This window comes from Anastrepha ludens, chromosome 6 (assembly GCF_028408465.1).
Source record: "Anastrepha ludens isolate Willacy chromosome 6, idAnaLude1.1, whole genome shotgun sequence".
NCBI lineage: Eukaryota > Metazoa > Arthropoda > Insecta > Diptera > Tephritidae > Anastrepha > Anastrepha ludens.
In genome coordinates, this window is record NC_071502.1 from 15,124,030 (window position 1) to 15,196,118 (window position 72,089).

The following is a 72,089-nucleotide window of genomic DNA, read 5'->3' on the forward strand; positions in this document are numbered from 1 at the left end:
TGCCCGCATCATTAGATACTGAGATTGCTACTGCATACGTAGACTTGCCTTACGGTACGAATATCATATTTTAATTTTTTTATTTGCTTGTTATTTATATTTGTTGTTACGCTTGATTGAGTTTATTAAGCGTGAGTGAAGCTAAAAGCTGAACTTCATTCTCGTTTGCTATTTTCATTCATGCCACATAGGCACTGCTACTAGCAGCTGTAGAAACAATTACTTGTGTTTTATTAAATTCAATCAAACCGCGTAGTTTTAGGATGGATCAAATAGTTGATAATTTCATGTATGTCCATATGTATGTGTATAATTGGCTGGGCTCCTTGCTAGGTGTATGGCGAACTTCTGAAATGCCTTTTCATGTCGTCTCAAGAGATGAATATCATTTTTGTATTTTTATAAATATTATTTTCTTGATCAAAACGCTAAAATCTGTCAAGGAGTATGCAAATACAGTGCGCAATAAGTGATAGACCATCAACATTTCCTTCATATAACAATTTAACGACCTGTGACATGGCATCACAATTCTGCGGGCTTTAGAAAATCCTGAAAATCACGAAGATTTTTTATATTGTAATTTTTTTCCCTCGAAAGTGTTGCACATTTTGTCCTTTATTCTGCTACAATATCTTTACGTGTTGCCCTGCCGTCGTGTTCGGGCATAGTCTTGTAAAGCGTTTTTCAGTAAGAGCGCTTACACTTTTTTTTTGAATAAAACACAAACGGTTTGACTTTTTTAATTAATTTTTTTTTTTTATCGAGTTTGAACATATACATTTAAGTATGAAATTCGATTTCTTTTGCATGACCACCGCGTGCACGTTTTACGAAGTCCAATCGTGGAACGCAATTTTCGACCACTCTTTTGCATAAATCGGCCGGAATTCCAGCAATTTCGCGTTCAATATTGGCTCTTAGCTCACAAATCGTCGCCGGCTTGTTACTGTAGACCAATGACTTCACATAACCCCAAGGAAAATAGTCTAGAGGCGTAAAATCGCACGAGCGCGGCGGCCATTCGACCGGTCCATTTCTGGAAATAATGCGCTCATCGAACTTACTCTTCAACAGATCAATTGTAGCGTGTGCTGTGTGGCTTGTGGCCCCTCCTGTTGAAACCACATTTCGTCTAAGCCCATACCATTGAATTGCGGCCAAAAATAATCGTTTATCATGTCGCGGTATCGATTTCTATTCACAGTAACGTGGCGATCGTTATCGTCAACGAAAAAATATGGGCCAATTACGCCGCCGGCATGTAAACCGCACCAAACAGTGATTTTTTCGGGATGCAACGGTGCCTCATGAAACACGTGTGGATTGCTTTCTGCCCAGTAAAGCATATTTTGCTTGTTGACAAAGCCATTGAGCCAAAAGTGAGCTTTATCACTGAATATGATTTTTTGGAAAATTTATAAATTTTCATAAAAAATTTGCACGATTTGCAATCGTTGCTCAAGTGTGTAGCGTTCCATGATGAAATGTATACTAATGAAGTTTAAAAATGACAAGCGAAAAATAAAAAATATTGCGTCGTTCGCCCTCCCTATCGGAAAAAAGTTGAAGCGCACCTATTGAAAAACGCTATATGTGAACTATATGAAGTGTTACCAACTTCACACTGCTTGTATCTGTAAAACAGCTCATGACATCAACGTCAAAATTGTTCTAATGACAGATCAATATATTGTTCATAAGCCATCAAAAGCATTTGCGTCTCAGTTTTGTTGAATTTTTTTGTTCTGTGATGGAATTCAAACGTAATAGTGTGATTGCGTTATATTTGGCTGGAAAATCACAACCAGCCATTGTTCTTGAGCTCAGTCACCTCAAAGTGAATAAAATGTTTGGGTATCGCACTATAAAACGATAAAATGATACTTGTAGCATTGCAAAACGCTATGGAGGTGGACCAAAAAAACCGCAACAACGCCCGAAATGGTTCGGAAAGTGAAGGCTCGACTTGAACGAAATCCACGTCGAAGTGGAAGAAAAATGGCCAACGAACTGAAAATACCACAAGACAGCATTCGACGCTTATTGAAAAATGAGCTCAAGGTCAAGGCTTGCAAGTTCCAAAAAGCTCCCGAACTTTTACCCCAGCAAAAACAAAAAAAGTTCGGTGCGAAAGAGCAAAGGAGTTGTTGCGCTTGCACGAACGTGACGAATTTCCTAACATTGTGTTTTCTGATGAAAAAACAGTTGATAAATACTCAAAACGATCGTGTTTACTTGACCGAACGCTCATACGAGAATTCGAGCCTACGTATGGCCACTCGAAGCAATTTCCCATCGCAAGTAATGGTTTGGGCCGCAGTGACCGCTGATGGACGCTCTCCAATCGTTTTTATCGAGCCTGGAGTCAAAGTGAATGCGACTTATTATCGGGAAAATGTTTTAGAAGCTGCTTTAGAGCCGTGGACATGCAAACATTTCGGTCGTAGACCATGGACGTTCCAACAGGACTCGGCAACGTCTCACAAAGCTCGTGTGAACCAGGAATGGTTAAAGAATCATGTTCCACACTTTATTTCGTCCTCACAATGGCTTTCGAATTCACCAGACGCAAATCCGATGGACTATTCCATCTGGTCCATTTTGGAGAGCAAGGTGAGGACTTAAAAATATGCCAGTATGGATGCGCTGTAAAAAGCGATTATACGAGAATGGGCCAAAATACCTCAAGATCACATTCGTGCAGCACGCAACTCATTTTTTGACCGTTTGAAGGCTATAGTCAAGGCAAAAGATGGGCATATCGAGCTAAAGTGAATTGATGTTAAAATTGTAATCATTTTTAAACAATTTTGTCTATGAAATCAATAAAAACTCATTTCACACAAAAAAGTTATGGTGTTTTGAATAGGTAACACTTCATATCGTTCGCCCTGTAATCTGTGAATTTCTTTTGACAAAATGTGTACCGAGTTAGTTTTGTAATGACGAAGGAAGTGCCATCAGAAATTGTGCGAGATCCGCAGATGGTCCGCAAAGCGCTTAGACGGTAGTCTAAATTAGTTTCCATGCGCAGCTATTTATGCTCAATGCATTGGCTCAGATCGGTGCGGCATATAAAAGGGCCGACCTATATAGATTGCAGGGTGCACCAGTTATATAAAGAGTGGTGGAAGAAATCGGGAAATTTGACGTTTCCGTAATGCCCATTTTCATTTTACAATCGAGACTCCCACTCTGGGCACTTCCTTCTTCCAGCCGACTCATGTATCCAAAATAAAACACCTCCAAACTTGTTTACCAAATGCTCTTCTTAGACATCAAGAACTATTAGGATGCCAAAGGCTAGAATTTTATTTGCACTGACGGCTCTAAAGAAAAAAATTCAATTAAATTTGCTGCAGTATCTGATAAGGGAAACATTCTTGGGACTGGTCTTTTATACCCCCACAACTCGATTTTTATTATTGAGACGATTACCAACTCGTCCTTTACTAAGCGAAAATTTATAATCTGCATGGGCAGTAAATCCGCCATCGCAGCTTTGTCGAGCGCAAACTGCATCTTTCTGAACTGAACTGAACCTTTCAATAATAACATTCGAAATAAATTGTCCCCGCGGAAGGCAAAAATAAAAGTTATGTGTATCCCAGGATACCGCGGAATTCTTGGCAACGAAAACGCCAATAAAGGAACAAAAATGCCTACAATATGCCCACATTCTAATTCAAATCTTTCTCAGGATAGTTGATAGTATCAATTACTTAAAAATAAGGGAGAGACGGATTACATACCAATACAGCTACAAATCCAGAAGGAGTAAACGAAATTATTCCAACAGGAACAAAACGGCAGCAGACAAAAGTCTTCACCCGACTGCGACTAGGACCCACAAATATCACTCATCAACATCTTTTGAAAGGAATGGCTGTCCCAATTTGCTCAGCGTGTAACTCAATTATTTACATAATTGATTACTGCACCAAGCACAACAACCGAAAAAGCAACATCTTTAAAGACACGACACCTTGAGATTTTTTCAAAGAGATTTCCCGAGAAAATATGTCAAATATTTATGATTTTATGTAACAATATTGAACCAGTTTATCTTATATAATTTTGTTTATTGATTTCCTACACAGTTTAATTTTATTCTAATAATTTTCCATAATTAAGTAAGAAATCTATTAGTATTTTAGACCGATAATCTAAGCCGCTAGTGCCTTTCGTGGTATAAAATAATTATTCATAATTATATTTCTAATAAATAAAGAAATGGGTTTTGGATTGTTAGTTATAGTCCAAACATTTACATTCATAAATTCGACTGCCTTCCTGCTGCTTATTGGGACTACATCGATTTTACGCTCTCCGTAGAAAATTCTATATCCCATTATAACAGCTGTCTGGAAACAAGAATCTTTACCGCGAGAATGGACAGAGGGAATTATAGTAAAGCTAGCAAAGAAAGGCGACCTTAAAACCTGCAACAATTGGAGGAGCATTTGCGTGCTACCCGGAATAGCTAAACTTATTGCGCGTATAAGTCTCAACCGGCTAGAACAACACCTGGAAGCAACTATTAGCTTTTCGGTTTTCGCAGTGGCTCTTCCTGTGCCGACGATATAAATACCCTCAGAATTGTCTTCGAGCAATGTGGTGACTTTAAGTCTAACCAGCATCTACTCTTTATCTTTTCAACTTTGAAAAAGCCTTTGACAGTGCCAAGCGGGAGACCATCTGAGCTGCGCCGAGGAGTAGAGGTATCCCTGAAAAACTTGTTGCACTTACATATAAGGAAGAGCTACAGTGACGCAAGTAGCTACGTCCTTCATAAAGACAAACTGTCGGATCCTTTTCGTGTGCTTAGTGGTGTACGACAAGGCTGCATCCTGTCACTAATTATCTTTTTTCTTGTCATTGGCGGCGTCTTGAGCGCTGCCTTTAGCAACGAAACCCAGCTCAGGGGCATTCAATGGCAGTTTAGTACAATAACTTATTCCTCAGATACCTGGCATAAGCTGATGACATCTGTTGCCTCGCATACAAGCTGTGTGACCTCAAATTGCTGACACAAGCCATGCAGGAGAAGATGAAACCAACCGGCCTCAAAGTCAATGACGGAAAAACGAGAGCATTGTATCTCAATGACAACACATCGGAACCTCTGACAGTGGGTGCCCAACTGTTCGAAACCATTGACAAATTCTGCAGCCTTGGCTGCATGGTCACCGCGCATGGCGGTTCTGAGGTGGATGTTGAATATAGAAATAGCAAAGCTAAATAATCTTTCGGCATCCTCGCTCCATTGTGGCAAAACAACCGTATCAGCCTTCAGAACAAGCTGCGCATCTTCAACTCAAACATCAAATCCGTTCTATTACATAGTTGCACCACCTGGAAAGTAACGAACGAACGTGCGAAGATCACGAAGGGCCTGCAAAACGTTCACAAATCGCTGCTTTCGTCGGAGTTTGCGAATTTTCTGGCCCCGCACAATAACCAACGGCGAGTTGTTGGCGCAAGCTAACCAGGTTGACGTTACATGAGATATAAAAAAAAGGAAATGGCAATGGATTGGTCACACGCTAAGGAAAGATGAAGACAATGACGCTAAGCAAGCGCTGCGCTGGAATCCATTTCAACGAACTGGTAGAGGAATTGGCAGACCACGTACCACCTGGCCCCGCTCAACTGGTGCCAGAATGAAGTCTCTTCTATCATCGTGGAACGAACTAGGATCCCTAGCACAAAACCAAGAGGTTTGGTGGCTCCTAAAACACTCAGGCTAAAAAGTCCATTGTATTTAGAGCTCTGGAAAGAGGGTAGATAGTCAAGGAGGAAAGGAGAAAAGTGATAGAAGAGAAAGAGATAGGAAATAATAGAGACAGAGGTAGTTAGTCCTGTGAGAATTTTCCAGATTCTTTGGTAAATTACTTATTCTCACGACATCGGATCCCAAAACTCGTAGCCTTGCTTTAGTAAAGGCAGGACACTCACAGAGAAAGTGCTCAGTGCTATCCGCCTCCTCCAAGCACGACAGGCACATCCGGTCCTCAGTGATTCCAATGGTGGTCATATGTTGACCCCATGGGTTGTGTTCTGTAATAGTACCAACCATCAACCGAACGTCTTTCCTTCCAAGGTTTAGTAGAAAGTTTGACAGTTTTCTGTTCGGACTTGTCAGCAAACACTTTGCAGTTCTGCATCGTTCCAGTCTGGACCATCGTTCTTTATGCAGATTGCCTACATAATCGGCGATCCAATTCATGATTCCTGCGGAACTGATTCCGATTATTATCTCGGGCCCTTGTGGGGGAACCGCTGATCCACTGTTGGCCAATTCATCGGCAATTTCGTTTCCTTGAACACCGGAGTATTCTGGAACCCATATAAGTACAAGCCTGTTTTGTCTTGCGACAAAGTTAAGCTTCTTCTTACATTCTTAAACAATCTTTGAGGTTTGCTTCGCGTTCTCCAGGGCGCCTTCAGTGCAATCTGACTGTCACTGAAAACTCCAATCTGTTTCCCGCTCCATCTCCTCTCGATTAGCTATTCGGCTACTTTCAGGATGGCAAAAACTTTTGTTTGGAATACAGTTGCCATTTCCCCCATAGCATAGTGATACTTATTACTATCGTTTAAGCACCATCCGGCTCCAAACCCAATTTCATTCTTGGACCCAACGGTAAAGGAAATATCCGTCAAACCTTCCTGAATGTATTCTGGATTGCTTCATTGCTCACGCAATTGAAATCTGACATCAAATTTCCTTCCAAATAAAACTATGGGTATCAGGTCGTCTTTAGGTGCCAAAAACAGTGGATACTGCACAACTTTTTTTTTTTTTTTTTTGGCGGTGAGGTTGGGTTAAAAGTGCCTTCGCACCATATAGTAATCGTCGCGTTGGATTTTTCCCTCCACCCCGGGACTGCTTCCGCATTGCTTCGAGGTAGAGGTCCAAGACGGCGTCCTAAGAAGGACACTTACTTACTCACCCTGCGTCCAGGGTCGCCTGTTTTGAGAAACCTATGCTCAATGCTCTTCAGCATAGCTTTCCATTTCGCGCTTCTTTTTTCGGATAATATCCTCCACAAAATTTCCGACGGCATTCCATTTTTCTTCGTCTATCATCATTTCTCGATAATTTCTTCAGGTGTAAATACACCAATAGCTCGCTGCAAACCTGTTCTCTCTTCGTTCCACCTTTCGCATTTAAAGAAGGTGTGTTCCGCATCATCATACTCAGTATCTTCATATATGCAGTTTGGTTGGCTCATTTTTTCCATTCGCCACAAATACTTGCGGAAGGACCCATGTCCGGACAAAAACTGTGTGAGGTAATAGTTAACCTCGTCGTGCTTTCTTTCTACCCACTTTTTTAGATCGGGTATGAGTCTCGCTGTTCATCTACCATACCGTTCAGAGTTCCAACTTAGAGATTTCTCTGTGTCCCGAAGTTCCGTCTTTGTGCCAGAAACCAAATTTATGGAGTCTACACATTGCTTTTATTACTTCCTGTTGTACCTTAAGATCCAGGGGGAGCAAATCAAGCATAGCATTTAGAGCATCGCTGGAGGTTGTCCTAACGGCACCCGTAATGCAAAAATATACACTTCTTTGCAGCCTGTATAGTTCCCGGAGTGTGGACTTAACCATGATTCGTCGGAACCTGACCACAGAGACGTAAGTGATGATTGGTTTGACAAGTGTTGTGTATATCCATAGTACCACATCAGGTTTCAGACCCCAAGTTTTGCCAAATGCTCTGCGGTATTGCTGAAAAATCCTCAATGCGTGATTCGCCTTCAGTGAAACCGGTCTCTGCGAAGTCAGCTTCTTATCCAAGACTACTCCTAGATTGTTAACTTTATCGGAACGTGATCTTGCTCACTGATTCGATGGCGATCCACTTAATTATATATATATAATTGGCGCGTACACCCGTTTTCGGGTGTTTGACCGAGCTTCTCCTCGTATTTGTGGTGTGCGTCTTGATGTTGTTCCACAAATGGAGGGACCTACTGTTTCAAGCCGACTCCGAACGGCAGATATTTTTATGAGGAGCTTTTTCATGGCAGGAATACACTCGGAGGTTTGCCATTGCATTCCGAGGGGCGACCGCTATTAGAAAAATATTTTTCTTAATTTTGGTGTTTCACCGAGATTCGAACCTACGTTCTCTCTGTGAATTCCGAATGGTAGTCACACACCAACCTATTCGGCTACGCGGCCGCCAAGATTACTACTAGATATTTAACTTCATCGGACTTTATTTTGCTTACTGATACGATGGCAATCCACTTAATTGCTTGGATGAATATCACCCGTGAATCCACTGACTTTGTCTCTGGGAGGCATACTCAGTCTTAGAACGCCGTCGTCTCTTGGGTTCCATAGTAGTTGGCCTAAAACTCATACTTGACTAGACCTACAGTTTACTGTATGTCTCGAAGAAAATGCATTTTTATTTATTGCTCACTTCATATGCGGCTTTCTAAATAATGGAAAATCTACAAAATATATTTTTCGCTAGCAAGATTTTTATTTGTTGGCATGATTACGATAAATCTTCGTAAATTGCCCTAATTATTTATATTGAACATCCCACAATCTGCGACGCATATAAATGTACAAGTAATCCCTCACCAATCAAAATGAAAAGGCTACAGATTCAATGACATTTCATGCAGTGCTGCTATACTGAAGCCCAAAGAAGGCAACTCACATGCGGCTGTGATGCGGATGCGAGTAGAGCAAAATCAACATTTCGTTCGAAGCAAAAGTAATCATAATGGCAAGGCGGGCATATGTGTATGACAATAAAAATCAAGAGCATAATTTTATGATCTGCTTTCGAATGTTTTTTTTCTTTTATTTTGACTAACCAAATTGGTCGCGACGGGGGGAATGAAGAAGAAAAGCAAATGCAAACAAATAAATGTGTATCTGAATTTAAGTACATAATTCTAAAAACCAATTGTGCAAGTATTTTGAATAGCTCATTGAATTTAAATGCCACACATGATACACCTTTTATGCCCACGCGCTACACCCGTCCACATAAGCTCGCACACGCAGTGGCTAACGCGAAGGCAAGCATACAAATAGGCGGACAAGCAGGCAAGGCAAACAACTTCATTTGGTGACAACAAACGCCTTCGGAATACGAGTACTTACTACATACACATGCACACATACACACAAACACCCTTAGAAAGTGCGCGCGAAGCAAAGCATGCTTAAAGGCGCGTAAGTGATTTCTGTGTGTGAATTGCATGTGGGCGCTTGTGTACTGGCGCGCTAAAAAGTGGTGAGTGCGCCCAGTTGCTTACAAAACGTGAATTGGGCGCTGCGCGTTAAAAATAGCGAAGGCATCTTACCGCAAGCGCTGTGGTTGTGCAGCAGAGGGTGGGCGATAAAGAAGAAAACAAAGTAAGGCGATTCATAGTTACGAGGGGAGACCAACAAATTCGCGTGGCGGAGAGGTTGAACAGGTTAGAGTTATTATGTTCTGTAACTTAACGCTACTTGGTGACCCAACACTACTAAAACAACTATAGATACTAAATTTCTCTGTAATCGCTGCATTAACCTTTCATAAAGAGTGATCAATTAAGAGGTATCGGGTTTTAAATTGCAATAAAACAATGAAAGGTCAAATTGATTAGGCAGTTTTGATGCTAAGTTCCTCCCAAATCGCTCTATTAAGCTTTAATAAAGGGTGATCCAGAGGTTGTGGGTTCGAATCCCATGTAAAGCAGTTCTCGCACTTTCCCAAATTTACCTACTTTCCCTGTCCGTTAGCGAAAGCTTAAACCATCTGTGCGATCCTTCCGGCAGAAAAAAGTGAAACACAGATGGCGCTCCAAGCAGCTAGAAGGCGTAGCTCCTAAGCAACGACAGGTGGGACTAGTAGCGGCGGACTAATAACCTACCCTATCAGAAATCAAAATAGATTAACGAAACCAACGAAAGACTGAGTCTTGTCGAGGCCCTATGCTCCAGAGAGGAGTGAACAAGGAAAAAAAGGGTGATCAATTAAGAGGTAACGGATTTACAATTGCAATAAAATAATGCAAATTCAAATTGATTAGGCAATCTTTATTATTTTCATGACACTTATTTTTTAAGGATAATCCCTTTCAAATGTTGGCCGCAACTGCACCATGATTTCACCATCCGTAAACACAAACTTTGAATGACTGGCTGGAGGACTGCGATCGGTCGATCAGTATCTCGTGAATAGGTTAGGTTATGGTTATAGTGGGTGTGCACGACCAACTCACTTAGACCTTACAGTTACATTGTGATACCACTGTGCTACACGGGAGCCCCATTTACCTTCCTTTGCTGAACTATTTTGTGGCTCTTATGAAACGTAGAATTGATCCCAACCCCACGCCAGACAGATAATAAAAAGTATTTACTTAGACAACCTGCTCTGATTGTAGGGCTGGGCTGGACAATTGCAAAGGAAGTGCTCAACTGTTTCTTGATTTCTAGAACTTCTGCAATATTCTTGGGAGAAAACTCCTAGTCTCGAGGAATACCTGCCAAATAGTCAGTGACCGGTTAAAGAACCCACGACCTTCGAGTTATTATCTTTTGAGAGACTAAGCAATTCCTTTGTCCTTTTCTTGTGTATTTGTGGCCATAGTAGCCTAGCTGTTAGACACGTATCTTCATTTCTCCATGACCTATTGACCTCTTGGATAATGTTGTTTTTATTATTAGTTTACTCGTGGCCAAAGGTATTCCAGTGGTACTTTTATCACTCAGTAGTTGAAGAGCAGTTCCTTTTCTGGCTAGCTCATCAGCTTTACAGTTTCCCTCAATATCTCCGTGCCGCGGAACCCAATTGAGGCTGACCTTGAATACGACATTAATATCGTTTAGGGCTGGCCGGCATTCCTGTGCAATCTTCGATCTTAGTATAGCCGCATTCATTGATTTGATGGCCGCCTGGCTATCCGATAATATATTTATAGTCGTTTTTGTTACGGCGTGCATATTTAGGTATGTAGCCACTTCTTTTATGGCTAGAACCTCTGCCTGATAGACGCTGCAGTAGTCTGGTAGTCAAACGGATAGTTCCAGTCCTAATTCCTTCGAGAAAACTTTATAGCCAACCTTATCGTCTAGCTTGGAACCATCTGTATAAAAGTTTAATTCCCCCTTCTCCATGGCCTTGGTGTCTGCCACTCCCTTCTTGACGGTATACTCGTCTTGAAGAGTCTTTCAAAGGTGAGTCTAGGGATAGAGTGGTATATTTCTTGTTTGTCCAAAACGATTACCGTGAGACCCATGAGGGATGGCGTTTTGCGACGATTGACGAGATAAAAACCGAATTGCTGAGAGAGCTCAAGGACATATGAAAAAGCACATATCAGAACTGCTTCGAGGATTGGAAAAAACACTGTTACAAGTGTATTATATCAGAGGGGGACTACTTTGAAGGAGATATAATAGAAACTGATGAATAAATAAATACTTTCTGAGAAAAATGAAAATTCATCTTATTTTTTGTTGCCAACAACGCAATAGCAATTGAGCGTTGAGTGTTCACGAAAGTTCGTCAATCTGCGTAGGGAGAACAGGAATGAATCTATGAACTGAATTGGTAGTTGAGAAAAATCTTGTGGTGAGCATTTTAAATTTGAGATGAAACAAAAATCTACGCAACATCACAAAAAGGTGCAAAACCACCCAAGAAATTCACGACGTCTCAGTCGATCGGACAGATGAAGAATACATGCCTGTACTTCGCAAATAGGCTGCCTTTCGCTGCCGCCTGCACATCCTCTTCATAGCGAAACGTGTTTGCTTCCCAAGCTCAGTAAGCGGTTTCCGCTGGAATGCCGGGTCTCAGCAACCTCTGGCTGAAAGCGAAACCATCTCCAAGGTACGCCAAAAGAGATCTCTGCCAAAATACTCACGAGCTTCAGGTTTTTGTTTAAAAACAACCACTGAACGCCAATGCAGAGAGGTCTAAGTGACATTCATTTAGAGTCTATTATCACCTCTTGCAGCCTGAATGCTGTTATCGATGTCCAACCAGCTTTTATTGCCAAACGGCAGATTAATGTTGCCTCGTCAGACGCGTGTTACTCTGGCACAATTTAGACGGCGATTTTGTAGGAGGCTCTTTGTGTGTGTAATACTTCACCAGCACTTCATAAAACTAAACCAGCCTCTTTGCCACGTCTTCGAAACAGCTCGTTTGCTGAGCCTACCGCTAGATAAAATATTGATGACGATCACTGAGGGTTTCCCCCAATTAGGAAACGTTTTTTAAGCTGCTTCAACAACAACAACGTGAAGTGTAATATTTTATGAGATTATGTGAAGAAAAAATTTTTAGAGAGAAATTATTAGATACTATTAGAGAGTACTAAGCTATACATTTAGAAAAGCTGAAAGGTGTCATTAAGAAAAAATAAGAAAAGTCCTTTTTGTCACTTTTCGATGGCTGCTCTACTAAAGTCCGCCCTTGAAATGGTTAAACGGCTTCTCTATAGCCTAGAGCTCCGAGGAAAAAAAATGATATTAATGCAGACATTCAGCCGTTTCTGCCAAATTCCAAGATCTTGATGAAGCACAAATATACTTATGAAAGGACTGAAGACTACTTAGAGAGCTTCTTCTTCTTCTTGATTGGCGCATTAACCACTTAAGCCACTTTAAAGTTAGAGGTGTTAGGTGTTTGGCCGAGCTCCTCCAATTTATGGTGTGCGTCTTGATGTTTTTCTACAAATAGAGGGACCTACAGTTTGAAGCCGAATCCGAACGGCAAATGGGTTTTTATGAGAATCATTTTCATAGCAGAAATACACTCGGAGGCTCGACCGCCAAAAAAAGTCTCTTCATTTTGGTGTTTCATACATAGAGACTCGAACCTACGCAATCCCGAATGGTAGTACATGTTTAGGTTGGTAGGTAGGAAAGATGGCCAGAGTACCCCAGGTACACTTCAAGTAGCACTTACATGCCGTTTTGATACCATAAAGTAAATCACTACCTGTGAAAAGATTTAGGGAAGAGAAAAATTGTCTACAGCCATCCAGTGCTGTTGATGTAGTGGAGGAGAGAAAAGTGATCTAGCCTGGAGAATTTCTTTAAGTCATCCCCAAAGGGCACCCTAAAGGATCTCAAGCGCCTAGCCGCCAAAGCCGGACATCTGCAGAGAAAGTGTTCCACAGTCTCTTTCTCTGCAGGATCCCCACAGCTTCTGCAATAGGGGTTGTACGGAATTCCAAGATTCTCCGCATGAGTGCCGATCACCCAGTGACCAGTGAACACCGCAATGAGTTTGGAAATTGAATGGCGGGGGATTCCCATCACCTTAAGCGTTCTGTTTCTATCGTATTGAGGTCATAGTGTTTTCGAAATAGCACACAATGAGACAGACCTCCATCTGTCATGCGCTTCTTTTAGAAAGAAATTGTGTAATTTCCCTTTAACGATGTTTGAGAAAGGGACAGCTGGAACCGGTTCTGCCGACCCTTTCTGTGCCCAGGAGTTCAGATAAGGGAAATGTTTCCTGCACGTTCGAGAAGTTTGAGTTCTCCCTTACAGGAGTTCACCAGAAGAGAGCTGCCATACGTCGACGACAGGGTCTTGATCGCAGCTTGACTATCGGAAAAAATATTAATGTCTCCCTCCCAGCATCGATCCCGAAGCATTTTGCATGCTTGCAGAATCTCGAAGATCTCTGCTTGAAAAACGCTGCTTGTTTCCGGCAGTTTAAAGGAGACCGAAATGCTGACTGATTTAGAGAAAACTCCCGCTCCCACTCCAGATTAAATCTTGGATCCCTCAGTGAAGACGGAGGTATCTCTTTCCAATCTTGCCTGCTCGGAAAGATAGCCCTAGCACAACCCTCAAAACCCAGTTTGCGGATGGAGAGATCAGTGCGACGACAAGAGAAGGAAGGGAAGATCTGCTTCAAGATGCTACTATGTCCTACAGGAAATTGTCTCCAGAGGCCAAGCTCCTTCAACCTAATAGCGCTCTGCGCAGCAATGGATCTAACCTGCAGATCTGCAGGAAGTAAGTGCAGAATAACGTTGAGCGCAGCAGTGGGGCATGTTCTATAAGCAGCAGTGATGCCCACACATGCAGTTCTCTGCACTCTCTCTAGTTTAGTGGTCTTGTAGCCCTTCTAAAGAGCTTCCCACCAAACTTGGCAACCGTATGTCAAAATTGGCAGAACCACTAAGTTGTACATCCAAAGTACGACACGTAGCTTGCGACCCCATTTTTGCCGAACATAGATTTACAGGCATAGAAGGCTAGACTGGCCTTCTTAACTCGATTTTCTATGTGCAGCTTCCAGTGGAGCTTCGGGTCAAGTATTACATCGAGATATTTGACTTCCAATGAGAGAGTAAGACACTGGTTGTTTAGTCTTGGAAGCTTAAAAGGTGGAGCCTTGTATTTTCTGGTGAATAGCATCAACTCCATTTTGTCAGAGTTGACTCTGAGACCCCAACTGGCAGCCCAACTACTGAGCGTAGCCAGTGCACCTTCCAAAATTTCAGTCATTACTGATGGGAAGGGTTCTGAGACCATTAGGACCAAGACCTTTACCCCACCCCTGTTTAAGCGAGTCAAAGCTTCATCCATAGTTACTAGCCAAAGGAGAGACGAGAGGGCGCCGCCCTGCGGTGTACTCCTATGTACGATCCTAGTGATTCTAGCCCCTCCTGCCACAGCATTTATTGCTCTACCACCAAGCAGGGACGAGATCCAGAGGTAGATAGGCCTTTCCTCCTAGCTTATTTAGAGCAGTGACAATTGACTCCGCCGTTATATAATATTATTAAATCCACCCTCTATGTCTATAAAGGCCGCCAAAGTGAATTGAGGGCTGTCTCGGTAGATTTACCTTTCAGGTTAGCGTGTTGGGCTGGAGAAAGTCTGGTTTCAAAGTGCTCTCGAATGTGATAGTCGATCACTCTTTCGAACACTTTGAGAATACATAAAGGAGGTAAGACTTGTGGGTCTGAAGTCCTTGGCCAAGACGTGGCTCCTCCTTCCTGCCTTAGGAATGAAGACCACCTTGGTTTTCTTCGAGCTTGCAGAAACGTGGTTTAGCGAGATACACGCCAAAAAGATCTTTTAAAGAACGGGAACCACCAAGGTTTTGGTCTTCTAAAGCATTACTGGCATGATACCATCGATACATGGAGATTTGAAAGGGGGAAAAGCTTTCGATTACCCAGTTTATTCTCTTTTCTATTGCTCCAGTCTTTAACGAAGGCGCGAATCGGCAGGTTACCTGCGTTGTCCCTGACACCTGTCCTGGCCGTCTTTTCCGGGAAATGTGCATCAATAAGGATTTTTAAAGATTCGCCTGCATATTCAGCCCTCTCCCCATTCTCTCTTTTGACAAGAGTGGTCCTTGGAGAGGACCCTTCTGAGTCTGTCCGAGTCTTTTACGGATTCAATGGATTCGCAGCACTCTTTCCAAGAGTTGCGCCTCGCATCGCTAATGGCTCTTTCAAAATTCCAAATGTAAATGTTTACTCGCTATAAAATTAATCCTCCAATTTTGTTTTCAAAGAACTTTTTCACTAAGTAAAAACAAAAAAAAAGATTTTGTGTAATGGAAATTTTTACTTTGACCTAAAATAAATTGAAAAGAGAAAAATATTCCATACCGAATTTCACAACCCTTCCGCTTCATTCTGCGAGCTTTTTGGCACGGCCTCGTGCGTGTACTACTATACATATGTAAATGTATGTATGTATGTATGTATATGCAATTCAAGTGTGCCTGTGTATGTGTTTGTATGCGCGTGTGAGGCCAGCGCGTGCATACGCTCTGAAATTATGCTAGACCACATTTGTTTGCGAAAATTTGATTTTCATTTCGGCTTTAGCGCATTCGCGCGCACACCCCTGCAGATGGAATTTACCCAGAAGCGCGAAAACAGGAAATTGATAGCCATTGCGTATGCAAATTCAGCACGCGGTTGAAATTTTCGCAAAGATTTTTATTCAAATTTCTTTTTCTGCCTGATTGGCTTACAAATTGTTTTTGTTTTTTATCATTCAACTCAGCTCTCTGCGTTTATCTATGCGTACTCTGTGGCCTATTTACATGCAGTGATTTCTTGTCTTCAAGTCGTCGACGCCCTTTGCGCATTTTCGTAGTCTGCTTTTGTGTGGCAATATTTGTTTGTATGTATCACTGTATATCTGTAACTGATACATAAACGCACTTAAATACTCAATTGAATAAATGTCGATTTGCATTGTTTGCATGTATTTTGTGGCTGGTCCTTATTTGATTGCTGGAGGTTGCACTACAAATTGATGTTCCTCCCCCTTTCGCCCTTGTTTCATAAATTCTCCTGTGACTTACGCTCTTCATAGGCTGCAGCAACTTAAAGCCAATGTTTGGTTGTGTATTACGCGGCATTGATATGCCTAAAAGTAGGCAATGCGTTGACAATAAATAATATTCGCAAATCGCATGCAATAAAAATGGCAATGAATAATAAAATTGTGGCAAGCGCACCAGTGCCTTGCGATATTAGGCAAACGAAAAAAATTTAATTTATTTGTAAAGAACAGCAGTCAAATGTAAAGAACGTAAAATATGTGTGTATAGGTGTATGTGTGTGTGTGTGTGTGTGTGTAATAATGACAGGAATTGCTGACTGATACGCTTATCAGCGTGAATTGTTTGGCTTTCATAAGCATTTCATTAGCATTGTGCGGCTGGAGTGAAGGAGTGTAAAATGCGAAATTCTGGATTTGGGCCTGGGTGTGTTGGGATACAAAGGAAATTAGTTTGGTTCTTCACAAAAATAAGAAGATAACATTTTTATAAATGGATATGTAAATCTGTGTCATTCAAATGTATTGTTAAATGTAAAGAAGCTTTAAGAAATACCATAAAGCAGTACATTTTGTTTTGTATATGATAAAATGTTTTTAAAGGCACTAAAGTATGCCAGCTGCTGATTTAGCTATTAAGTCACAAATAAAAATATAAAAAATATTTTTCAAAAAATATGAGCAAAAGCTAAAGGGTGGTTAAGTTTTAAGGGCTGGTGTTGATTTTGAATAAAATACAATTTTTTTAAGATATTTTTGTCATTTCTCCTCATTATGATAATATTGATATGGCTCAATTACGTATAGAACAAAATATCAGCCAAATGGCCGCCGCGACCTCGGCGGCACACCTCCATCCGATGGTCCAAATTTTCGATGACGCTGAGGCATAATTGAGGTTCTATGCCGTTAATGTGCCGAATTATCTCATCCTTTAGCTCTTGAATTGTTGCTGGCTTATCGACGTACACCTTTTATTTTAAATAACCCCAAAGAAAGAAGTCCAACGGTGTCGTTGACGTTTAGGTGTGGTTCACATTCAACATCGGCCCTTGAAATTTAATAATTTAATAATTTTCACAAGGTAGTCTAGGACGGTAAGGATGGTTAGCCAAACTGATTGACTCCGACGTCTCTTGTCAACAATTATTGACCACCCACATTTAAAGTGTTCCACCGCCCCATTCTTTTCAAACAAGGAGGTGTTCAAAGGAAGCCTCCGTAGAGTACTGAAAGTTTAAAAAATTAAAATTAAATAATTAGCGCGTACACTTTCCTTCGATGACTCAAATTATTGTATGAACGGTCGGTCAAAAAACCTAATGTGTTTGGAGTTTATGAATCGCGCAATTTGAACACTTTTCTCGTCAAAAAACACAATGTTCGGAAATTGACCGCTTTCGGCCAAGCGAAGCTACTCCTCCGCTCTCTCAAGTCTGCCATGTTGCTGCTTTGGTGTGAGATCATACGTCTTTTGTATTTTGGATCTTGTAAGGCTTGACTTTGACGTTCACTCTCGCCAAAATGCTTCCGCGCCCTTGCCAACTATACTCTGGACTGTCATTTAACCAACTAACAGACAGCTGATGCCGGGACATCAGCAGCGCGAGCGGTCTGAAGTTGGTTACACTTCGAGTGCCGGACCTTGTAATATAACTCGTTATGCTTTCGAGATCAAATCAAGAAACCACGTTTCTCATCTTGCTGATACTATGTACTCCATGTCCCTGGATAAGATTCTTTAATTCAGATCTCTCTTACTTTCGCACAAAATCTACTGCTCGAAATTAGCTGGGTAGCTCGCTCTCTACCACGAAGTCTATGAGAAACTCTAAACTTCTCAAAATACTAACGTCGGAAAGACAATTCTTGCTGCATGTGGCTCAACTTTGGTCTTATCTTCCCACAATTTTGTATCTATAAGTAGCATGAGCACATTTCGACGCGAACTTCAGCGATATACCATATTAACACTAGGGCAGATAATATTAATTCGTAAGTAATTTTCCCGTTGCGCTCAATCAGTAAAAATGCGACGAAAACGATGGTCATTGCGATTCGATTCTTGTAGTAGTTGTATTTTATAGGCACGTAAGCTAAGATTCTTACGTAAAATTTTCTTTGTAATGGAAGCATAAATGCCAACAAGTTGAGTACGACAACGAATCGACATTTCGGTGTCTTCTTTAAAAGTTCGTTTCATGAACTTAGCCAAGAGATTTATTTATTTTTTAAGTAAATTTCCACAATTTGCAAATTTTGTTCATAATGACTTGCCAAACCTTCCTAAACATAGCTTAATAGTTATTGTATTATGCAGCTGAAAAAAACAAAACACCCGATCTAAAGTCACTTTTGTCGAGGTATAGAAGGGATTCTGAAGGTGCAAATCCAGGTAAGAAATAATCGTCGCTTTTGCAGTAAAGGGCTCTAATTAAAAGGTTTTGATATTGTATAGGCAACGCCAGATTTGTTTTCCTATTAAATCTTGAACACTTTTGTCGCAAAGCTTTGAATTCGAGATTTATTTGGTATAATTATTCTTATGTGTACTGTTACAAGGAAGTTATGATCGCAATATTCCTCACTGAAAAATTTTATTTTTTCAGGATATTTTTTTTTCTCTATGCATACATTCCGGAGCACATTTCATACCAAAAAAAGGACTAAAAACTAATTAGACATAAATTTATCCAAGATTAAGCACCTGTACACGCACTTTTTATTGCGAAAATACGAGTACATGAATTTTTTTGTAGCCCAGAACTCACCACGTCAAGGTTGCTGCACTTTGGGTTCCTATTTTTGTTTTTTTCTTTTGTTTTTTTTTTTTAATTTTTATTTATTTTTTAATTTTTATTATTTTTTATTCTATTTATTTTTTTTAACTGGTTTTGTTCTTGTTTTCATGTTTTGTAATATTGTAAAAAAATAATAAAATAAAAGGTATTTCAAGAAAACACTGCGGTATTTAAACTTAAAGCAATAGTTCATTTCATATTTATCAAATCAGAGGGAGTATTGCGCTTTGTTGTCAAACTGAGGCATAGTTTAACGGGATGCTAAAGTACACCGAATGAATCCATCCCGAGCGTCACTTCCGCATACTTGAACCATCATTCACTTCCGATATATTGCAGCCGAACCTAGAGCAAGAGGGATAGATTTCTGGACTACAAAATTTTTGACGTGATAACGTCTTATAATTCGATTTAACAGGCTGCACGCACGAAAAAATGTGTCGTTACCTTGCTCATTAGTGTTACCTTGCTCATTTGTCGTTACCTTGCTCATTGCCGTTACCTTGAATGAACTGCAAGCCAAAGCGCGGAGCGAACGACAAAGCAAACAAAGCAAACGAACGGCAACGTTCGACATCTTGCTCTCTCCTACTTAAGTGAGCGTATATATGTATGTATATGCGCATATGTACATATATAAATTCACGTATTTGTTTTTGCATATGCCTTCTTATTGATTATTATTAATTTGATTTACTTGAAGAATTTAAAATAAAACCAAGTTTGTTAATAATACCTGTTGTTTTAATGTTATTATTATTTTTTGGCGTGATAACGTCTTATAATTCTATGTAGCCGGCTGCACGCACCAAAAAATGCGTCGTTATCTTGCTCATGCGTCGTTACCTTGCTTGAACAGCATGTTATGTTATGTTATGTTATGTTAAAGTATATTATGTTATGTTAATGTTAACTCATTCTCTAAATCCATACAAAATATCTATCAAACAAATAAAATTAAAATTTTCTTTTGAAAAATGCAACCATTCAATCAGTATTTTCTTATGACGTTATCACGTTAAACTATCGTCAGTAAACCGACTTTATAGACAACCTCGTTTTTTTATTAGTAATTTGCTTGGGCATCTCATCGCGGTGTCGTTGTCTTTCTATAAATTTCTATGTTTCAGGTATGTCCACTATTCCGATACAGCGTATACGAGCACCTCTTTGGTCTGACAGAAAAGCGTGCTCTTTTTGAGGAACTTTTTTTTCTCTTGGACATGAGCAAGTTTTAAAATCTTGACACTCACAAGCTGAAATATCAAAAAGTCGGGAAGTATTTGCCTTAAAGTCATCAGCACGTTTTTTCAAAGCAGTACTTCTATGTGCAGAATACAAACCCTTTTTAATTTCTCTGTACTCTTTATGATACTCATTTATCATGTATATTACGCGTGAATGTGAAACTGTGGGAATAGAAGCCTTGTTATAAATACAAATGATTTTCTTGGCAACTTGTCCGGCGAAGTACTCCATTGGGAACATTGAAACTTGTTTTACCGAGTAGATCTGAACAGTCAGTGGTACCAGATATTATATCGTATAAAGACATTAAGCTCTAAACAAGTCGACGGATATCAAGTGATAAAACATTGATAAGCGTGCACCCAGCACTGTAGGATAGCAAGGGACTATCAAAGTGTAAAGGTTGAAGAGCAAAACGTACAAACTTGCGTTCAACTCTTTCAATTCTAAGGGAATTCGAAGAATACGTCGGATACATCAGATTCCAGATTACATAAAGATTATTTCAGTTTATTTTTGCTTCGGCAGAAAATTGGAACAAAAGTGGACATAGGTACAGCAAAAAAAAAATTAATAATTTTAATTTAATAATAAAATTTGATTTGAACGTATTATTTAATTCCGAAACGAGCTTAGTTATAATCTCCTTAAATATCGACTTTCTCGGTTACTCTGTATATTTACGAAATGTGTGCCATTAGGTCGACATGCGCTAATTGATTGTACCCACTTCTATTAAAGTTTTAAACCCGACAATCTGACTATTCTTTTAAAGAACAGCTTATGAGCGTAGACAAATTTCGAAATTGAATTCTAATTCACTAACCTAATTCGCAATCTTAATAACCTTCACATACTTGGTCCTCATCAAAAAGGACGCCACTACCTTCAAGCGTGATGGATTTTTAAAATGTACTTAAAGCTACGGCGAAAGGAGATAAATGTCGACATGAAGATGTCAGAAAATCAGGCGAAGTGTAAATAAATAAGCAGCAAATAGGCTTAGGCGTAAAGCGTAAAGCATAAAACAAAAGCAAAGTAATACAAAGCTTCGCGCCAAACCGAGGAGAGCGTGAAAGCGACTTAAGTATGCACGCAGCTAAGGTACACGCACGCATACACACACGCGTGCCAGCAAAAGTTTACTAATAAAAATAAGCGCTTCAAAAATGAATAAGGAAAAATAAAATACATCACACGACGTTTGCGGTTATTTAAAAATTATTACTTCCTTTGAAGAACGAAAAAAAAAGAAAATATCGCATCAGGACTAACCAAGGAAAGAAAGGGTGCCCACAAACGTCAAGAAGCAATGAAAAGAAAATTAACCCCAATTTCCACGAACAAGCATGCATATGTGTGTCACACACACTCCCACACGTACGTACACACTTACAAATATTATATATCGCATGTTTTGAATAAATGCTATTGTGCAAGGGTTAAAATGCGCCTTGTGGAAAAAATCAGCGCAGAAATTTTCGAAAATGGGGTAAATCAGTTACGGCTTTCCACATATGTCAACTCCCATTGAGTGAAGCAGACATCAATACCTCAAACATACTCACACATGCACATACATATGCACATGCTGAGAAATGTCTTCATATAGCCAACCCCACCATTAAAATGCAATTATCCTCATATCCAGCGAAAATCCCCCAATTCCGTGCACATCTTGACACATTGGCGTGCGAAAAGGACTGCCAGGCGCGAGACCGGTCGTGTCGGCATTTGCCTAACACACGCAAATGTAAACACGCACACGCATCACATCACCGGAAACGGAAATCACTACAAAGTGACGACATGACGCATGCGAGAGTGTGAGGAAGTTTTGAATGAGTGAATGAGTATTTATTAAGTGTTGACTGACGTTGGTGAGATGGCGATAAACTTACGCGATCGTGCAGACACACACACACACACGCACTTTGCTCAGTCATGTATTCTGGTTCCCTGCAGTGAAAGCCAAACTGCTCAGCAAATATTCCAGTATACGAACTCGTATGCGGTGGAAGATGTCGCACTAGTGCGAAAGTGACTATATTTGGACCAGTTGAAAAATTACTACTTAGAGGTGTTTGCAAAAAAAAAAAAATTTATTAAATAATGGAATAAAGGGGTTTCCAATAAGAGGTGTTATTTTGATATTCAAAGAAAAAAAAACAAATTTTTAATATGAGTGTTTGGATGTTTATTTCATTATAAAGAGGAAGGTATGCCGTTCATAGTGGTAAATAACATCAGGCAAATGACCAGCGGCCAGCAGTAGCCGAATGGGTAGGTGCGCACAGAGAAAACGTCGGTTCGTATATCGGTGAAAACACCAAAATTAAGAAAAACATTTTTCTAATAGCGGTCGCCCCTCGGCAGGCAATGGCAAAGCTCCGAGTGTACTTCTGCCATGAATTTCTGTAGTGTATTTCTGCTCCTCATAAAAATATCTGCCGTTCGGAGTCGGCTTGAAACTGTAGGCCCCTTCATTTGTGGAACAACATCAAGGCGCACACCACAAATACGACGAGGAGCTCGGCCAAACACCCAAAAAGGGTGCACGCGCCAATTATATATATATATATACTGTGTTTTTTTATAAAAATTCTCGCTCATGTATATACTCACGCAAATTTACCGTTATACTGTTTTTTCTCGGAACGCATTACTATGAAGGGCATGTGATAAATACAATTTGTCCGTTTTACAGTTAGTAGTCGACGCGATGACGCTCAAAAAATCACTTTAATTTTCTTCTTTTGTAACCACAATATGACGTCACTATTGAATACATGTTGATCAACATTGATTTTATTTCTTTGTTTGAAATAATTTTCATATTTCGTTATCTTTTTGGCAATTAAGAAAAAACTTGTGTATATACTCACGTAAATTTACCACTGTTCACTTTGCACTAACAAAATAAAATATCTTTCTTTTCCGGCTTTATCGTGGCAAATAATATTTTGAAACAATTTTGCGTGAAAAATTTTAAATATTTCAGTAAATCTTCGTTTCCTATAAAATAGATAGAGAAAAAATACTCACTTGTTGTTTGCTTGAAAATCAGATCAGAAAGAAAGTCTAAGCGCGTCGTTGTTCCGTTCTGCATTTGCATAGATGCGCTCCCCTTTACACATAAACAACAACATCAATCGTATGATACATACACTTCGTCGTGTACGAAAAAGCGGAGAAGGAGAAGAGAACTGTTCTATTCCTCTCCGCTTTAACCCAGCGATGTGTTCAGGTACAAATGACTTTTTTGCGTGAAGTCTGATATAAAATAAGTTCTATTTACTCTTCTTAAATTTATATAAACTTTTCCAGGCGAAGTAAAAAAACTTACATATATTTGCTTCAATCGTATATTTGTGAGTACACAGGTAATACGTAAATATATGAATGATATAGGTAATATCTCATATTAGCATAACCTTTCTGCAAAAAATTAAGGAAACGATCACCAATCACGCCGGCAATGATACAATGAATTTTTCACTATAACTGACTTCAGATGAATGTTTATATAATAAGCGTATATGTAACATTTTAAAATTTGTTTAGAATTTTTTTTTTAATTTTTAATAATAAGTGGTCTTCCTCTTCCTCTTTCTCTTCTTCTTCCTGTAGCTATTCCTTTTCCTCTTCCATCTCCAGCTCCACCTCCTTTCTTTATCCCGGAAACGGGCAGTAAAAATTACTTCACTTAAAAGCTTTCATCAACAGCTTCCATCTGATACCCATATTGTACAAACACACCCAAGGGTACCTTGGTCTACCTTTTCGGCTATATCTCGAGACCCTAGTCACTCAAAGATCTAAAAAATACTCTGTATTAAAGCACTCATCAGTAGCTTTGATTTGATACCCACAATGCAAAAACACATCCTAGGGTTACCCGGGTCCTCGTTTTGGCCTTCGGCAGCGCGACCTGGTGGCGAGTGGAATCAATAAGAATTGAATACATTTTGGGTCGTGTGTGTCTGGGCCGGTTTATTATACTAACCTTCACCGTGGAAAAAAAAATATATATATACCAAATTTCATAATAATCGACCCAGACACACACGACCAAAATGTATTCAATTCTAATGAATGCTATGTGCGGTACAAAAAATACGTGCGGCAAATAGCAAAAACACACTCACTTAACCGACGCACCGCACACACACGCGTTATCGGATTTCAACCAAACTTCACAGAAACCTTTGCCAAAGCAACACCAACAATGTGTGATGCTTTCATTGTTTTCCTTACACGCGTTGCTGAGATTACCTCGGACAACTGCACACTTTTTTCGGCTTAATTTTTATATATTATATTATATATAGATAAATGACCACCACGATCACGGTTAGAGGACAATATACTTTTCATGAAATTTTCCATAACCGCATTACAAAGTAGCTGCCCTATGTCGTCGATAGCCTCACGAATTCCATCTTTGAGGTCTTGAATCGACCCTGGGCTGTTGGCGTAGACCTTCTCTTTCACGTGGTCCCAAAGAAAAAAGTTACAAGGTGTTAAATCACAAGATCTCGGTGGCTAATTGTGATTACCTCTTCGAGAGATACCACGGTCCGGAAAGTTTTCTCGTAAAAGATCAAAGGTTTCGTTGCTTGTGTGGCACGTAGCGCCGCCTTGTTGAAAATAAGCGTTGCCCATAAAAAATCGTTATTCATCTCTCGATAGCGCAATCCATTCACCAATAGCACCTGTTATTGAAAACCCCTTTATTACACAAATAAACCAACTAGCAGCGAAATAAATAAAAAATACGTGTATTATAGTGGAAAGTTCGTACTTTCTGACACTGGTCTAATTGTACGTGTACATAGGTAAATTTTATGAATAGCCTGACAATTGACATTTCGTAGCATTTCACTACGTTAAAAGTGCACGCGTATAGCTGGCAATTAAAAAAGACAGAAGACGAACTAATTCGCCTACAAAAGTAAACTGGTAAGGTAGTACAGAACTGGTTGGTTTGACTGCCGGGTTATCAGCCTAAGTACGTGGTTGGATTCGCGCTTTAAATGCCATATCGCCTACAATTTGAAAGCTTTGGCGGTTTTCTTGCTAAGTATTTTCAGCTCTAATGCGGTTTCGTGAACTTGCGAGCGCTTAGCACAAATGTAGATATGTGGATAATGCAAACATACGTCACACACCTACGATTGCGTTTATATGCTTTATATCCTTGTATGGCTATGTGCAACAAAACGAAAATTGGTCTTATGTTTTGAGATGCAGCAAACCTTACGCAAATCTCTTGCATATGTGTGTGTGTGTGTGCGGGGCACTTAAGTAAGTGTACGCGCAACAGTACTTACACATATAAGCACTCGTAAAGATATAATTTAGCGCCTCGTAAGAATATTTATTTGCCAATTGATGGTGTCAATAAGCTGTTTGTAGTATTAGGCGTGAAATTTACTTAAGCCCTGCTATTCCTGATTTACTTTTGCGTGCGAGTTTATGTGCACTTCAGCTGCTAAAACGTACTTAGGCGCATATTCTATGCATATTTGCAATGCCTTACAAATGGAGAGTTTGAGCTTCAAATCGCACTGCAAAGTTGATGAGAAGACCGGTTGCAAGTAACGGGTGATTTTTCAGCTATTATCTTTTTAAACAGTTGGTTTAAACAGCTGACGCACGTTTCGAGTTTTGTTTCACTGTCAAACATCTTCAGTTTGGTCTATAATTTAAACATGAATCGTCTTACAAACGAACAACGCTTGCAAATCATTGAGTTTTATTATAAAAATGCGTGTTCTTTTATCGAAAAATTGTGTTCAGCGACGAGTTCATTTTTGGATCAATGGGTACGTAAATAAGCAGGATTGTCGATTTTGGAGTCAAGATCAGCCAGAAGAATTGCAATAGCTACCAATGTATCCCGAAAAGCTCACAGTTTGGTGCGGTGTACGGACTGGAGGTATTATTGGACCGTACTTCTTCAAAGATGCTGCGAATCGTAACGTAACTGTGAATGGTGAGCACTACCGTGAAATGATATCCAACTTTTTTTTTTGCCCAAAATGCAAGAGCTTGACTTACATGACATGTGGTTTCAGCAAGACGGTGCCACATGCCACACAGCACGCGTAACAATGGACTTGTTGAGAGGCAAGTTCGGTGAAAATTTTATTTCACGTTCGGGACCTGTCAATTGGCCACCCAGATCGTGCGATATAACGCTTTTAGACTATTTTTTTGTGAAGATATGTTAAAGCTCATGTCTATTCAGACAAGCCTGCTGCAATTAACGCATTGGAAGACAACATTAAGGCATTTATATGGGAGATACCGGCCGAAACATTGAAAAGAGTATGCCAAAATTAGGCTAAGCGGATGGACCATTTGAAGCGCAGTCGCGGTCAACATTTGCATGAAATAATCTTCAAATATTTAATTATATGGACTGTACTATCGAGAGTTCTACGTGCGGTTTTTCGAAAAACTTTCCTATATCTCTTAAAAAATTACCCTTTACATTTCTTTTGAAAATTATACTCTTTATAAAACCAAAAACTAAAAGAAGACATTGGAATGGTTTGACAAGGGTCAAGCCGCTGTTCTCGACTTATGGCAAGACCGAGGGAGAGCTGCCGCATAACACAGTTACAACTGACAAAAAAGATTGCCAATTGCAAAACAAAAAAGATTACCAATTTTATAATAATCACGGATAATCACGGGAGCTCCATGGTATATAAAGAACGCTAACATTCACAGAGATATTTGCATACCTCGTGTAGCCGATGAAATAGTACGGTTGAGCAAAAAATACCTACAAAAGCTAGAAGACCATCCCAATAAACTAGCGCGAAATCTACTTTTAGATGAAGGTCACACACGATTGAAAAAAAGAGACATCTTCAAGTCTGCACTATCTTAATTATCTCATCTCACAAGAGAGTCCGTCCACAACTTTGTGGTTGGAGACATCTATCACATTCGAAAAAAAAAAAAAAAAAAAAAACAACATTTTCACAATCGACATGAGGGACAACGGAAGCTTTAAGGGAGACTGGAAACTAGGCCTTTCCGGCTCCCAGCTACGAAGAATCGGAGACTGGAAACCCGTCCTTTCCAGCTCCCAACTATGAAGAATTGGAGATTCACAACCGATTTAATCATATACGTAAATATATGTTCATTTGAGCAAATAATTCGTTTCTTAGCACTGGCAAGGAAACATATTACTCTAGTATATAAGATTTGTAAACTTATTGTTAGCTTCTTATACAAGAAAGATTCAATAAATAAGGAAAAATGGAAAACAAAAATTTATAATGAAGGAAACTGTATTGATTTTAATTCCATTTTTCAGCCCCGTCAAAGACCTTTGAGTTGCATTTTATTCTAATGCTCCAAGGAACAATAAGTGCTGTCTCCTTAAATTTTGAAGTATTAATAAGTTATTCTGCTTTTTTTTTCTGGGAAAGTTTAATAAATATATCCATATAAACTAATCAGTTCTAAAGTTGAGTTGCTCTGCATTTTGCTTGCAGCAATTTTTTCCCAAGCAAAATGAATACGCTTTCAGCTGCTAATTAGCAATACATACACAGACATTCACATACATTATATATACATATATATATTAGGGCGGGTCGATTTAAAAATCGCTCATTGCTTTGTGAAAATCGCATTCTAGGGATCAAAATAAGAAACTTTGCCAAAGGAACCATATCTCTAAAGCGAATTCTGATGTGCCCCAATTTGGGTCGAACGAAAAATCCCACTTTGACCCATTTAGAGTGCTCCAATCGAGTCCAAATGTATGACCGACCCCCACTTACCTTGGACGGCCGATTCACCCATGCCAGTGGCACACCCCCTGGAACCCCCCTGGGGGGTTCCCCATACAATCATTTCAAAATATCACCATTTTTGGCTTTTACATGAGAAAAGAAACTAAAAAGTTCGACTCAAATTGGCGGACATCAGAATTCGTTTTAGAGGTATGGTTCCTTCGGCAAAGTTTCCTATTTTGATCCCTAGAATATGATTTTCACAGAGCAATGGGCGATTTTTTTGCCTCCCCACAAATCGACCCGGCCTAATATATATATAATTGGCGCGTACACCCTTTTTGGTGTTTGCCGAGCTCCTCCTCCTATTTGTGGTGAGCGCCTTGATGTTGTTCCGCAAATGGAGGGACCTACTGTTTCAAGCTGACTCCGAACGGCAGATATTTTTTATGAGGAGCTTTTTCATGGCAGAAATACACTCGGAGGTTTGCCATTGCCTGCCGAGGGGCGACCACTATTAGAGACAACTTTTCCTTTCATTTGGTTTGTCATGCACATATTTTCGAACACATCCGAAACCAACACATCGGGCTGTGCGAGCTAAATTTTATTTATATGAACACTAAACCCATTGAAGAAATTTAAGGCACCACTTTGGTCTAGAATTTCGAAAAACTAGATTTGTTTTGATTTCATGTTATGATAGTTTCAAAAATAACTTTCAAAAATATGCTTGCAAATTTTTGCAGTATTGAAATTCGTTGCAAATTAGACGTTACAGTCCTTTAAAACGAGACCGGTTTGGAGTACGACGCCCAGGTATGAAATTTTAACCGTGTTTTTCTCGAACTTTTTTTTCCGAGTTGGCGTTGGTAATTTCTCAAAAAGTACTGAACCGATTGATTTGAATTTTTAATGAGTTATTGAGTGGACTTGTGGCTCTCGCGGGTAGCAGAATTATAGTTTTCTAATCAATTTTTCTATTTTTTTTAAATGCGAGAACGTGAAAAAAATCTTTTTTTAATTTTTCCAATAAACAGATAAAATATCTAGAAATTTTTTTTTGTTTGTTTGTAAATCTGCTACCCAACATAGCGACATATCTCCTGATGAATAATCGACCGAAGTTGTTTTTCAGACGTACCTGAGCAGCCCAATCAGTTACGCAAATGGCATGTGTTAGGTCAGGGGAAGCAATTTTTTTATTATTGCCATTAAAAATTTTTTTTTTTTTGTAACTAAAAAATTGATCTAATGAATAAATACGATTTTCAATTTATACCGACTATTTTTCTTCAATTTTCAACGCCTTGAATTTTCACGTCTCTAGACCAAAAAGGTGCCTTAGGGATTAAGAGGTTTCAGTGAAAAAAAACACTATTTTTGGAAATTTTTTTCTTAAATATGGATTGAGGAAATTTATTAAAACCTTTTGTACATTATTAAGCATACTTTGAACTATATTCTGTAATTAATTCGGAAATACTTAAAAATAAACCGGTGACAGACCGAGTCCGGGAACGTCTTGAAAAAAAAAAAACATTTTGCAGTGATCTGCATCTCGTTCGGAAATTATCTGAAACCAAAACCAATTCAAATTTAGTCAAAGTATCATTAAATCTTCCCCCCAACGTTGTCCGCTAATTTTTTTTTTTTCGTTTAAAATTTTTGGCGGCGGTCTAAAGTGAAAACTTTTATTGTGAACGAATATTTCCGCCATTTTGTGGACGGGAAACCCCCTTCATATAAAAAAAAAAAAAAAAAAAAATAAACTAAACGTTGGGGGGAGGCATTTTATATGAAGAAAATGTGTGCCAAGTTTGGAATGAATCGGTCAAGAAGTTTTTAAATGGCAGTGATCACCGACTTTCAAAAAGTAATTTTGAGAAAAACGCGTTTAAAAGTTTGAAAGCCCGAACGCTCGCACCTGTCAGAGCTAAGACGCGAGACTAATTGGACAGTAACTCCAAAAGTTTTACTAAGATCGGCTTAAAATTTTTGGAAATATATTCTTGAAATGTTAAACAATAAGATAAGACAAAAAAAATCGATTTTTGAAAGTGCAAATCCTTAACTCTGCCTCAGCTCAACTCAGGTCTGTTCGAATATAGTCTTAACTGCACTTAAGCGTTCCGTGGAAATAGGCCACAAAATACTAAGTAGAATAATTATTGGAGTACACAAATCTTAATGTCTCCACGCAGAAACAAAAATATGTTGCATTCATTTTCAGAGTCCACTCATTTTGAGCTTGGCTATATTTTCCTTGCCAATTTTTACATACAAAAGAAATTTCGGCCATATCGAATTTCCACATTTCAGCGCCTCATTATGAAGTATGGTGGCCTCTTTCTGGTGCCACTGCGAATTCTCAAACGCTACCCCAATTGTCAAAAGCGTACGCGCAGACAATAGCAGGATTACATGCCTGACAAGAGCTACTTGATTTTTAGCCGCATTTTTTGTCCATCAGCCACAACTCATTACCGTACACAATTAATCATTATCCCGAAGCACGCCGAATGGGCATTGGCAATCATTAGTAGGAAAACGTAAAAAATACTCGCATATTTACGCTCAACATAATGAGCGCCTTTATCAAGCGCATACAATTTGGGGGTTGCGGTGTGTCCCAATGCAGAATAAGGCAACACCCCATAAATGGAACAACACCAAACATGAGAAAAGATGTGTGTAAATATGTGTTAAAGTAGAAAAAATCTAAACCTTTCTTTGCTTGCCATTAAACGGATTTTACTATGGCTTAAAATCGTTTTTAATTTTTTTACATCTTTGGAGTTTCATTTACTCTGTCGCTACTCCCTTCATTTAAGTATTTTTTAATTCCTTTGTTTACTTAAATAAAAAAGTATATTTTCTACTCTTTTCATTGCGTACAAGCAGGTTCACATTTTGGTGCGTATGTCCGAGTTTCAGCACGCGTATCACCCAAGCAACGCTGCAGCTCCTGTGCGTAAGTCCTTTGCCACTTGGTGAAATCGCATTGTACTCGCACTCAAGTAGCTGCTGCGACGCGCAATCAAGGCGCTTTTTATTTAGATTTTTTTTTTGCTATTTTTTAACTCCTTTCTTAACCGTTTTATTTTTCCATTTTTATTTTTATTTGCGTTTTAATTTAGCTGGATTTCGGCTGTGACTTGGGGTTGTGTCAGTTGTCAGCCTACTCAAGGGTCACGTTTCCGTTTCGACTTAATTCCTTTATTTTAGCTATCATTTCACATTTCTGCAGCTCAATTACAATCGGTTTGTTGCTTGCTGGCATAGGCTCCGAGTCGTAGCATCTTTTTGTGAAACTTATTTTTCACCAGATTTTCGCTGTACCGCGCGCCCACTTAAACATTCTAAGCTCACCACTTAATCCTACTACTCAATGCTTTTCATTTTTTGTTTTTTGTTTTTCTATATTTTTCTGTAAAATTCATTGTTTGGTTGCGGTGGCGGTAGCGTTGGTGGTGGTTGAGTTCTTGTTTCTTCAATTGTGTGGAAAAATAACGTGAATAAACGTAGGAAAATCAGCATTTCCCCCCAAGATTTTCATCCAATTTTCGTGGCGATTTTTCGTGCTGAATTCACCGGGTCAGGCCAAAAGCCAGCCAGCCACAGCAGTATCGTATAATATTTCCATTTGCACGTGCCCTGCTTGAGCAGCCGCAACGGTCTATCTCTATGCCAGCCCGCGTAGTGTATGGGTGTGTGTGTGTGTGCGCATAGTCGCGCATATCCTTATAAGCAGCTAATTTAAAAAGCAATTTTAAAAACTTAATTTTTCAGCGATTATGTTTGTAAACAGCCAAGCGCTTGTTATTATTCCGTAAATTATAACTACACACCAGGTTAACATACATACAGACATACTCGTATACGTACACACGCATACATACATACGCATTTACGCATTCATAATTTCACTATTACCATTTCGGTTGTTGTTCTTGTTTTGCGCTGCGGTATTTGTGTTGTATTCTGCTGTTTTGCTGCGTGAGATATGATTTCTTTTTCGCCTGCTTTTTAACACTCTCTTTCTGCATACTCCAGCGCTTTGCTTTGTTTGCTCGCATAGCATTTAAGTCCTGGGTAAAGTGACCCTTTTAATTTTTCCACTTTGCGCTTAACACTCGCAGCAAATATTGTGATGGCCGACTGCTGTTTGCCGCTTTTTATTGTACCTGTTTTTTTGCAGAAAGTTCTACATCCGTAATATAATATATTCATGAGCGCATTTTGTAAAATTTTGCCACGCTTCAGCTGTTGTAAGTTCACAACGACACCCGAGATTTGCGACTTTGAATATTTCAATGCGTGAAAAACCTGAACCAGATGTTCCAACTCATATCTCAAAACCTTCCTTAGCTTAAGAGTTTGCACTATACAGGTTTCGTTTTCGTTTTCATTGGGGGGGATTTTTACGTGGCGGATCCCAAACCCAGTATACAGCCAGTTGTCCTGGGTTGCTTCGCCTTCTCACATAAGCTCGCTCTCGAACGGATATTTGGAAACTATCCAGGGGATATTTGGGCGAAGCCCCAAAGTTGTGAGCTGCTTGGATCATATGCAGAAGAATCATCCTGACCATGGGAATGTATACAAACGCTACGACTCTGACAGTATACGATGCGGTGCCAGCTAGTGGTAGCAGAAGAAGCACTCAGGTGGAGAAGCACTTGGCTTCACTTGGTGTGTCCGGCGGTTAACACGAAAGCGAAGAAGAAGTGACTTCATTATGGGTTTCGGCTGCCGCAGCTATTAGAGCCGGAGTATGGAATTTTTGAATAATGTACTAAATTCTCAAAGTGTTGGCCATCGGGATGTAACATCCAATGCAACAACTCATTAAGGGGGTAGTATGGTTAATTCGGTGTAAAACAAGCATATTTTTCGAAATTTTTTTTGTCGACACAGTTGATTTATTCAAAATTTTAAAATTACTTCATTATAAAGTCATATTTAAAGAATATTGTGTGAAATTTTCATTGATTTTTATGAAGAAATGAGTTGGTGGCAGCGAATCTTCGCGGACGTCTCATAAAAAAGTTTTATTGCGGTGTCCCTCAGAACTCATTACTGGATCAACTAAAATCAAAAAACCAAATTGATTTCATCAACTAATAAAGTTTCGCAGGTAACAACGTCGATTTTTTTTTTTTTTTTTTTAAATTTTTTAAAGCGCTTTGAAGTCAAACCACCGATTTTTCATAAAAAAAAACTTGAAAACTTTGTTGTTTTAAAATAGGACAAAATTTAAAAAAAAAAACTCGACGTCATTACCTCGTGAATAAAGTAAAGAAATAAAAAAACCAAATTTGAAAAGAATCGGTGCAGTAGATATGAATCTACAGTGGACACCGACCGTAAAAAAGGCAAGTGTGAGAAAAACGCGTTTAAAGATTTTCGGCAGCGTGAAATCCGGTTGGAGAGGTAGATACTTAATCCTTTGTGTCTTTGCCAATTTTACTCTAATGCACTTCAAACTTTCACACAATAATCTTAAGATGTTATAGAATAATTTAAAAAAAAAAAAAAAAAATGAAAAAAAAAATACCATACTACCCCCTTAAAAGGATGTCGCCATCAAAAACAATTTTAGTACGCCGGTCTTGTTTATTTTGGATTTGACCTTGTACATCTGCACATGCGCTAGAAATCGAAGCATTCACACCGTAATTGGTTCTCGAGAAGACACTTTTCAAGGCTTCATACTATCGAAGTTACTTATTAGGAACATTAAATTGAATTTTATTCAGAAGGGAAGGACAGTCAATAATTCCAGTAATGATAGATTTTCTGAGATAGAGAGTGGTGCGATGGTAAAAGTTTAAGGATCGGAGCGCAGAACGTAGAAAAACTTTCAGAACTTTCTCAACCCGATTAGAGAGACCGTTTTGGTGCGATCTGCAAACAACAGCGTCATATTCTAATCTCGATCTAACAAAACCACAATACAATGTTTTGAGAGTGTATGCGTTAATAAATACAGTACAATTTCGGCGTACGAATGCTAGTATCGCCTTATAGTGTGGCTAGTGAAATTCAACTTAGATTCGAAAATACCGTCCGAACCTTTAATTTCTTCAACGGATTGCGGGGATAAGCCAACAAAACTATACGAAATATACAAAGTATTGGTTGATTTAGCAAATTTTACGTGAAAGCACTTGCTTATGTTTACTGACAAGCGAAATATTATCAACTCTGGACATTTTGTTAATCGGATTGCAACTATTCACAATCACAAGCACTATTAATGACCGCGAATGTTTTAAGGGGACAGATACCTGTAAACGGCCATATTTTCCCTGCTTCTCATTAAAATTATTTAAAATGATGAAGTCAATATATTTTTTTCAAAATTGGCATACTGTTTATTTATACATTAAAATAATAAAAACATTTTTTGTTTTAATCATTTAAGCGGGGCTTCTCAATCGGCGGGCATTGTAGCAAGGGCGTCAGTGACCTGAATACAAAAAACCAAAAAAATTTTTGTTTATTAATGTGTTAATTTCTATATGAATTAAAAAACAAATCACGGAATAAAATGCTTTAAGAAAAAATGAGTTTTGGGGCGAATTTTCCTACTATTTTTGCTTCGAAAAAATTATTTTTTCGAACATTTTTCGAAAACTTGTAAATTCGCATAGAAAGTTATACCATAAAAATTTCAGGGAGATCGGTCAATAACTTTTCGAGTTATCGTGTACGCCAATTCGAAAAATATAGTTTTGAGAAAAGCGCGTCTTAAGTTTGAATACATGAAAATTCCTCTCCCAGCGCTCGAACGCACAGAATAGACTCGCCACGGTTGACGATCTACATATAATATAAGAAATATGTACTTAAATTTACGTTCTAAAAATATTTTGACATATTCTTAAAGAATTATATTAACATTTTATGAAAAAATAATTTGTTTTTTTCGAAATTTTACAGGTATCTGCCCCTTAAAGGTCATTAGCATTCAACCAGTGTTCAGGGAATGAAAAGCATGAACCAATATCAGGAGCTGCCCCCTCTAGTACTTTCAAATTTTCCAATTTTTTTTTTGTTTGCTTTAAAAATTCATTTACAATCTAAAGAATATCTTTTCAATGTTTTAAGCTTAAAACCGAAAATCTAAAAAGTCCCTATAAAGTCAGTGCAGAGATGAGCTTCGAATGAAAGATGAGTAAGAATGAAAATTTCAATTGCGTTTTTCTCGAATTTTTATTTCTTTCCGCGCTGTCGAATATAACTCAAAAAGTAATAAAGATACCGACTTAAAATTGTACATGGATATTCTTTAACATATTGGCCTTTGCATACACCTCAAAATTTCATATTAATTATCACTAAGTTTTGATCAATTTGTTTATAAAAAAGTGTAATTTTCTTACTTTTCACTTCAAATTTTCATTTTTTTTTTTTGTTAAAAATATTAACTTATTTTAACGGAACACTTTTGTCTGGTTGATTTCAGTTGATTACAAGAGACTGTAATTCAACGGCGCAAATTAAAGGAGCCACGTTTGAGCAGCTGTAGCGCCGCCATTGTGTTTTTTTTTTTTTTTTTAAATTCTGTATATTCATTTAAGCATGAATATTAATATGTAATTTATTTTAAGATAATAAATACTCTCAGTTTTTCGCAAAAAATGATTGAAACACTGGTGGTCTGGATGGACTGCCCCCCTTAATAAAGAGATTAAAAAGGAGGGGTCCTAGAGTACTGGAATATTGTGTCAACTAAGATGACGCCATTACCAATAGTAAGAATGCATTCAGCCGCAGTTGCTTTACCCAAAGCGACGCCAGGCCTTACAGATTTTGAACGAACCTTCAGAAGCTCCTAGAACCTGGATAGGAGGTCCTGTCTTGCAGTCGTATTGTCCACCTTTACAAGCAATTGCGACATTTTCTTGATGGTACAAAACTGACCTCAAGAGAAGCTTATGGAAATGAGTTGGTTAAGCTGTTTTTTCGAATAGAGCCAAGGACACGGCATCATAAAATTGTCTTCAAAATATACAAAATTATTAAATAAAACGGATAATCCTAACTATGTTTATGTCATCGACAAAAAAAACCAGAAATTGCTCTACACTTGTTCCTTTGCCATTCTTCTCCTCCAATTTGTGTTGCGCGTCTCTATGTTGTCCAACCAAAGGAAGCACCGGTAGTTTTATAGCACGCCCGAATGGTTTTTCATGGAAGAAATCTAATCAGAGGCTTGCCATTGTGCCGACAGGAAATAACTTTTTCTCTCATTTGATGTTTCACACATAAACCGACTTAACTATGGTGGCCGCAGATAACAAATTACAGATCCTTCGACCAGCTTGTTCAATCACATGAGGATGTTGTAATTTTGTAACTCCTATATTTTCTTCATGGAGTGTGCGCAGTTTGCTTTCAAAAAGGAAGGTTTGCGCTATGGGTGCAGTTCTTGCAGTAAGTTGGCTAAAACCAAAACAACATCTGCGATGCAAGTTCGTATGACTCAATAGCGATAATTCTTATAATCTGAACACCTCGCATTCCTATTTTCTAGTCCACAGTGAGATGTTACGAGGGTTGCTATTTATATATCTGGCCTAACAATGGAAACATGAGCATTGATGATTGCAAACGGTTTTATTGTTTTTCAAAATATTCCCAATGATGATCAATATACTTTTGCACTCGTCTGAATGAATTATGGCGCTTCCTAAATTTTGTGAGATTCAATGTGGAAACATTTTTTTGCCTTGAAATGATCATGACAAACTTTTATTGCTGCTCGCGTCATACTCGTACTAATGCCCAAGGATGCCTCTATCTCACGATATGTGACAAGACGATTGTGCTGAATGATTTCGCGCACAGCATCGATATGACCGTCCTACAAAATCCAAAGGTCGAATAATCTGTTAGGATGCTCTCGGCCAAACATCTCACGCATCACTGCAACCCTTACAGGCCATTGGAAAGTAGGGGATCATGCAGCTTGTCTCAACCTCCTCTTCAATCCTATCTGCAGAAGCTGTCAAGCGGAAGGAGCGAAGAGAGTCTTTTCCACTACTTATGTGCATGTCCAGGGCTAGCTAGGGCACAACTCCGCTCCTTTCTTGCAGCAAATTAATGAGATCTCAGACATCGAGATAAAGAATTTGCTGCTATACCTCACTAAATAGATCTGACTTAGAACAAAAAAAAAAAAAACAAAAAAAAAACATCACACGAGGAGGGTGGTAGTAAACCGGTGCTGGTCACTAATTAGGATAATTTCAGTGGAAATACTCAACCACTTCAACAACAACAACAACAACAACCAGGTTTTTGGCGTGCTAGCCGTAAAATGATTTAAAGGGCCTCTGTGGTCTAGACCTCGAAAATGATTTAAAGGGTCTCGGTGGTCTAGAGCTCGAGAATTGAGGGTATTTTCAGGATTTTTTTTACAATAAAACAAACGAAAAACGATATTTAAAACTTTTCGGGTTTATATTTAACTTCTTTTATATACAAAAATTAAAAAAAATATATTTTTCTCAAAAATATATTTTTTTTAATTTTAATAATTTAAAAAACGGGCGCTTAATTTGACCCTCCCGAAAAACTAGACCTGGACGGTGTTGTCCATTTTAGCTCTTCTATTTATCTGAAACACAAAAATCAAAAAAAAAAAGTTTAATGAGTATGGCTATGTCCCGCTACTAGAATAAAAGGAAACAAATTTGACAAAATGTTTTAAATTTGACATTCTAAAAATCGGGGTTTTCCCAGTTTTTTAATCAAAAAATTCCGAAATAATTGAAATAAGAATATGATTCTAATACAGGCGACAGCCATTGACATTTTAAAATTTCGATTCGGTTGAATTTTTTTTTTTTTTTTTGACAACACCAGGCCGAAAAAAGTCGTTTCGAGCTAAATGACTTTAAAGTTTGGGGTACAGGAGCGCGCGGACCGCTCTCTACTTAGTTAATGGGCTGTAGAAGCTATAATATTGGGAATTTCCAGATGAAAATTTCACAGTATATTTCTAAGATGCTATACTTTCGAAAAATCAAAAAAAAATCGCATGAAAATGTTCACAACGTAATGCCAATTTTTTGTCGAAAACAATTTTCAAAACTTCACAACGTTTTGAGTGCGTGTATGGTAAAATATGCAAACTTTCAAATGCAAGCATCAAATGGCGCCTGACAACACTAGAAGTGCACAAGGCCAGAGCTAGAATTAGCAACCCTTGTATTTCAAAAGTTATACCAGTCACTGCACATCTGACGAAATATGTAAATCACCCAGACGATTTTCGAAGAATTCGCAATCGTGTCTGTAGATATGAAACTAATTTCGTTCATATTTATCGCTTTTTAAAAAACTAATCTGGCCTTTTTTCTATGATGGGAATTTAGCCCGTTTTAATTTTTGTTCATTTTTTAGAATATTTTGTAAGATTGATAGGCCATTAGAGGCCAAGTCACTCCCTTTTTTTGTTTCCAACATTCGCTTAGCTATCACACTCTTGGCACTTCCAATTTAAACGCTTAATTTATCAACAGCCTTAATGAGCATACGTGCACGGCATACCTCCCACCCATATTCTAGGCTTGTGCATGTGTATGTATGTATATGCACTTGTATAATACTTCACGGACCCACCTTTAACCTCTACGCTGTAAAAATGATAGGGCACCTAAAGTAAATGCGAATGCTTTTATCAACGGTTTTCACCTTCGCCAGACGCCAGAAAAAAAGTCCCAAAAGCTTGCATTGTCCGTTTTACTAAATTAACATGATTTTATTTTTCATGCCGAGCAGATTTTTGCCACTGCCCAAGAAGTTTGTTGTTGTTGCAAGCTAAACGTTAATTACATTGTTAAATTGACAGCGAAATTGGGTAGCCAGCCAGTGAAAAGAAAAATGTGGCTTATGTCCGATGTGTGTGCGGAATATTAAAAACATAACCTCATTGTTTAGCTTACGAACGTTAGTGTGGAGAAATAAATAGTTAGATATGATGAAGTCACTCATTAGAGGATAATAGGCAAATTGTAATGCGGGTATTGTAGTATTGAATTGCATGAAATGGCATTTGAGAATGGGCGCGAAAATGCCGAAAAACTTCAGAATTTCATCTTCGATTCTTACCAGCAGAATTCACTGAATGCACAAAAAGTGTTATTGATGATATCTAAATATGGCGCCTACTGTATGAAAGAAGTAAATATTTCATGTAACTATGGCTATAAGAATCTCAATTTCATTATTGGGTATGAAGAATTGCTGCAATGAGTCTAAACGTAGGTGCGTGGTTGTTGAGCGATTCCGTTTCAAGTGAAAGTTTTCGTTTGGGGATTTACAAAGTGAAGTTCTCTCTAACATTTTTATAAATTACTTTCATAGGGTTTGTAATTTTTTTAGGATAAAATATAATTTAAAAAAATTGAAGAGGAAAAACATTTTTTTTTTTTTAATTTTTGGCCACAATTTTTTGTTGTCATTTTTAAAGAAACCGCTTTCAGATTTTTTCGTTATTTTTTATAATTTTTTGTTTTTTTTTATAAACTAAGTTTTTCAAAGTAAAATATTTTCTCTCCAACATTTTTATAAATTACTTGTTGTTTATTTGTAGTTTTTACGATAAAATACAATATAATAAAAATACTTTTTAGGGTGCAAAAATAATTATTTTTTTCCTTGCCATTTTTCAACTTTGTTTTATTTTTTTTTATTTTTTATATTGTAGTTTTTTTCTTTATTTTTAAGAGCTAAGTTTTTCAAAATAAAATATCTCCTCTCTAGAATTTTTTTAAATAATATAACTTTTTGTAGGGTTTGCAATGTTTTTAGGATAAACTAGAATTAAAAAAAAGTTTTAGAGAAAAAAATATATAAATTTTTTAACGATTTTTGGTCACAACTTTTTTGTCTGCCATTTTTGAAGAAACCCCTTCCAAATTTTTTTCTTATAATTTTTTCTTTTATAATTTCTTTATATTTTGTTTTGCTATTAGTTAGTTTTTTATAAGCTAAGATTTTCAAAGTAATGCCCCATTTTTCAAACCATTGTGTTGTAGCTGATAGCGTATCTTGCAGTGTTTTTGTTGCTGCTTCTTCATTGTGGTTAGCTGACATTAAAACTGTGTCGTCTGCAAATGTAGCTATCATTGATCCTCGAGTAGTTAGCTTTGGTATATCTGCTCTGTATACTAAGTATAGTATGGGGCCCAGTACGCTTCCTTGAGGTACTCCAGCAGACGCCGTCAAAATAACAGAGCACTCATCGTCATATTTTATGAAGAAGTGTCTATCAGTCTTGTAGCTTTTAAGGATATTAAATATGTTAAGTGGTAAAATGGTTTTTAGCTTATATAGAAGTCACTTGCGCCATACTCTGTCAAAAGCTTTCGCGATGTCCAAATACACGGCAATGCAATATTTCTTCTTATCGAAGTCGTCTGTAATTTTGTTTACTACTCTGTGAATCTGTTGCACAGTTGAATGTTGTTTTCAGAAACCGAACTGGTGTGAGGGGATAGCGTCTTTTTGTTTTAGAATCGGGTCAATTCTGTCAAGCAATATTTTCTCAAACAATTTAGAGAGGACGGGCAGCAAGCTAATTGGTGTATACGAGCTAGCAACAGTGGCGTTCTTGTTTGCCTTGGGGATCGCTATAACTTGTGCAACTTTCCATGCTTTTGGGAAGTATTGTAACCTAATTATTCCGTTGAAGAGATCTCGTATGTATTTTATTATAGTATCGGGTAGTTCCTTTAGTATTTTTCCATTTATTTGGTCATACCCCGGTGTTTTTTGGCTTTAAGTTTCTTTACATAATATTTGATTTCTTCTTTTGTCGTGTTTTGTATTGTGTGGTTTGCATTCTCAATTGTGTTTGGCAGCTCAATGTCTTTATTTTATTATCCATGCTATTTGTAAATATTGTTTTAAAGTGGCCAGCTAATGTTTCAGCCTTTTCTTTGCTTCTTCTAGCCCATGTGTTGGAATTTGGAATTTTATTGGAGGCTTGTGTATGGTTGTTTTAGTGAGTTTTTTAGTTGCTTTCATTGGGAATAGTTGGTAGCTGTAGTTGTTTCGAGGCTGCTAAGGTACTTCTTCAGTTGATTGTCATTATGTTCTTGGAGAATTTTTTTGAGTTCATTTGAGTTCATCTTCTTTCAGAGATTTTTTTCTTATTTTTTATTTGGTATTTTTTTATAATTTTTCTGTTATTTGTTATTTTTCTATAAGCTAAGTTTTTCAAAGTAAAATATTTTCTCTTTAAAATTTTTATAAATTATTTGAAGTTTATTTGAATTTTTTTAGGATGAAATATAAATATATGTGCATAAAAAAAATTGTTGCCATTTCTGAAGAAATCTCTTTCAGATTTTTTTTTATTTTGCTGTATTTGTTCATAATTTTTTTATTAATTGAATGGGATTCCCATAATTTTTCGAGTTACACCAACTCTTTATTTTACAGTGGATACGTTCCTTAGAAGAGCGTGGAAAAATACGATATTTGGCAAATTTTGGGAAATTTTCCACAATAAAAATCGTATAAGACGAAACTCTAAATATTTTCCCAAAAAACGGCGGGCCAACGATGAAATAATGAAATTTTTATAAAACAAAAACGACTTATTTTTATTATAACAAACAAAAAAAAAATTAAATAAGTATATCTGGAAAATTTAATCCATTATTACAAAATATATACAAAATCAAATTAAAATTGGGAAAAAACTGAGTTTTGCAACTACTAATCGCTACCTGATATCAAGCATACACGCTTATTAAGTACTGGGCCAAATAATGCTATGAACAGCAGATATTTTTTGATACTATGTCAGATATGTCCACTTCATCTGTCGGGTTTTATTCAAATTATTAACGGATTTTGTTGTTTTTTTCGTTGTAACAAACTCTATTATTAGTTTTTCCAAAAAAATTGTTGTTTCCAAAAAATTGGTAGTATAAAAGTTAATTTTTTTCTAAATAATTAGAAGAAAATCTGGGAGAGGTGTTTTCCAAAATTATAGAAAGATTGTTTTCAAAAAATTGTTAGTAAAAGAAGGAGCTTTCTGTAAACAATAAGAAACAAATTTGAGAGAGACGTTTTTCAAAAATTATAAAAAAACACATTCTTTCCCAAAAAAATGTTTATAAAATAATAACTTTTTTCTAAATAATAAGAAAAAACTCTGGGAAAGTTGTTTTTCAAAATTTATAAAAAAAATTAATAAAAAAGTAAAATTTTAATAAAAACTTTACATTTTTTCTAAACAATAAGCAAAAAATCTGAGAGAGGTGTTTTTCAAAATTAATAAACAAAAAAAATTTCCAAAAAATTGTATAAAAAAGTAAAATTTTAATAAAAAAATTCATTTTGTTTTCTAAACAATAATAAACAAACCGGAGAGAGGTGTTTTTCAAAAATTATAAAAAAAATTTCCAAAAAAAAAATTAATTTTTTTATTAAATTAAAATTAATTTTTTTCTAAATAATAAAAAAAACATCTAGAAGAGGTGTTTTTCAAATTACAAAAAAAAATTTCCAAAAAAAATTTAATTTTATTTTATTAATTTAAAATTTAATTTTTTCTAAATATTGTAATAAGAAAAAAATCTAGAAGATGTATTTTTCAAATCTTATAAAAAAAATTGTTTTCAAAAAATTGTCAATAAAAAAGTAAATTTTTTTCTAAATAGGCAGAAAAAAATCTGAGAGTGTGTTTCAAATTATACAAAAAAAATTATTTCGTAAAAATGTTTAATGAAAAAATTACTATTTTTCCCAGACAAAATTTTTTGAACAATTTTATTTTACACTTGAATTCTTTGAAATCACCTCATCATCAGAAGGAAGGATTTTAAATTCTACTTTCATGTGTAACTTAGGCCAGCCACTTGGTTTCATCAGTTTGTACGCTACTACGAGCAGCAAAACTTGCGGTTTTTCGGGTTACTCTATTAATCACTTTTTGCTAAATATACTATTCTGGAGAACGTATGAATTTTTAAAGCAACTTTTTCTAGTACCGCAACTTATATTTAAAATACATCGGTCTCAGATTGTAAAAATGTTCACCTTTCCCGCGCATTGCCACATAAAAATACTCTCTGCTGTCTTCACTTAAGTGGTATGTTAGGCTGTATTCTATATGTACTGGACCGAGCAAGTTCTTGCTCAGAAGTGCATTATTTTGAAAACTAAAAGTTTTCTTACAAATTTTACTTTTCCTCCACTTTTACTCAAAATTTCCAAAGTTACAAACCCAGTGTCTAGTTAAGGGAGCCTACTTGTGAAGAGGGAACGAGAAACCTGCTTACTGAGCAAATCTTTTATTATTGAATCTTGATTCAAGGCTACAAATAAACAAAATTTCAGATAAATATTTTATTGTTTCCAAAATACTTGGATCACCTGATCACTACTTTTTGTGGACAAAAAAAGTAAGTCACTAGTCTAATTACACCAGCTATGGTTTGCTCCTTGAAAGCCAATTATTTTCGTTGAAAATAAACACCCATTACATCTATTTATTTTAATTAATTTCCACGCGTAGCCAATTCAGCGAACTTTTCGTAATAGTGAAAAACTTTTCACAACAATATTTTCACGTATTCAAGGAAATAATTTCATTAGACTTTGAGTTTTAGATTCGTTCGGATGGTCAAATTAAGCAGTGCAAACATTTTAATGCTGTCTCCTCATTTATATGTGAACCGATGTACATACATACTCGTATGTATGCATCTATGTGTGTGCGTAAGCATTCAAAAGTATTTTTCTTGAGAGTATACTTAAATGCAGCATATTTGATAAAAGTTTATTAAGAAACCAAATTAGATATGCTATTTAGCGAGCATACGAGGGTAGTCTGGTAAGTACTAAAACAAATCTTCACCTTTTGTACCGCGAGAACAAAATCTTTGTGAGAAGGTGCTAGAAATTTAAATTTATTTATTTATTCAATTAATGGTCTAAAAATTACAGTACTTCTTACAGACTATGAAAACAGATTAATGCTAAATAAATTTATCAAAGTAAATTAAACTTGCAATTAACTGGTTGGTTTCAATTGTAATGAGTGAAAGAAAAAGATAACATTTCTTATAATTTACAGAGAAAAAATATTAGATATACTAAGAATTTAGTTCAACAAATCATTTAGTGCCAATTTGAAGTGGTTCTTTGTGGAAGAAAAATACATGCCAGTATGATTTAAAAGGGAATTAAACTCTCCCAGAGTTCTAGAAATCGGGGCATTAGAAGCACAATTGATTCTAACCAACCCTAATTAGGAAATATTATGATTTCGTAAGCTTTGCTGAGGAACATTGAAATTAATTTTCTCGATTAGCAATGGGGAGTCAATTACCCCATTTATCAAATCGACAAGGAAAGTAATGGAGAGATTAGTTCTTCTAATATCTATTTACTTTAGATTTATGAGCAAGCACCGTCTTTTATAAGGCATTGGATCAGTTAAATTTAAAGAACGCAAAACATAACGCACAAAAGCTTTCTGGACACCTTCGAGCTTACTAATAAGACAAGCATAATATGGTCTCCAAAGATAATATAAACGGCCGATGTTGAATGTGAACTACACCTAAATGTCAAGCTTTTTTCTGCATTTCATTTGACATTTTTCAATTTCAGACTAACTCATTTTGAACCATGGAAAGGTACACAATCGAGCAACGCGTTAAAGTTATTCAGGCTTATTATAAAGATGGGCGTTCAAATCAAAATGCATATCGCGCACTTTGTGAAGAAAATCATCTTCAGTGATGAGACACATTTTCACCTCAGTGGATTCGTCAATAAGCAGAATTGCTGCATTTCGGCGAATGATAATCCAAAATCTAAGAGTGAAAAAGCGAAAAACCAATGCATCCACAAAGAGCGACTGTTTGGTGCGGTTTATGGGCCGGCGGAATCATTGTAGTATTTTTTCCAAAATGAGACCGGTCAGGCAGTTAATGTGAATAGTGCTCGCTATCGTGAGATGATAACCAACTTTTTATGGCCCGAATCGGAAGATATGAATGTGGACGATGTGTGGTTTCAACAGGACGGTGCTACTTGTCACACAGCTAACGAAACAATGGCTCTTTTGCGCGAAAAATTTGATGGCCAAATAATCTCACGTCGCGGCGATGTCAATTGGCCGCCAAGATCATGTGATTTGACACCGTGGACTTCTTTCTTTGGGGTTATTTGAAAGAAAAGATGTACGTCGATAAGCCAGCAACAATTCAAGAGCTAAAGGATGAGATAATTCGGCACATTAACGGCATAGAACCTCAATTATGCCTCAGCGTCATCGGAAATTTGGACTATCGGAGGGAGGTGTGCCGCCGACGTCGTGGCGGCCATTTGGCCGATATTTTGTTCCATACGTAATTGAACCATACCAATATTATCATAATGAAGAGAAATGACAATAATTTGAAAAAAAATTATACTTTATACAAAATCAACACCGGCTCTTGAAACTTAACCACCCTTTAGTAGACAACAGAAGGAATACTTGACCATGATGTCCCGGATTTAACATTTAACATATCACCAGAAGGAACTAGGATTTAATTGTATGTCCGATTTGAACTTAAGAATATAATTTCGCTTTAAATTTCTATTCAAAGTTTTAAGAACATTCAATATTATTCAGATTGAAATCACCAAAAACACAAAAGTTTCCATTAGGTTAGAGCTAAAACGTTATCCACATATGCTTTATACAGTGTATCAATACTTGACGGAGGAATATATGACGCACAAAAAAAGATATTTGAAGCACCATTCACAGAGATGCACAGCTGATCCAGGAGTGTACCACTGTTCTTCAGATATACTAGTGACGAGCGGTACTTCCGTTGAGCAGCTATTAACATCCCTCTTCCTCTGCAGTGACCAGTTTTATCGACATCGCGATCTTTACGATATATATGGTAAAAATTTTGATCAAAAAACTCATTGCTGAAAAAGTTCTCGTTTAACCATGTCTCGAAGAGAACAAAACTAAAAACATAGTCCATGAACTAAACGCTAAAAGTTGATTAGATTTAGTTCTCAAGCCAAAAACATTTTGAAAGTAAATTTTTACATTTTTTTGACCATTTTTAAGAGCACATTTTTTTATTGCCGATGCATTGGGAATCGTTTTTTTGAAAAAAAAATGAAAATATCCGATTTTTACACACTCTGGTCATATGTTCGCGTTGAGCAACTTTTTATAAGAGCATTCTGATACATAAAATTTAAAATTAATTTTTCTGAGTGTATTTATCACGCTATCCTTTGCCACGCTCAAAAAGTGTGCCTAGTGAAGGCTGTTTTTTTTTCATTCGCTATTTTATTGTGAGATTCCAAATGCCAGGGCGTAAATTTAAGACGACTTAAACCAGTCCGAATCGGTCAGAATATTTGAATCCTAGGTTTCATTACTAATGCGCAATTTGGAAATATTTTATGTAGAAGCTAACGAGAGGCAAGGATGAAGTGCATTTACATAAATTTTAAAACGTTTCTCGTTTCGTAAGATAAAATCAACGCACTTTCACCACATTGGAGGAGCGGTTTGGCTTAAGCACCAGGCAAAAAAGTTTGCATTAAACTCAAGATTTAAAGTTTATTTTTAGGCTTTATCTGTATGCAGATGCCATAAATAAATATTTTTTAATATAATATAAAACATAGTCAGACTGAATCCGCCGTTTAACTAAAAATACACTATATTTGAAAAAAATATTTTGTTCCATTTATCTTTCAGCTTATCAAACACACTTATCAAGCCGTCCTCGCCCACGGCCCCTAATACAAACGCACACTCAGATACAGAGATGGCAAACGTTAATGGCTAACTTGACAGCAATAACATTTTGCCGATACTGATTGCCGCCTACGTTAAGTTTCCTCCGATTTTTCTTACCACTTCAACTTGCAGTTACTTATTTGAAGGAGTATTCCAAACTAATACCTAAATGAAAAACATAAAAGGGGACAAAGCGGAAAAAAGTAGCATGAGAAACTCAAACTGAAACTGAACTGAACTGAACTGAATAAAATGGAATAAAGTAAATTGCAATGTAGTGAAGCAACTAAAAATTATGTAGTATGTAAAAGCTTCTAGCGATTTTCTACTCTTTCATTTGAGTCAATTTGAATAGCATACAGCTCACTTTTGCACGGATTCAACGAAGACACTGTAATGGATATTTTTTTGCAGTTTTCGTTTTTTCGCTTTGCTTTCTTTGGTGTCAGCCAATAGCCGTTGGCATTGGGCGACTGGGATTGGTAATTGACAGCAACGTAGTAGTTTTAATGCAGTTATTACAAAGTATCGAACACCGAAAGTTCAGTTTTTCGTACTTCAGTCCCTTTTGCTTCTTAAAGGACTAACTAATCAAATTACAAATACACACTCGTCGTATACTATTATGGGTGTGTGTGTGTGTGTGCAAGCATGTAAATGCCTTCTGAACGTTTTACATCCGTCGTTTTGGTCAGTGCCATAGTTGTCTATACAGGTATATAGTGGCTTGAAAAATATATACAGTTTCGGACAAAAAATGCAGACCCAAAAAACAACCAAAAAAATATAATTTTGCTGTATTGCCTTTTTACTTATGATATTGTATTTTCTCATAAATATATTTAATCTTATAACTTGTAGAATAGCTTTCTGAAAGATAGGCATTAAAAATATATTGGTTTTAGTATTTACATAGCCTTGCTTATATAGGGTTTTCCAATAAGTGGTGTTATTTTGATATTCAAAGAAAAATGCTATTTTTTAATATAAATGATCGGACGCTTATTTCATTATAAAGAGGAAGGTATGCCGTTAATAGTGGAAAATAACGTCCGACGCTTACAGGACAATATCCTTTTCACAAAATTTTCCGTAACCGAATTGCAAAGTGGCTGTCCTATGTCCTCGAGAGCCTCACGAATTCTATCTTTGAGGTCCTGAATCAACCCTGGGCTGTTGGCGTAGACCTTCTCTTTCACCTGACCCCAAAGAAAACAGTCCCAAGGTGTTAAATCACAAGATCTCGGTGGCCAATTGTGATCACCTCTTCGAGAGATAACTCCGGAAAGTCGGGAAACTTTTCTCGTAAAAGATCAATGGTTTCGTTGCTTGTGTGGAACGTAGCACCGTCTTGTTGAAAATAAACGTTGTCCTGATCAATACCATCCAATTTCGGCCTCACAAAATCGTTAATCATCTCTCGATAACACCTGGTATTGGAAAACCCTTTATTATAATTTAAAATTTAAAACTCATTTCAAATTATATCTTACAAAAAAAAAGTTATATAAATATTTGGTCAAGTTACTTTAGCTTTAATGCTCAACTTTTTAACAGCGACTTAAGTGGTCTCGGTGGTCTAGAGCTCGAAAATTTAGGGTATTTTCAGGATTTTTTTTCTTGCAATAAAAAAATGAAAAACAATATTGAAAGTTTAGAGGTTTTTTTAATTTTAATTTAATTTTAATTAACATAGAAACAAAAACATTATTTTTGTTTTTTAATTTCAAAAATGGCGCTGAAGTTGGTGATCATCTTTAAAGGAATGCCTTGTTTCCTACATACATCTGTGTTCGCAATAAAAGCAGAGCTACTCAGGGCAAATTTTTACCCAAACAATTTTTTTTAAATTTAGTTTATACTACAAGAAACCCCATATAAATTCAACTTTGAACAAAATTAAAAAAAAAATAATAATACATTTTTATAAAAATTTTAAATTTTTAATCATAGCCCTTAGAGAAATTCAGAGTATTCGATTTTGTAGACCATTAAATTTTGGCATTACAAAGTTCAAGTCTGAAGTAGCTCAAAATTCGCGTTGATTTTTGGCAATTTTTCCTTTGCATTTTGACATTTTCGACACATATAAAAAAATAGCGAGCAATCGTTATATGGGATAAAATTTATAAGGTGAACACTTAAGCCAAAAAAGATAACCTATCCACTGCGCCTTTATTCCGGCCCTTTGTTTCTGCGCTTAATTGGTACCCTTTGTAAAACTTTAGAAGCCCTGTTCTGATATTTTTCCTGTTACCGTATATTTTTTTATTGTTAGCCTATCAGTTTTGGGTGGCAAAAGGAGTAACGTAACGATAAAATCGTTAAGAAAAAATTGCTGATTGCAAATGAACAAGAAAATTGCCATTCGGCTTTTGTGACTAAGTGGAAATTAAAAGAGCAGACACAAAGTGGGTTTAAATGAGAACTACGAACTTAAAACAAAATTAACAATACATTTGAGATTGCTAAGGATTGTGAAGGGGCATAAGAGGAGAGAGTAAGCGAAGAAGAGGCATCGAATTTTGACACTTTATGGTACAGGAAGCCTCGGCTGGCATCGCAGTAGCTTTCAAATTCCTAGCTGATGGTTTTTGGCTCCATAATTGCTCTAGATTGCTCGATATTCGCCTTAAGTGTCCTGCACGGCACGCTTTAAAAAAGTATATCGGCGTCAAATGGCAGCTCCAAGATTGTTAACTGACATCTCCGAGTCGACTGGCTATAAAACTTAGCGCGTGAAAAATCGATTGTGGCATGGATTGTGATATTCTGCTTAAATAAAAATTGCCCCATAACAACACCTTAATTTGGGTTCACTAAAACTGTGTAATCATGGATCTGTTGCACTCACGGCTAACCGACTAAAATGGCATTTTTGTAAGAAATTGATAAGAACTGAGCTATTGAAGCTCTCCAACGAATTTTAATTATCAGAGATGCGATCTGGTCTATGAAAAAAGTGAATGAGGCGAAAGCGCGATTCGTCAGAATATTGAACTCTGCTAAACTCAGCATCCAATAAACCTGCCCTAAAATGAAACCTAGTGAGAGATTGACTAGAGAAAAGACGTATTGCGTTGCTCACAAGAAAGTCAGTTTCAAGAGTTTTCCTTTAGAAATTTTTATACAAAACCACTTTTCGTTCGGAGGCGATATAAAATTAATGCTAAGAATTACCCCCCTATCAAGATCGCTTACGATCTACTATGACACAGTGAAAAAAAATAAAAAAAATAATTCGGATAGGTTGTGAAAAATAAGGAGATACAAATTTTACAAAATATTTGAAACATTGTTTGTTTTTCATCTTGTGCCACCTCAAAGTTTACAGTTTCTATTTGAAATATAAATTCTGAGATTTAATTGCAAAAATCATATCGGCCATGAGAAAAAAAACTATTTTAAATATTATATATTATTTATAAATTTTCTTCCGGAATTTACTTATGTCTTTACTTTCAATTTGAGCTGTAGAAATGCAATTAGTAATTTTTATTTTTAAAGCTAAAACTATGAAAATGTTGCTATTCCAACGGATTAGGGTATATCTGCTGTGGCCTGTGTTTAAAGTGACGCTCGAATGATTTCAGAAGGAATTAGCCAGAAAGCGTTAGCCAGTAATATACAGTAAGTGAGTGCGTTGGCAGTGAGCTTTAAGGGATATACGAAGTCAGAAGCTGTAGGGCTGGCATAAATTCAAATATATCTACGGAAACTGAACAAAATTTTGTTACGCAATCTCGATTTCGCTACATTTATCAAAAATAAGTGTTCAATCTAATGAAAACTGAGTGCGTTTACCTTTCTGAAACTTAACCTTAACTCTGGAACTCTCGAAGCTGAAACTTTACCTGGGACTGGCCTGAAAGCAATCACTGCCCTGTAGGCTATAGATAAAAGGTGGATTTGAAGCCTTAAGCAACAGTATGTCCTAAATTTCTTCAATTTCTTGATCTTTATCATTTTCAGGTGCCTTTTAGAATGGTTTATTGGATTTTAGAAGGCTTCAATTGGATTTTAGAAAGCGTCAATTGGATTTTAGAATAGTCAATTGGATTTAAGAAGGCGTCAATTAAATTTTAGAATAATCAATTGGATCTAAGAAAACGTCAATTGGATTTTAAAAAGAGCCAATTGGGTTTTAGAAAGCGTCAATTGAATTTTAGAAAGGATAAATTCGAGTTTTAAAGCTTCTATTGGTTTGGTTTTCGGTTATTCATAATCGAATTTATTCTGATTTTAAATATTCCTGAAGGATCACATTATAAATAAATACTTTTTATTAGCTTTTAACAATATAATAAAATATGAACTAAAGCTAAACAAGAGCTTACATTGAGGAACGTGCGATCCGTGTGAGGGTAATATGAAATAATGTGGATAGTGAACATGCGAGCGCAATATTATTCTATCTATTCACTCTCTAAAATCCAATTTAAGTTTTCTAAAATCCTGCTAGTTCTTCTAAAATCTAATTAACGCTTTCTAATATTCAATTGACTATTTTAAAATTCTCGCAAAAGCTCCTGCTTAAACTTAGTTTTCGGTTGCCGGACTCCTGCTTAGACTTGTGATATTCAGCCAGACCTTAAATGAGTGCAGTGCTGCAAAATCTCAATGAGGGCAGCGATCGTGGGAGGGCACGCTCTGAATAAGCTAGGAACTAATGGGATTATGGGGCACACATAATGAAGGGCATAGTTCAGGACCAAGGAGATTGCTTGGCAGAGCAGGGCAACATAAGGAAAGGTAGGGAAAGCGATTGCTCTCTACAAGCTTCAAAAGATGAAGAGATGGCAGAGTTCATTTGTAAGACAGCATAAAATTACTAAAATGGAGGATTAGTGCCCTCATTTACTTGGAATACTCTCCATTTCATCACGTGACGGAAATTTTCATCGCTTACTATCTGACTTCAGTCGGTGCTCCCGTGATGACGAATAAACCTGCAATTAGTGGTGCCATACCTTAGCCATAACCGTAAACATAGCAAATAATGGGTTGCCCACTATGGATGAGATTTAGGTCTATCGCCATGATCCTAAATCAAATTAAGAGACTAAAGAGTGGCGTGTACCTGGTTTTTCGGCTTCTAAACAAACTCGTGTCCAGACATCCGTCAGGAAACATCATCAGTTAGCATCAATTTTTTAGTATGCGACAGGAATTTTGTTTGTGGATTACTTGAAAACTGGTGAAACGATAAATTCTGAATTTTAGTGTAACCTTTTAGATCAGCTGAAGGAAAAAATTGTAAAAAATAGTCAGTTTGTAAAAGCAAAAATATTATTTTTCATCAGAACAAAGCACAAGAGCATTTTGACAATGGCTAAACCCCATAAATTAAAGTTCGAGTTGCTGGAGCATCCACAGGATTCACCAGATTTGACCCCTAGTGACTTACATCTGTTTCCAGACCTAAAAAAAGTTCATGCGTGAAAAGCATTTTTCATCAAATGATGAGGTCATAACAGCCGTGGAAGCGTATTTTGTAGCTCTTCCAGAGTTCCTCTTTAGGGATCGAATTCATAAACTGGAATCTCATTGGAACAAGTGTATTGATGTTCAGGGAGACTGTACTGAATAATAAAGTGCATGTTAAACCATAAAATTTTGTTTTTCATATCGAACTGCAAAACTTATTGAACAACCTAGTAGGCTTTGCACCTTGACGCCATAGCCATAACCGTAGCCGTATGTATCTATTGAATTTTGGGTTTTCCATGTAATCGTAAGCAGCTATGAAATACTTCACATTTGTTTGGATCTTTGATTTACGAATTTGAATATTAGAAATGAACGACTGAAAATTAATTGACTTAGTGGAAAATTAGCTCTGTTTTTATGACAAAATGCTAATGTTGTCATTAATTCTACTTCAATGTGAACTGTTTATGGTTACGGCATGACTAATCGACAAATGTTGTAATGTTGCGGTTATGTTTATGGTTACGGCTATGGCATAATGGCTATAACACCACTAATTGCAGCTTAACTCGAAAGCGCTCACATCATTACTTCTTCTGTGGACATCAGAATTTTTAAAGTTTACCAAAACTTTTCACAAACTGGTTTCCATTTAAGCGAACGAGAATGAAGCCTTAATAGTTGCATTTGTGATGCCTTCTTCCGGTATAGGAATGGGCCACAATTATCCATCTATATATTTGCAAATCGACGTACGTCACCATATTTGCAATGAATCTTCACGTATTTTAATTTGAATATTTTTTATCCTTACACCATCTAACATTTCCCCGCCCCATACCGCATTAACTCCCTTCATTCATGGCAATACCAGTAAACAACAATAATTCCATTATTTTTGACGAAGCGTAAAACGCGAATTCGTACTTCGCCTAACGACTTAAGACCATCAATGAAATGACCGTCACGACGCATACCCAAGAAAACGTCCAACAACGACTCACTACTCCAACGAAAAAGGGGTGAACGAACCACCAGCCAGCGCGCTAAATAGGCAACCGCCACACAGATACAATTTCGACATTCGATGAGTTCAAGAAACAAAATTGGACAAAAAAAAAATTCGAATTGCAAAAAGAGAATGTCAAAGCGTTGAAGTGATTCCAAGAGCGTTTTTTAATAGCAGGCTGAGTGTGCCGGAGAAGCGTCGGCGGCAATAGAGAGAAAATAAAGCGTAAAATTGAAAAACATATAAATTTTCGTAAACGATTACGAGACTATTGTGTGCAGCCAATGGGAAAAACGCAAGTTGTGACAACACAGCAAAAGGAGCTAAAAGGGTTGAGAGAATGTAAGTATGTATACGAGTAAGTAGAGTGCATGCAGAGTCGAAAGGCTGTGGCGTAAGTAGTGCCGTGAACCAGGGCAAGTCAGTTGGGCAGCGAATATTTTTGGTGGCTTAAGGATGGACGAAATATTTTTGCTGGCTTACCAGAACATGTCCTTACACGCGTTCAGCTAATTAAATACCCTGACTTATGCATTTGCAGGGATCACCAAAAAAACAAAAAAAAAAATCTGCGCCTTTTGGTTTGCTCGCATTGGTTTTTCTGCTATCTGCGAAATTTACTTTTCGACACCGGAACGAGTTGAAGGCGAGCGTAGCGAGATTTCAACAAATCCTTTCTTTAACTGCAATTATTTTATGTAAGGCCAACTGAGTGGCCCCATCTCTACTGAATCTTATTGTAGCATCTCCCACGTCTTCGTTTTTTTCACCGCGGATTAAATTGTGCGCCACGTTTTACACGCGCAGCGCTTTGTTTGCTCAACGCTGTGCCACAATTAATGAGTGGTTTAAAATGGCTAAGTATTCTTTTCGTTCTTCGTCCTTCCACAAACTGCTTTGTGCATTTAAGATGTTCCATGCAGGCTTCCTGGCAGTCGTTGTGTTCAGAGAGAAAGTAAAGAAATCGCGATTAATCGTTCATTGGAAAAATTTTGGTTGGAGTTTTATTTAAATTTTTCATCATTTATTTGCTTTTTTCGAGTGCATTTCTCCCCCACCCTCTTATTCATAAATTTGTTGCCCACCTCCTGTTCTTTTCATCCAACTCCTGTTGTTTCCACCCACCTCCTGTTCTTTTCACCCACCTCCTGCGCAAACCCGCTTATACTTTTTGTCCGCGTTTCTTTTCGCTTTTTAATTTCTCTTCTTAATTTTTCGTTTATTTAATTATGCTTTTTTACGCTTGACATTTTTTTTCTCATTTCTCATTTCTACTGTGAGCTGATACTTTTTTGTTTCTTAATCTGTCTATTTAATTTCGATTATTTATGGGAAATTTCGCTTTGATCTTTCGGTACGGTTTGTGTTTTTTACCATCCTAATTTCTTCTTGGTTTACTTTTTATTTGCTTAACGAACTTTTATGTGCGCTTTTTGTATAAAAAATGAAATAATATTGCAGCTAGATATGTATGTATGTATATGTGTATGTGTGGGTATGCATGTGCCTTCGCTTCATATACAGGGTATTTGAAGTTCGAGTTTCACCCTAATTCAAATCAAACACATACTTTGAACGAAAATACCACGGCCGCCATAGCCGAATGGGTTCGCACGTGACTACCATTCAGTAGAGCATAGGCTCGAAACTTACCTGTGGTGGCCACCGTAGCCGAATAAGTTGCTACGCGATTACCATTTCGAAGTTCCTAGGTTGGAATGTCCGTGCATGAAACAGCAATGTGATACAAAACTAAAGCAAATGACCCAACTCCTGGAAAAGGCGGCTTCCTTCCTTTTTATTAAAAAAACTTTGCTGCATCGTTAGTAAAACCATCTTAATAAATCACTAGCTTCTGATGAATTTTTACATAATTAGAAAAAATTGTTTATCATACCGATACTTAAGTCTGGAAGCAAGTTGGAAGTCCAAAATGATTGCCCTATCTGCAAAATCTCTTGCACACCTAAACTCTTTGAAAAGCTAGTTCATGATTTGATTTTCTTTCAAATTTCAGTTCTCATAACGCCTAATCAGCACGGCTTTGTTAAGGGTACATCTACTGTTACGAGTTTAGAGTTATTCGCAAATTTTGTCTTAAGCCAATTTGAAACCAAGGCCAATAATGCGTTGTCCGATTTTTTTAAAGCGTTCGATAGAGTCAGCCAGTCAGTCATAGTCAGGATACTATCCTACTTAAAAAGCTGGGTTCAATTGGTCTTCATCCTAGTTTACTTAAGCGGCTTGCATCTCATCTAACAGATAGAACTCAATTCGTTTGTATAAATAACATTAAATCTGATGCCATCAAAGTCACCTCAAGCGTACCTCAAGGTAGCCATCTTGGGCCACTACTGTTCTTAATGTTTGTTAATGACATCCCAAACGTTTTTGCGACATCACGTTGTCTGATGTATGCACATGTCCTGAAAATGTACAGTCGGAGAGAGGAGATAACTGACAGCATAAGACTTCAAGAAGACTTAACAAGATCGGAAGCTTGGTGTAATGATAACTCCTTACCTCTTAATGCTGGTAAATGCCAGCACATGGCATTTAGTAGACGCAAAGTTACGACTGATTTCGATTACAAGTTGGGCACTACCACCCTCAAAAAATGTATGAAAAGAAAGACTTGGGGTTATATTTACATCGAAAATGTCGTTTTCTAAACATATAGACTTTATGATTGCCAAGTCTAGATCTATGCTTGGCTTTGTAATTAGGAATTCAAGGGAGTTCCAGGATAAAGGGTGGCTAAGTTTTAAAGGCCGGTGTTGATTTTGAGTAAAATACAATTTCTTTAGCAAATTATTGTTATTTCTATTTATTATGATAATACTAGTATGACTTAATTACGTATGAAACAAAATATTGACCAAATGGCCGCCGCGGCTTGGGCGGCACACCTCCATCCGATGGTTCAAATTTTCGATGACGCTGAGGCATAATTGAGGTTCTATGCCGTTAATGTGCCGAATTATCTCATCCTTTAGCTCTTGAATTGTTGCTGGCTTATCGAGGAACACCTTTTCTTTCCAATAACCCCAAAGAAAGAAGTCCAACGGTGTCAAATCACATGATCTTGGCGACCAATTGACATCGCCGCGATGTGAGATTATTCGGCCATCAAATTTTTTGCGCAAATGAGCCATTCTTTCGTTAGCTGTTTGACGAGTGGCACCGTCCTGTTGAAATCACATACCGTCCACATCCATATCTTCCAATTCGGGTCATTAAAAGTTCGTTATCATCTCACGATAGCGAACACTATTCACAGTAACTGCCTGACCGGCCTCATGCACTGGAAAAAATACGGCCCAATGATGCCGCCGGCCCATAAACCGCACCAAACAGTCACTCTTTGTGGGTGCATTGGTTTTTCGGCAATCAGTCTTGGATTATCATTCGCCCAAATGCGGCAATTCTGCTTATTGATGAATCCACTGAGGTGGAAATGTGCCTCATCACTGAAGATGATTTTCTTCACGAAGTGCGCGATATGCATTTTGATTTGAACGTCCGTTTTCATAATAAGCCTGAATAACTTTAACGCATTGCTTGATTCTGTATCTTTTCATAGTTCAAATTGAGTTAATCTGAAATTGAAAAATGTCAAATGAAATGCAGAAAAAAAACTTAACGTTTACATGTGGTTTACATTCAACATCGGCCCTTAAACTTTAACCACCCTTTAGTTAAGCGAATAAAAATACAGCGGCTACGCTGGTTTGGCCATGTCATCCGTATGAAAGAAGACGCTCCAGCAAGGCGAATTTACGACACGGTTCCCCAAAAAGGAAGGCGTGGAAGACGACCAGATCTCCTTTGGAAAGACCAAATGTTGCAGGACCTGTCTTCACTCGAGATTTCCAACTGGCACCAAAGAGCGCAGGACAGAAACAGCTGGTGCGCCATTTTGGTTTCGGCCAAAATCGACACACGGTTATAGCGCCACGTAAGTTAGTAAATATACGACTCTTGAGCAAAATCGAACCTAGTTTTAGAAATCTTCCACAGAACATTTGTATGTAAAAAAGAACATCAGCGAATTCTGACAATTGGCGCAACAAAACACTGCTGAAAAGAAATTTGAACTTGAAAGGCCCTAAAGAAATAATGAACATTTTTTTACTTAATTAAAAAAAGGAAAATATTGGTGTATTATTATTTGTCAGCAAACGTAAGAAAGTTTTCAATTCTTGTTAATGAACAAACAATGCTGAAGTTTTTCGTTTTCCCTCTATGTTGAATTAAGCTGAAGCATTGCAGATTACAGTTATTTACTCTGAGATAAAAGTAACTTTGCTAATTAGGACTGAAAATAACTAAAATATTTATATGTATCATATTTTAATTAGTTCAATTTCCAAATACCTGCATATGGGCTATCAGAAATTGAGAAGCTTTTTTTAAGGCGCAGGCTATAAAAACAAAAAAAAAAAACAATATTTTTAGCTATTTTCATGCTAATTGCGCTCATTATAGAGAAGAAAACTTTAGATCGACTGGGTGTAGCTTAGGCAAGTTGCATACTGATGTCGTGGGAGTTCCTAACAACACTACAAATAGAAAAATTTTCATAAAACGTGGTAGCTCTTAAAAAAATATTATTTAGACTAATTTTGAGTTGTTAAATATGAAAATGAGTTTCATTTATTTTTTTAAGGAAGCGTTTATCAGATGCAGGCAAATAATTTGGACTCGAATCATCACATCAGTGAACGTACCACTCGTCATTGGAAAATGCATATTTAGTGCCATGACATACATTCTGTCAAAAAAGCACTGGGAATTGTTCATTATCTTTCTACCTCTGGATCTCGTCCCTGCTTGGTGGTAGGGAAATAAATGCTGAGGCAGGAGGGGCTAGAATCACTAGGTTGGTACATAGGGGTGCACCGCAGGGCGGCGTCCTCTCGCCACTCCTTTGGCTAGTAGCTATTGATGAAGTTTTAACTCGCTTAAACAGGGGTGGGGTAAAGGTGGTAGGATATGCCGATGACTTGGTCCTAATGGTCTCAGGACTCTTCTCATCAGTAATGGCTGAAATTTTGGAAGGTGTGCTGGCTACACTAAGTAATTGGGCTGCCAGTTGCGGTCTCAGAGTCAACCCTGACAAAACGGAGTTGATGCTATTCACCAGATAATACAAGCCTCCACCTTTTAAGCTTCCAAGACTAAACAACCAGTGTCTTACACTCGCATCGGAAGTCAGGTATCTTGGCGTAATACTTGACCCCAAACTCCACTGGAAGCTGCACATAAAAAATCGAGTTTAGAAGGCCAATATAGGCTTCTACCTGTTCCGATCGATGGCACTTGGTCTAGCTGACCAGCAGTTCCATTCATATCGTGGAGAGCCTCAAAAGATGAACAGGGAAATACTTTCAAAGATTCACTCGTAACCATTTTTCCAGAATAAAGTTGTATTTTCATCAAAAAAAACAGCGAGAACTTGTGTTGCGCACCTAAACCATAAGATCGTCTAAATAGTTCCATGATGAATAAACACTGAGGTTCCCATGGAACACAGTGGTACCACAACAGATCTGCATGGTCTAAGTGAGTTGACTATCTCAAACCGACTGCCACAAAAATCTAACCTAGGCTGAAATGAAGATTACCCCGACTCATCCAGTGGTGCGAAAATATTTCTGAAGGTGATTAGCTTTTTATTTTTTATACTGTTTTTACTATTTATACAACATAAAGAAAAAAGGACAGTCATGGATATGCATTAGGCTGGGTCGATTTGTGGGGAGGCAAAAAAATTGTCCATTGCTCTCTGAAAATCATATTCTAGGGATCAAAATAAGAAACTTTGTTGAAGGAACCATACCTCTAAAACGAATTCTGATGTCCCCCAATTTGGGTCGAACTTTTTAGTGTCTTTTCTCATGTAAAGGCCAAAAATGGTGATATTTTAAAATGATTGTATTGGGAACCCCCCAGGGGAGTTCCAGAGGGTGTGCCACTGGCATGGGTGGATCGGCCGTCCAAAGTTAGTGGGGTCGGTCATACATTTGGATCATCATACATCAGAATTCGTTTTAGAGGTATGGTTCCTTCGGCAAAGTTTCTTATTTTGATACCTAGAATATGATTTTCACAGAGCAATGGACAATTTTTTTGCCTCCCCACAAATCGACCCGGCCTAATAATTAGATATATATTTACTTTACTACGCCTCTCGGTTAGTACGCATCATCCCTTATATCAAATATCATGATTTTTTACTTAATAATTAGTTCATATTTAATTCATTAATATTGAGAGGTGGGCATAGTTTGAGCCCAATTGTACTTATGTTCGCTATCAAACAACCTTGGAGCAGCATAGTCGCCCAGCTTCGCTTAAATATCTAAACTCGCATTCTAGTTATCCTATGCATTCATAAAAATTAAGTGAAATAAGATTTTGTGCTGACAGTATTTGACCAAAGATTATTCCATGCAAGTGTGAGTTGCTAGATGCTTGACCGTTTGCTGCCCGCACAATGAAGATCACCGAAAAAAGACACTACTACAAATGGCAGTAAAAAAGTCGTATCAGTATTGGATAGTGGGCGGTGGTGGAATTGGCGTGCACCCAAAAACGCACCAGGGACGTATATACATACATACGTAAGTGTGTATGTGCATACACATACGCACGTATGAGACAATCAACGGTAAAATACTTTGGTTATTGCCTAAGTTGCTATTGCTGTGTTAAGTTGTTCTTGTTGTATGGTATTAAAATTCATGTCTCATAAGAAAACCAAAAAAAAAAACAACAAACAAATACACGCATTGCTAAGTGACAGTCAAACGGGTATGTTGAGCTCCTTGACCCTTTGGATGCTGTGTAATACTTGCTTTTACCATTCTCCTATTTAGCTTGGCATTTGACTTCTTTATTTTTATTATTTTCGCATTTGTTTGTTGACAAGCGATAAAGTCAATATGTAGACTTGCTGATGGATGATAAATCATAGCATAAAAATATAATCGAATTTATATTGATACAAGCGGCTTACGTACTTGTTATGCTGGACGAAATGCACGGCGCCATACACACACAGCACTCACTACCCCCCGCCGAACGTTGGTCAGTTGAATCGAAAATTGGTAATACAAAGTTACAATTGAAATCCGTCTTGATAGGGCTTGGTTATAGTCATGCCACACACACACACACACCCGTATGCACGCTCGTCCTCGGAAAACCAAATAAAAAACTGACTCTAAGTCGGCATAAATAAAATATGGAGATAAGAAAATGCCAGAGTAAATTGTGAAAAACGCATTTGAAATCAATTGGCCAACCGGCGGTCAAGTAGGATATTTTCTATGTTACGCAGTAAAGGACATGAAAGCGTCTGGGGTGGGTTTCAGCTTACTTAGCATACGAAAATAGTCAAGTGGTCAGGCACATCCTTCCCGCACAGTGCTGCATGTGCGCAGGAAGCAGCTTTTATGTATGTGAAGGTAATTGTTTGTGTGCCTGTGTGGCCTTATCGCTGCAGTTGTGATGGTCAATTGACGTTGGGCTGAGATAATAACTAACATACATTTAGTATTTATTTGCTGTTACACATTTTTTAATATCATACACGAATATATGTGGCCTCATATGTGTGGAGAGTGAGTGTGTGTGTGTATTGTTGTATGCTTGGCACATAAGTCGGTTTTAATGGTGCACATTTATTTTCAGATTTAGACAAAAAAACGAAAGAGCAAAGTGTTCTTATCGACTTTTTATGGCAAATAAAAATGTATGCGCACTCAGTCACAAGCTACTTTAGAGGCTTTAGAGTCGGTTGCTGTTATATCGACAATTTAAAGCTAATTTGAATTACCTTATAAATATGTTACGATAAAGGTAAATCACCGATTTCTCAATTTTTAATGGGGATTAAATAATGAAATGTGGTTGTACAAGGTGAATTCCAAAATAAACAAAACTGAGTTAAAATAGCAACAACAGGAGTTTTGTTCTGATAACTTCGAGTTTATTTATTCAAAATAGTCCCCTCCCCATAGTGACCTCAATACACTGCTTTGCGCGATCTAAAAGCTTTTTGAAAGAGTGTTTCAGCTCATTGATCGGAATGTCCTTCAAAATGTCGGTACAAGCCTTACTTTCATGGCCAAATGCAATTTTCCGAATAGGAAGAAGTCTCAAAGAGCCATATCAGGCGAATACGGTGAGTGATTGATGGTTAAAATGCGATTTCAGTCACAAGAGTGGATCGATGAGATGGTGCATTATCTTGCAATAAGCGACAGCTTTCGGCTTCGCGGTATTCAGGGCGAATTCGACGAATGTAATGCACCAAACGCTTTTAAACGCCAAGATAGAAAATTGCATTGACGGTTTGTCCCGTTGGCACGCACTCCTTGTCGGCAATTTCCTTGGAATCGTAAAACCAAATGAGCATCGACTTGACTTTTGACTTCTCCAAAGGCGGTTTTTTGCGTGGCACTTTGACGCTTCATTGCTGGAAACTCCATGTTTTATCACCAGTTAGAATGTTGTAAAGGAAGTTCGCGTCTTTTCTCGCCTCTTTAATGAGGTCTTTCGAATGTTGAATTCTGAGCAATTTTTGGTCCTCAGTTTACTTGTGCGGAATGAAACGTGCACAGACCTTTTGTAAGCCCAAATGATCAAAATGATCAGTTAAAATGCGATTAGTCGTTGTTTTGGAGATGTTTAATTCCGATTCCATGAATTTCGACGATGATTTCGGTTCATATTTGATAAATTTACGGAGAATTTGGATGGAGTTTTCGGTGATTACTGATTTTGGCCGCCCAAATTTATCTCCTCCTCTTTTCCACTACTTATGTGAATGTCCAGGGCTAGCTAGGGCACGACTTCGCTCTTTCCGTAAGCCTTTCTTATAGCAAATTAATGAGATCGCAGTCATCGAGATAAAGAATTTGCTGCTATACTTGGATCTCACAAAATGGATCTGACTTAGAGAAAAAAAAAAAACAGACATCATCACATGGGAACAGTGGTAGTAAAACGGTGCTGGTCGCTAATTAGGATTCTTTCAGTAGAACTTCAACAACAACAAGAACAATCTGTCCTCACAACCATCTCAGAAACGTATAAACCACTCATGAAATCTAGCACGATATAGGAATCATCGCCATACATTTTTTTCATCAATTCAAATGTTTCGGTAAACGTTTTACCGACTTTAAAACCAAATTTGATCTTACCTCTTTGTTCGAAACTCATTTTTGTACCGATGACGCAAACTTACCCTCACCTTTTCAGAGGGACTTTCAAAGTGCCAAAAAGATTGGTCGAAGACTAAACGTTGTAGATCTCTACTAAAGCGAACTGGCACAATCTTTTACAGTGGCGGGGAATTGCTAGGGTATGCCGTTGATATATACCCCATCGGCTCCATCGCTGTTAATTTTGTCTTTTCAAACTGGATAGAGAAGCGAGGCGGGCTGGACGGGAACGAGAGCAAAACGAAGCATCTCCTATCATCACACAAAAGGTCAGCGGATTCGCGCCTCAGTAAACCCTAGCTGCTAGCAGTTATAAATTTGAGAAAGAAGAGGGGTTCGTCTACTTCGGAATCATCATCAACGTCGATAACAACATCAGTTTTGAAATTCAACGGAGAATATCTTTTGCTAACAAGTGCTATTTTGGACTAAGTAGGCTATTGATTTCCTCTCTGGAGGAACAAAACTATCACTACATAAGTCTCTCGTCTTGGACTCGTTTCGGCATACTTAATTTACGTTCCAGGCCATCGAAACATTCCTTGCAATTAGCTCACCAATGAGTTAGCTAAGTGACTTAAACTCGCGTTTTTTTTTTCTCTGGACGACGTGAACTTTCAGGACTGCGAAAGAAAAAGAGGAAGCTTTTAAAACGGTCTGTTGTTCTGGTCCAGTTTATGTAGAAGAAGAAAAAACTTCAAACAAATGATGGAGTTGGATTTTCCATGAATGAATTTATGCCATACCTGACATACTATACTGCTTTACATGTGAGTTCATTGTTTGTTTGTCTGACCGAGGAGATTTTCTTTGATTCGGGGACGACATTAGCAGCAAAGACCACACTTCCATCTTAACCAGGGCTGTAACCATAACTATCAGAGCACGGAGATGACTTTGGTCACAAGCTCGACATTCACTTTCACGATAGAAAAGGCTGGATGTCTGATATCGTTCTAATTGATGACGAAATCACAATCTCAAACAGGGTTTGATTAAAAAGTAATGAGCCTTCCCGCGCGGAGCGTCTGCCAAGCGATCAATCGGCTGGTGGGGGAAAATGATCGTTGGACCTTCCCCTTCCACTAAAAGCCGGTCCCAGTTCGCTGGCAACAGCGGTGCGGTCAACATCGCTCCGCGCGTGAAAGCTGTTTTAAAAGTGTGTTAGGATTTTCCAGTGGCGAAAATGCAGCTGATCATCTTTTTCGACTCTCGAGGCATCGTCCACAAGGAGTTTGTACCTCCTGGAAACACTGTAAACGCGGCATTTTACAAAGAAGTGCTCCTTCGACTGAAAAACCGCGTCGCCCGGGTTCGACCCGACCTCGTGAACAATTGGACCCTTCATCACGACAATGCGCCGGCGCACACCGCCTTCCTCTGCACCTCTGCATTGGCCAAGATGGGGGTTCCGGTGCTTCCCTACCCTCCCTACAGCCCAGACCAGTCCCCTCCGGACTTCTTCTTGTTCCCGCGCCTGAAAAGACAGCTGAAGGGGAGGTGTTTCAACTCCATCGAGGCGATCCAAAAACTGTGACAGCCCAATTGAACGCGATTCCGGCGGATGAGTTTAAAAAATGTTTCCTGCAGTAGAAGGACCGCTACCAGCGGTGTATTGACGCTCAAGGGTCCTATTTCGAAGAATATTAGTTGTATAAGCCAAAAGGTTTAATAAAACTGCTTAAAAAAACAAGGCTCATTACTTTTCAATCAAACCCTGTAGACAGGCCAGAAATGAGTAGTGGGAAAAGATCGGATGTCTTCTTCTGTTCAAGCTGCTTTCAGACCAGGATATATGCATGCCATTGATATGCCGGAAAAGCTAGTAAGCATGGCAAACCTTGCGCTTTTAAAACTTTAAACAACACTCGATGAACGCAGTAATACTAATTGTAAGAGCTGGAGACATGAGGGAGATAAAGAGCACATTCAGCATTTTTTGTGAAAATGCGCCGTACTTTGAAGAGTGCGCTCGAGATTTTTGAAGTACTACTTTTCGAGGGTTTGGCACAGTCTCGCTGTAGGGAATTATATTGTACAATTTTATTGGGTGGTTAAGTTTCAAGGGCCGCTGTTGATTTTGAATAAAATAAAATTTTTTTTTTAATTATTGTCAGTTCTCTTTATTATGACAATATTGGTATGGTTAAATTACGTATGGAACAAAATATCGGCCAAATAGCCGCCGCTGCCCCGGCGGAACACATCCATCCGCTGGACCAAATTTTCGATGACGATGAGTCATAATTGAAGTTCTATGCCGTCAATGTGGCGAATTACTTTAGCTCTTGAATTCTTGCTGACTTATCGACGTACACCTTTTCTTTCAAATTACCCCAAAGAAAGAAGTCTAACGTTTAGGTGTGGTTCACATTCAACACACGTCCCTAGAAATTTAATTATCCTTTATATTTCACGCTTACACGCTTTTTGGGTGTTTGGGCAAGCTCCTCCTCTGTGCGTTTTGATGTTTTGCACAAATAGAGTGGCCTACAGTTTCACGCTTCCGTACGGCAGATGGTTTTTTATCAGGAGTTTTTTGATGGCAGAAATATACTCGAAGGTATGCCATTGCCTGCCGAGGTGCAACCACTATTAGAGAAAAATTTGTCTATTAATTGGGGTTTCGTGTCCGAAGTTTCGAATCTATGCCGAATGGTAGTCATGCAGCTACCCAATAAGCTACGACGACCGCTAACACTTAAGATTCGGAAAATGAAAATATATCCTTGGTATCACAATAAGCCACTACTGCTACCGAGTGAACGCTTTTAAAGAGCAACACATGAAAACGCACCTAAATTAACCTGGCGAAATGATATCGAAGTTCATTGCTTTGCCAGCCGATCAGCTTACGTATAACTTATCCGCATTCGATTTCTACCCCCTATTAGGCTTCGCAGCAGTCGAGTGCCTTTAAAGCATAGTTCGAATGTTCGCTTTTGTCTCTTAAAGGTGCAAGTAAATACTTCCGCAACTGATTGATCTACTCGATGCTAGTTAAAGCGCGCATACCTCCCACCAATAATACCACAACCCTTAGGCGTCCTTTGAATTGACACAAAATACATACTGAACTGTATTCCTTATGATTTTATTAGGCTTTGAGTCAACCTTTTAACTTCCGTACATTTGCATGCACATCGCTGGTGTACTAACACAAACACACACACACACACGCATGCTCGTGATTGCATGTAATTATGTTTAAATCCTTTCAACACGCCAAAACATTTAGATGCTACGCTTCTTTTTTGCTACTTTCAGTTGCTTTGTGAAAATTTTATGAAAATTTGATTAATCTTATCAAGATGAAGATGATGATGGTGCTGACGACGTTGCTGACAAGCAGGAGGATGACATCATTGAACCAACAGCTGAAGAAGACTTTGCTTTTGCCGTTGCTGTTGTTGCTGCTGCTGCTCCGGCTGTGGGGGCACACCGAATGAGTATCATTAATATTTTGCCACTTAGAACGGCCACGCTGAGGCAGCTATGTCAATATGTTATGTTAATATGTATGTATATGTATATATGTGTTTGTGTGTGTAAAAAGCGTGAAAGGGTTGGCAACGTCACGCCAGCCATCGCAGCTGCCAGGACCAGTCAAGTAGTTTATGAGTGGCTCCCGTGAAAGTTGCAGACTGGCTTACGAACATACGCACACACACACACATACATACATACGCGTATATCCATACAAAAGTATGAAATTTCTTATATTGCGCCTTGTGCCGCAAATTTAAGGCAACATTTTCTGGTTGTCATCATTGTTGTTGCACGAACTTGAAGATTGCTTAGAAAACTGAATTATCAACATATTTTGCGTTTTCTTTTGTTTTCTTGCTCACAAATACCCGCATATGTGTGTGTGTATGTCCATATCTGCTAAAAAGAACTTTTAATTGTTATTATTGCTGATGCAGTTCAATTGAATTACGAGATGGGCGTGCCTTAAAGAGGTTTTCTCTGCCATTTTAAAGCTGCGGGTGGTCGCTGGCACAAAAAGTGCTGCAGATGCTTGTTGAGATAAAACAGTAAATGACTGCGATTTGACATCTCAGCTTGCCGCCGAAGGCTTTTGATAATTTTTCATTGACATTTTTTGGCATGTGGCAGCTAGTCGTCAGCACATAGTTGGCATTTAGGTCGTATTGTGTTAATTCAATATAACTCTTATTAATAAATGGCAATGGAATTTGGTTTCTTGGAAGAGTAAATCGTATTACGAAATGAAATTTTATTAAAGTGGGAACTTTCAATCGAAAAGGGTTGGAAAAATTTAGAAAATTCTAATTTTTCTTAATATAGAATAGTGAGTATAAGAATTCAAACTGAAATTAGGTTAGGCAGGCTTCTTGTCTAAGACAAGATACTCGGTGGCTCCCAGACCCATTGTGATACCTACACTTGATTCTCATCTCTTAACTTAGTTGCTTAAACCACTTCTATATATATAGACAGGGTTTGATTGAAAAGTAATGAGCCTTGTTTTTTTAAGCAGTTTTATTAAACCTTTTGGCTTATACAACTAATATTCTTCGAAATAGGACCCTTGAGCGTCAATACACCGCTGGTAGCGGTCCTTCTACTGCAGGAAACATTTTTTAAACTCATCCGCCGGAATCGCGTTCAATTGGGCTGTCACAGTTTTTGGATCGCCTCGATGGAGTTGAAACACCTCCCCTTCAGCTGTCTTTTCAGGCGCGGGAACAAGAAGAAGTCCGGAGGGGACAGGTCTGGGCTGTAGGGAGGGTGGGGAAGCACCGGAACCCCCATCTTGGCCAATGCAGAGGTGCAGAGGAAGGCGGTGTGCGCCGGCGCATTGTCGTGATGAAGGGTCCAATTGTTGACGAGGTCGGGCCGAACCCGGGCGACGCGGTTTTTCAGTCGAAGGAGCACTTCTTTGTAAAATGCCGCCTTTACAGTGCTGCCTGGAGGTACAAACTCCTTATGGATGATGCCTCGAGAGTCGAAAAAGATTTCGCCACTGCAAAATCCTAACACACTTTTAAAACAGCTTTCACGCGCAGAGCGATGTTGACCGCACCGCTGTTGCTAGCGAACTGGGATCGGTTTCTAGTGGAAGGGGAAGGTCCAACGATCATTTTACCCCACCAGCCGATTCGGTTGATCGCTTGGCAGACGCTCCGCGCGGGAAGGCTCATTACTTTTCAATCAAACCCTATATATATACATATATAACCCTTTCTGGGTGCTTGACCGAGCTCCTCCTCCTATTTGTGGTGTGCGTCTTGATGTTGTTACACAAATGGAGGGGCCTAGAGTATCAAGCCGACTCCGAACGGCAAATATTTTTTATGAGCAGCTTTTTCATGGCTGAAATACACACGGAGATATGCCATTGCCCGCCGATGGGCGACCGCTATTAGAAAAAACTGTTTCTTCATTTTGGTGTTTTACCGAGATTCGAACCTACGTTCTCTCTGAATTCCGATTGGTAGTCACACACATGTAAGACCTCTAAGCTAACTATGTGTTACTTTTACATCATGGCCTTGATCCAATAGAATACAAGCACAAGAGCCTCTCGCGCTGCTCTGGAAGTCAAGTGCACTTGGTGACAACATTTGGTGTAGTACTTTTTTCGAATGCGATATTTATGGTATATCTTCATTTGCACTCTTCATCTCGTTTCACCATCCAGCCCAAAAAATGTTTTCGTCCTAGTCTATAAGAGCAAATCACCATCTTAAAGGGAGTACAAATGTAAAATTCCTATGAAAAGCTGTATAGTTTGAGTCACTGTATACGAAAGCGATCTATTAAACATTGCATACTATCAGGCGCTATCATTTCATTCAAATACTCACACGCGCTTGAGCATATGTATGCCGTTGTATCATCGTATGTTTTCTTTATAAAAAACACAAAACAAAAAACAGAACACAAAACTAGAAGTTTATTCCTAAGCTGTTAATTAGTGCTTTGAAAGTTCACTTCAATCCTTTCTTGCTTTGTTCTTCCCTTTCATGAATTATTAGTTAGGGTTTTGGTGTGGGTTTTCTTCAACTCTTTACTTTTTCTTAAGTAACCAACATTTGTAATTTGACAACACACACACGTACACACGTAAACCTACCTATATATATATACATACAGATATGTATATATGTGTTTGTATGTGTACTATATCTTCATTAGTTCAATGTAAGCTGTATGTTACGTGTACCCACGTGAATTACATAGTTAGCTAGCAGTTGTACCTAAAATACAATATTCTCAAGCTCTTAGTGGGAGTTTTGGTAATGCACAAAAGAGTAAAAACCACAAAATAAATCCTTTCAATTTCGTAGTTTCCTTTGCACATACTGCGAGTTTCATATACTTTGTGTACATATACATACAAGTGTATGTACATATATACCTAAGTAATACATTTGCGTTAGAACAAAATTCGTTTTTTTTAGTAATTTCTTTATATCGGTTGCTGTTTTTCAGAGACTAGGGAACATAAAATCACAAGAAGAAACAGAAATACTACTGAAATTATTTTTTTTTTAATAAATATTTAATATAATAAATAATTTCTTGGCATTTATTTTTTCAATACAATGGCTGGCGATCAATCCCATTTTTGAAGAATTTTTAAGAAGAATTAAATCGATTGTTAAGGGGTTAGCGGCAGTCAGAGGCACGAAAAAATTATGATTTTAAATATTTTTTTTTTGCTTGCTTTATTTTACAAAAATAAAAACAATGCATTGGGGTAGTAGTCTGGTCAAATACTCATTTTTATAGATATTTTTAGGAATTTTTTTTTAAACAAAATAAAATGCGATCGTTTTGATATTATAGTATATTACTATTAATATCAAATAGTATACAAAAACAATTCTTTTTGGACATATTTTTTTATAACGCGTGATTGTTTAGCTATTCTCTTTTTAAGCAGTTGGTTTAAACAGCTGACGCACGTTTCGTGTTTTGTTTCACTGTCAAACATCTTCAGTTTGGTCTATAATTTAACCATGAATCGTCTTCCTAAACGAACAATGCTTGCAAATCATTGAACTTTATTATAAAAATGCGTGTTCTGTTAAGAAAGTTTGTCGCGCGCTTCTTCCATTTTATGGTCAGTTTAATCGACTGAAGCGGCTACTCGAGCTATTGTGACTAAATTTAGAACCAAATTTACATTATTGGACAACAGTGCGACCTGAAGAAAATATCGCAGCTGCACCGGCTAGTGTTAATGATGACCATTAATTATCGATTCGTCGCCGTTCGCAACAATTGGGCCTCTGTTACTCAACAACGTGGAAAATTTTGCGAAAGGATTTAGGTGTGAAGCCTTTCAAAATACAGCTGGGGCAAGAATTGAAGCCAAATGACCTACCGCAACGCAGAATTATTGGTGAATGGGCTCTTGGAAAGTTGGCCGAAGATCCACTTTTTTTTCGAAAAATTGTGTTCAGCGACGAAGCTCGTTTTTGGATAAATGAGTACGTAAATAAGCGGAATTGTCGATTTTGTGGGGCTATGTTAAAGCGCATTGGAAGACAACATTAAAGCATTTATATGTGAAATACCGGCCGAAACGTTGGTACGTGCCAAAATTGGACTAAGCGGATGGACCATTTGAAGCGCAGTCGCGGTCAACATTTGCATGAAATAATCTTCAAACTTTAAATTATATGGACTGAACTATCGATTTAAATAAAAATGTAATGCATTTTTCTGAATTTTACGAGTGTTTTTTTGAAAAAGTTCTCTTAAAATCACCTTTTAAATATATTTTAGCCGTTTTTTTAGACCCAAAAGAACTTGGGATTACATTTAATATTGATCTCTACAGTACGATCATTACGTTTTCCATCGTTTGTCAGTCTGAAGCTGTCTAGTTCACGGGTGTCAAATATGGTCGACATACGACGCCATTTGCAAAATATATTGGCCATGGGAATAAGTTTCCGCCCTCGTAAAAGAGGTGTCCCTACTGATACTTCTTTTTTGTTCGCTCTAGTAAAATACTGGTGATTTGAAGGTGTATGAGTGAGGTCTCGATCGCAGTACAGTACACTAAAGCTCCAACATTGGTTATCTAATTCCCTTTGTATAAAAACAGAAAGCTCTTTATTTATGGGGTGCCTCGTGGATTGATGGATGCTAAGTTGAGTGAAATCCAATTTTATATGCCATATAATACAGTCTGTGTCAGAAGAAAAGAACCGGTTTTTTCTCGTAACTTCAAGATATATTTCGTTCTGCTTTTTGCTGCGTAATAGTCCCACTCAGGGGCTACGTTGCCAGTGCTAACTCAGGTTATTGTCGTTCGAAACTTTCCCGTAAACGCAACCAAACAAAAATGTTTGAGAAGTACGCGAAGCGTTTTGGGGCGGTATTTTTATGCACGCATTCGAAAGAGCCGAAATTATCATACGCCGCGACTGCAAAAGTGATTAAAAAATCAAATCACACAAAAATCATGAGTGGAATCGGCGGTATAAAGGGTACACAAATGTTGATGACTTTTCCGAGTGTGGCTTGAAGCGAGTGACGACAAAAAAGCAGGAGAAGGTGGGAGCCTTCTTTGCGAGTACGCCAAGCAGGCACAATTCTTACTAAAAGGGGAATAGATGTGAGTATCAACACCATTTGAAATAAAAAATTCCAATTATGCAGGAGGCGAACATATCCTACCGTCCCACATCATCAAAACCACTGCTCTCAAAAAAACACATTGAGAAGCAGCAAAATAAGAAAATGGCGTCACAGTATTGGACTGGGCTTCCCAGTCCCCAGACACCAACTCCATTGAAAATGTGTGGAAAACTATGAAAAAGCATCTTGCCGGAAGGGCAGTCCACGATTTAAAGCAACTCTTGCGTCAAGTTCGCAAAATCTAGTCCTCTTTGTCGACGATCTACGTAGAAAGCGGTAAACGTTTTCACGCTATGGGAATTGTCCAGAAAGCAGGTAACTGGGTGCCAGATCAATTGAAGGTGAGGGATAAGCGTCGAAAATGCTTTCAAAAATACCACGTGAGCCAGGTCCATCGACAGCGAAAAAAAACAACGTTCCCGCGGCAGTCGGTTCTACGTAACCGGAACGACTCGGATTTATGTCCGGCCAAGGACTCTCACTTCAGCAGCATTCATACAACAACATCAACAGCGAAAAAATATTCACGCTTCAAAGATTGTGTTGTGAATTGGGTGGGTTCAGAAGGGTGCCATCAATTATGAACTCCTTAAACCATCTAAAACCATCACTGGCGATCGTTACTGACTGCAGCTAAGTCGTTTGAATCGAGCTCTCAAAGAAAAGCGGAAAAGCCGGCATGGGATGGTAGACATGACAAACTGATTTTGCTGCATGACAACGCCATTCCGCACGTTGCTAAATCGATCCAGAAATATTTAAAGATACTGAGTTGGAGAATCTTGCCCCACCCGCCGTATTCCCCAGACATCGCACCTTCGGATTACTAAATTACCATCTGTTCCGATCATTGCTGTA